General features: G+C 42.1%; 1 protein-coding gene across 29 annotated transcripts; it reads left to right on the top strand.

Annotated features, from left to right (window-relative positions):
* The first annotated feature begins 3,423 nt into the window (after positions 1-3,423).
* LOC118369755 (carbohydrate sulfotransferase 15-like) lies at positions 3,424-43,027 on the top strand. 29 transcript variants are annotated; one of them, XR_008095113.1, is made up of 11 exons: positions 3,424-3,788; positions 28,845-28,989; positions 29,923-30,910; positions 31,062-31,404; positions 32,227-32,370; positions 32,850-33,006; positions 33,388-33,544; positions 33,864-35,330; positions 35,399-36,010; positions 36,079-36,214; positions 36,277-40,883. XR_008095113.1 is itself a non-coding variant. In XM_035754419.2 (9 exons), the coding sequence occupies exons 3-9, from the start codon at positions 30,530-30,532 to the stop codon at positions 41,281-41,283; spliced, it is 1,551 nt and encodes a 516-aa protein (XP_035610312.1). In that variant the 5' UTR covers positions 3,428-3,788; positions 28,845-28,989; positions 29,923-30,529; the 3' UTR covers positions 41,284-43,027. The 29 variants fall into 29 exon arrangements, 2 of the variants coding, with proteins under 2 accessions (XP_035610312.1, XP_035610314.1); XR_008095117.1 differs by having other exon boundaries at positions 35,399-35,806; positions 35,875-36,214; XR_008095123.1 differs by having other exon boundaries at positions 35,399-35,806.
* The last annotated feature ends 29,062 nt before the right edge of the window (positions 43,028-72,089 follow it).

Below are 72,089 nucleotides of genomic sequence, written 5' to 3' on the forward strand. Positions count from 1 at the left end.
CAATCTAAGTTACATAACAAAACAATCCCCATCCAAATCTGTCAGTTTAAGCCAGATATCAGCTTTTTTGCATTTGATGCGTCTCAATCCACCGCATCTGTAGTGAAAGGTGGCAGAGCTAGAGCGATGTTAGTCAGACCATGAGACATCCCAAAAATCAGTCTTCTCACGAAAATATCTATAGCATTCAAATGGTTTGACCTACTTTTAAGGGGAGGCTCTCACAAACATGTTCTCCGTTTTGTTCTACAGCCCCGATAAGTGTCACGGTACCTGTCTGAAGGTAGCCAATTAAAAACTAAAATGAATGGAAGTATGAAGGTAGTTTTGTGCCAAACCAAAAAAAGGAGTTAGGACTAGTGTTTTAGACTATAAAGAAATAAAGAATTTGACAACCAAATTGCAGTAAAAAGCTGCCTTGGCCATTACAATCTCAGTTTCTCAGATTTATGAAGGTCAGTTGCTTATTCAGTTTCTACCTTCTCCCTCCACAACCTAGTCTCAGGGCAGGTCGGAAGATTTGGTATGTAAATCTGTTCCCCTCTATTTAGGTTGGTACATTACTTTATGTTAGGTTACATTATGAATGGAATAATGGTCACACAATATCATCTGTAGCTCAGTTGGTAGAGCATGGCGCTTGTAACGCCAGGGTAGTGGGTTCGATTCCCGGGACCACCCATACGTAGAATGTATGCACACATGACTGTAAGTCGCTTTGGATATGGCATATGGCATAAAAAATAAAAAAAATATGAATTAGAGGGGGTAAGTTATAATACGGTCATACAATAACATACGAATTGGATGACGTAACTTATCATTAGTATTACCGGCATATAGTGATCTACGTCTTTTTCTGAGACAAGGTTGCTTGTTGTGTCAACAACAAAGGAGATAAGAAAACTAACAACAAGAAGAATTTACGTAAAAGGTTAGGTGAATATTCCCACCCATCCTCCTTCCTATAATTTCTGTCTTAAAGTAGTTCACTTTATTTATTTAAATAGTATTTTACCTGATTATGTATTTTTGCTGAAGCCGCGTTCACGTGCTAGTTGTAACTAGGAAACTCTGAAATGTACAATTTGGTTGTAGTTATTCACGTGCCGTGTTCAACCAGTTAGCAAGTCAGACATTTCTCAGTTTCCTAGTTCTGACTAGCACGTGAATGTTTTTATTTAACTAGGCAAGTCAGTTAAGAACAAATTCATATTTTCAATGACAGCCTAGGAACAGTGGGTTAACTGCCTTGTTCAGGGGCAGAACGACAGATTTGAACCTTGTCAGCTCGGGGATTCTATCTTGCAACCTTCGGTTACTAGTCCAACGCTCTAACCACTGGGCTACCTGCCGTCCCATAGGATTTATACCATGACCCAAGTGGAGACTGTTTAATGTAGAATTAAACAGTCTCCACTTGGGTCATGGTATAATACAAGTTGTGGCTATGGGGGAGGTTCCAATAATGCTGTGTTTGTGACATATCATATACCAGTATACGACTGGAAAATGTTCACTTGAATGCCCCTCCAACTGTTAGTTACTAGTGGGAAACTTGTCTATAATTGCCGTGCTCACAGATTCCTACTTCCACCTCTGACGCAATTTGTCAGTAAAAAAGACAACAACAATGGCGGCCTCTTCAGCAGGTGTTGATAATGGTAAGAGCAATATACAAATTGATGATACAAAATTTATTCTGTTCATCTTCCATTTGGTTTAGAAAGTGAAAGCAGCTTTTTGTGGGGGAAAAAAGCAAAACAATCACACGTCTTCTAATGACCTCAATGTTTGATGGTGTTTCCCAGTTCATTACGCAAATGCACTTAACTTGTATTTACGAATTCACAACTGCAAATTAAGTTTCTTAAATGATTCTTCCTCAGATCTTAAGGTTCCTTGGATAACTCTTGCCCGATAAAGCACCTTTGAGTTAAGTTTGGGGTTCTTGGACATGGCATTGGTGGTTCTTCAGAATTCTAAAAGGTTATTGAAACGCTGGAAGCTTGCAGATGTGTCCCTTTATTAGCACACAAGCAAATTGGTCAGTGATAACTAGTGTTGATATTTCAGTGTAACATTTGTAGTGTTGATTCAAGAGTTAAATCAACACTATAAAGAGTTAAACTAACACTCAGTGGTTTAAAAGAACCACAGTGTTGGTTTTTATAACCACAGATGAACTTAAACCATGCCCATTATTATCATATTTCCCAGTATGCTTTATTGCAGGTAGATTTTTAAAAATAGTTTATTTTAATATCTACAGTTTGTTTTTGCATGTACATTGATTGATTAAATAATGTTATGCTACTCAAATATAAATAACATTTTCTAAACTATTCCAATCTGTTACTTAGACTTATTGTACCCGTTACTGAAATGGTTGTTCCAGTTTAGACGTTTAACTTAGTCTTCCCAACCCTGGTTGTCATTCTGAAGCAAGTTGCAGTTGAATAAAAATGTGAAATGTTGAATATCCCCAATCTAGATGGATTTCAAAAGGCATAATGTGATTTACAGGCCTGATGACATCTGTAAAACATAAGTTTCAGGTCACTGTATTAGGGTAAAACTAGGCCCTCAACAGAATATTTTGGGAAACTGTATTGTTTTATATAGTACCATTTTATCACAACATATTCACCCAAGGTCTCACTTGGTGAAAGCCTCAGGACTGAAAATGAATGAATGCAACAAGCACATCTCTGTCACTAGCAAGCACAGTCATGGGTGATACTGGTAACTCTAGAATTGACTTGGAAGGCACTCTGGGAAATATGGAAATAAGGCTTAAAACCCTACATAAGGGCTATTCATTTCCTATCTTGGAGGGCTGAAACATTTCTGGTTTTGATTTTGTTTTGATTTTTTAAAGAACCATCCCATCTATGATTATTCAGAGGCCATAAAGTGGTTATTTTATGGCATTGCTAAAAAAAAAAGCTTATTTGATTACATTTTGCTCTTTGATTTTTAAAAGAAGGGTAATTACCACCTTCCCACCTGGTTATGAATGCAGCATGAATACTTATGTCTAGATGATATTTAGTAACATTTACCAGTGTTGGAATTGCTTATGGCGAGGCTGGTCAGAGCCTGTATATTGGCAGGAATGCCTGATTAGTTAGAATCCTTTTTTATTTTGAAATTCCGTGTTTTTTGATGGTATTGTCGGTCTTTTTGAAAAATTCTCTAAATATTTCTGCCAACCTTAATTTATGAACATAGTTTGCATCATAAATAGTAGAAGGGGCTAGAAATGCAGACACTGGTGTCGCCTACAGTAGGAATGTTCGTTGTAATTGCTGTGATTATTGCGGCTGTCGAGTACCCAAATCCTCTCTTCCCTTGGTCCCTTCCACTCTTCAGACTCTTGCAGCTCGGTCATAATAATAATCTGGAGAGACGAGATGCTTCATAGTTTATTGCTTTCTGGGATCCTTGGGATATCCATGCCCTAAACCCTAACCTCAACTGTTACCTTAATTTAACCGTGTTGAATTTGAATAGCAATGTAGTGACGTCAGAGTGTGGACACCCGAAGGATCCCACTTAGATCCTTGCTTGATAGTCAGTAAACGCCCGCGCTATAAAACCAGTGTTTGATAGAGTGCCATTCAAAAGAACGCAGTTGTGAATTCATTATAATGTGCCTGTATAAACTCGTATACCTTACCTTATTGAGACAAAACTGAGTTAATTTTGTATTACTAGAATGGATGTGGAATGTTCACGAAGAGCGCGCAAAGAAGTCGCTTTGATTGATTCATCGGATCTTGAATGTGAGTAACAGCAATTTAATTTGGCCACTCGTTATTACCAGCATGTGTAGGCAACATTTGACCGTTGTTGCCCGGTATGCAAACCAAACAAAGTTTGGTCTTACTTTGGCTTAGTAATGAGAGCATTCTCTCGTAGAGTACTGCTATACCACCAATAAATATTTACCCTATTCACAGGGGTTGTACTATATTATAGCCTTCACTCCAACTTGTGATGACATTTATGAACAAAATAAATAATGGAACCGGCAATGTACTTCTTTCTGATAACCAACTTCAACATTTTGCAGAAAATTAAGTTTAGGAAATTAGCCTATCCTGAATAAATTTCAACGCCCATGGCAATATTTTAGCGACAGTGACCATTTTTGTGAGTTGTCAACATTTTAATGTTCTCATCTTGGAATCAAACTAGAGTTTCAACAAACAAAGAGCAGCCAATTAGTTTAATGCTTTGTGGCTATGTACTCCTACAATAGATTGCATTAGAAGACGTATAAAGACAAACTGCTGCCCTCAGGTTGAACTAAAAGTCTACCCATTAATTGAAGATTACATCCATTAACACATTATATCTAACACATTATTGGGGCCTAATTGAATGCCAAATTGCATTTCCACATGCCACTGAGCATAAACTGGTGTAATCAACATTGTTTCCACTTCATTTCAACCCAAAAACTAAATGTGATCAAGGTGGAAAACTGGTTGGATTTGCAAAAAGTCATCAATGTAAGGGAACTTCGTCTTTTTTTTCACTCAACTTTGAACCTAAATCCAATGACATGGTGAAATGTTTTGTTGATTTCACATTGAATTCACAGTCGTTGACAACTCAACCGAATGTAAAACTAAACTTCTGTGTTGAGTGGAATGTATTATAGAGGTGCTTGCTCAGATAGGAGCTGTGTCAGAATGCTCTTTTTCTGAGGCAGACTTATTTTTCCTCAGTGAACTGCTGTAGAATGTCTGTGTCATTCCTGGGGGTCGAATCCTCTTCTAGTACACCAGAGACTAAACCAGAATAGGCTATTCCATGAGGTGGAATTAACAAATGAATTTCTCGGCACATCAGAAATGTAGTATCTTCTCTCACAATTTAATTGTTTCATTACATTATATCTGACTACACACACACACACACACACACACACACACACACACACACACACACACACACACACACACACACACACACACACACACACACACACACACACACACACACACACACACACACACACACACACACACGTCAGGTAGGATGGCAATACCATATTGTATGAATCATCCACTGGCATCCAGAGGTGTTTGATGTCTGAATCAGTGGTACAATCTGTCGATCTGCCAGATGTAAGAGTGCCCACTGTTTCCTTCTGACGTTTTCTCTCCCCCTCCTGTCTAGGCTATTGCTCAGTGCTCTGACATGAGGCCATGGTAGGTAGACAGATGACCTTTGGATAAACCTGTCTCTGTGGACTCATGTTGACTTACGCTTAAAGTGCCTTTGAGCAAGCGGTGGGTCGGGGTTGGGGAGAGGTGGGTGGTTGAGGTTGAAGGACCTTTTCGTAACTCGGTCTCCCCAGTTACTGTTTTTCGAAGTTTGTGCCCTACCCTGGAGGCTGACTCACTGGACTAGAGGTTTTGTGGTCACCAATAGGCTGAGCAAAAGTCTGGAGCTTTTGAGACGCCAAGGCTGTGTTTCTCTTGGCACTATGTTGTACACTTTGGTCATGTTGAAAGCATGAAAAGAGAGATTGCTATGGGGAAGCTTACCCTGCCGCCAAGGCCAAATTGGGGGAAAAATACTTTGTCATTTTAGGAATAGATTTTGTGTGTGCGTGCGTGCATGCACAATCCAGGATCCACGCTCAGAACCACAACAGTGGTGATGACCGTCTGTGTGTCTAAGCAGTTTCACAGTAAGACCAGCCAACCACACTGCTGACACTAGTCCAGGGAGAAGGAGATGACAGGTGAAATGATAGATAGACTTCCTGATGGAAGCTTCAACATCACTGTTACTTTATATCTTCAGTGTGAGGCTTTGCCTCTAAACAGTGCCAGCTTCATAGAGTGCTGTAGTACAGTAGACCTCCTTGGAGAGCTTCTGCTCGTTTCTATCCATATACTGTAGCTACATCCTCGGATTGATGGGCTCAGTGGAGGAGTAGGCATATTAGCCTGACGCCTTGACTTGTTTTTGAGTCATGAAGATCGTTATCTGTTGTTTTATGGGTAATGCTAACGCAAACCCCACCCCTTCCTCCATGGCAGATATTGATTGACTTGATCGATGCCCAGTTAGTGATCAGGCAGAGAGAATCTATTCTCCAAGGGCTACTCACATTTAATAGGCTGTGCTGACATCATTTATCTTCTGTGGGCCATAACAAAGATTTAGTGTATTTGCTATCTGCTGTTTCAGGCCATTCACGGTACATCTAACCACAGGATTCCATGATATGCCCCCCATAAAATACATTACTTTGAATAGATAGATATAGAGACGTATATCTACATTTATGGCTCTAGATACTTGCAATCTATTTTACAGTGGTTTGTCTGTTGCCATGTTATGCTTTTCCTCCATTCAGTCATAGTTCCACAGCTTCTGTATACCTCCTATCCCCATTGGTCCCTGTCCTCTTTCCCCCTCACTGAAAATGCACCTGTTAAACAGTAGGAGGAACCTTTCAACATAACCTTGTTTGTTATGAAGTTTTAATAACATTAAAGCACCGTGCAATGGTCCCACACTTCAATAGAAGCAATACAGATCTTAGCTCAAAACCACAGCTTGGTGCCAGATGTCTCAGCACTGGACTGCAATGACCTGCTGCCCTGAACTTGTGAAAACAGTGTATTCTGGGAATGACTCTTACAACACTAGGCTAGTTATCCTTATCTCTCAAGTGATAGGACATGGACATACAATATGGGTCTTATAGACTCCTTTCAAGGCCCCATTTTCCCAAACTAGCGGTCACGACCCCATGTGGGATCACCTGATTTGAACATGGGGTTGCGCTTGGTTCATAGAATCGGGGTTGTTACACCAGTTTGGGAACCCTTCTGCTAATGTAATAGTTGCTGCCGGTAAGAGTCTTTGGTTGCATAGATATTCAAACCGTGTCAATGGGGTTGTGAGTTCATTGACTTACAGACACAACCCTCCAATAAATGTCAGAAGTTAAAATATTGGGGAAATATTTTTGTGGTTACATGTTCATTACATTTTCAGAAATGAGAGAAAATAGCCTGATGTTGATATATTTCAGTAGTGAATCACTCTTTCTCTGTAACAAAAACAATGGTGGAAAAAGGAAACCTAATCTGACCCAATGAGGTAAATTAATCAGATTTACAGATCTCTGTGTTCTTCTAAGAACACATTTTGGTTTCCCAACATCTAACCAGACTTACTCTGGGCCAGGCCTAAGGCTATGTCCCTGCCAACATCTAACCAGACTTACTCTGGGCCAGGCCTAAGGCTATGTCCCTGCCAACATCTAACCAGACTTACTCTGGGCCTGGCCTAAGGCTATGTCCCTGCCAACATCTAACCAGACTTACTCTGGGCCAGGCCTAAGGCTATGTCCCTGCCAACATCTAACCAGACTTACTCTGGGCCAGGCCTAAGGCTATGTTCTCTACCTGGATGCACTTATTCTCAATAGAGGGTGATGAACGGTGTGCTGTTATTCCAAAGCGTACCAGTCCTTTTTACCACAAAGCCTAGTTTTTACTTATTGTTTTGCACAATACACATCACAAATGTCCCCTACCAGAAGGGGATTCCTCTCTTATCGCACTCTTTTGCAATGGTTCAGTGTTTTTGTGCCATCTCTTTCCCAATCCCAGAGAAGAAGCTTCTCTGGTCTACTACCGGTCTCCCCTCACAGAGTGTTCTGAACAAGACATTCATCTGGAAGTGGTAAACATGTAGACAGGATTAGTTCACTTTCTTACTCTCCTCTTTAACTGCTTTGCCAAGTCTCTGGAACGACCGAGTATTAAGAGAGAGATGGACTGCACAACAAAGTCAGGCAAGAGTTGTCTATAGTCAGTCAATGTGAGAGAAAGGGGAAATGTAGAAGGGGTAAAGGAGACAGAGTATTGGGAGAGAGAGGGAAGAGTACTTTTTAATATCATATTTGATCTGAAATAATGGCATGATTTATAGAGAACACACTCTCTGTCGTATTTTATTTCCTTCTCCTTTCCTGTAGTCAATCCTGCCCAAAGCAGATCTTTCTGAAGGCTGTAAATACCAGGGGTGTAGTGCTGCCTAACTGCGGAGGAGTGACGCTCCCTCACTTTTTTTCAATTATAGAATACACAGTGCTGGTAAAACTATTTCTGGAAAATGTATTCGGATAAATTCTCAATAAATTATATTTAATTACCACAAAAATTCCATGAAAAATGATAGAATCACAAACTAAATAAATATGTATAGTAGCCTAGAGGTAAATGGTGGTTTCTTCCCGGTCTTCTCTCTGATGGTGGCGATGTGGAGGCCCGTCGGAGTCTTGATCACTTTGGCCAATCAGAACATTACAAAAAAATCTAAATTCACTGTGTGTCTGCCTTGACATTCATCTTGCTCAGTGGAACCCAGAATGATATGTGACCACTTGGTTACACCGTTCTGCCAAGGACACCCCAACCAGAGTGGCCACTGCATAGCCCAAGGAGCCTGACTCTCTGGAAGTTGCTGTAGCCCTGCTTGTGATATTTAGCCTACATTGGCTATAGGTTGAGACGCAGGGCTGTTCTAGCTTGGTATGTCAGGGTGGGCAATTGGAAATGTGAATTGGGCCAAGTTGGAGGTAATAATGCATGTAGGTTATAGTTTATTGAGATGTATGAATACACCACACCAAAAGCTTGATTTTTATGGCTGTTTTAAAACACATTTCCTGCAATTATTTATGTTCACTGCTTGTTCAATTGATTTGATAGAATGTTTAATCTATGCAAATAAATTATATGAATTGATAGTTCACCTCTCTGTTTTCTTTTGAACAGTACTGTATATTGTAACCATGTGTTCAAGCTAATGTAACATATGGGATATGAACCTAGGTCTCCCACAGGAGCAACCAATCTCTTAGACCGTTACACCAATAGGAAATTCCCAATTGGGCTGAGGGCAGACACTGGTTTTGAAGTTCGCAGGCAGGGTTGCCTGGTTGCGTGACCGCGACCGCCTCATGTCCACAAAACTAATCAAATCAAAGTTTATTTATAATACAGCATTTTAAGCTTGACAATACAATGAAATGCCTACTCACAATAAAGTTATCCTTGCAAACAGTGCAATGATAGTAAGCTGGAGATTGTCTGGTTGGATATTTGCCTTCCCAAAACCAAGCCGATTTTTTTTTGGTGTGTTACTGGCTGCCCAAACAGATTGCATTCAATGAAGGTCTTGAAATTGTTGTCAAATTGTAATGATTCCCTGGTGAAGGAAATCATTTTGTTTGGAGATCTCAATAATGATGTTTGCAAAAAGGATGGCACATCCCGCAATGTCTTTATGCACTTCTGTAGATCACTTACTCGGACCCAATTGATAATAGATCCCACCAGGGTATGTGAAACAGTGCAAAGTACGATTGACTTAATATTGGTGCCTGATAAATCCAAAATATAGCAGAGTGGAGTAATAGTATATGGAATCAGTGATCAAGTTATTACATTTTGCACAAGGAGAGTTTTTAAAGATACATTTAAGTGTCACAAAACTGTTAGAATCAGAGGACTCAATAAATACTGTGTTGAAATGTTTAAGTGGCTAAAATTGACTGGTCACCTGTGCTGGATAGTGTAGGGGTAGACAGTGCCTGGGAAGCTTTTAAATGTGGATTCTTTGGTGAGGTGAATGTGATTGCTCCTATTAGAAGGGTCAGAATAAAGTGGAGATCTAGCCCTTGGTTTAATCATGAGATTCTAGAATCTATCCAAGCAAGAAATAAGGCCAAATTTAAGAACTCTCAAGAGCAGCATGATTTTGTCCTATATAAACGTCACAGAAATGAAGCACAGAGCAGGATTTTTTATTTTATTTTTATTTCACCTTTATTTAACCAGGTAGGCTAGTTGAGAACAAGTTCTCATTTGCAACTGCGACCTGGCCAAGATAAAGCATAGCAGTGTGAACAGACAACACAGAGTTACACATGGAGTAAACAATTAACAAGTCAATAACACAGTAGGAAAAAAAAAGTCTATATACATTGTGTGCAAAAGGCATGAGGAGGTAGGCGAATAATTACAATTTTGCAGATTAACACTGGAGTGATAAATGATCAGATGGTCATGTACAGGTAGAGATATTGGTGGATGGATGAAGCACAGAGCAGGATGGATGAAGCACAGAGCAGGATGGATGAAGCACAGAGCAGGATGGATGAAGCACGGAGCAGGATGGATGAAGCACGGAGCAGGATGGATGAAGCACGGAGCAGGATGGATGAAGCACGGAGCAGGATGGATGAAGCACGGAGCAGGATGGATGAAGCACAGAGCAGGATGGATGAAGCACAGAGCAGGATGGATGAAGCACAGAGCAGGATGGATGAAGCACAGAGCAGGATGGATGAAGCACGGAGCAGGATGGATGAAGCACGGAGCAGGATGGATGAAGCAGAGCAGGATGGATGAAGCACAGAGCAGGATGGATGAAGCACAGAGCAGGATGGATGAAGCACGGAGCAGGATGGATGAAGCACGGAGCAGGATTGATGAAGCACGGAGCAGGATGGATGAAGCACGGAGCAGGATGGATGAAGCACGGAGCAGGATAGATGAAGGACGGAGCAGAATGGATGAAGCACAGAGCAGGATAGATGAAGGACGGAGCAGGATGGATGAAGGACGGAGCAGGATGGATGAAGCACAGAGCAGGATGGATGAAGCACAGAGCAGGATGGATGAAGCACAGAGCAGGATGGATGAAGCCGTGAGCAGGATGGATGAAGCATAGAGCAGGATAGATGAAGATAGAGCAGCATGGATGAAGAACAGAGCAGGATGGATGAAGCACAGAGCAGGATGGATGAAGCACAGAGCAGGATGGATGAAGCACAGAGCAGGATGGATGAAGCACAGAGCAGGATGGATGAAGAACAGATCAGGATGGATGAAGCACAGAGCAGGATGGATGAAGCTAAAAGGGGTTACTTTGCTGATAAAATCATTGAAAAGAAAAGACCCTAAAAGGTTTGGGAAATAATTTAACTAGGCTGTAGTAGTACTACCAAAAAATGAACAAAACAGCATTAGGCTGAACATCAGGGGGGAGATGGTATATGAAAAAGCAGAAGTTGCCAATGAATTGAACTCTTCTTTTAATTATTATTATTTTTTTAAACTTCTGTTGCCAGTAAGCTGGCTAGCAAGCTGCCCACCAGTTCAGCTTTGTATGGGAATGACCAAGTCAAGAAGTATTATGCCGAGTTAGGGGTTCAGCCAAACTCTTTTTCTTTTGTAAAGGTAGCAACAGCCAAAATAGCCAGTATGCTGGCAGAGTTTAAACGCTCCAAAGCCACAGGCCAGGATAACATTCCTGCAAGGTTTCTGATAGATTCTGCTGAGCAAATTGGCCCTTGTATTACACATATCGTTAACCTCTCTTTTGAATTAGGCATCTTTCCCAGGGACATTAAACACACTAAAGTTATACCTCTGTATAAGAAGGGGATAAGGTCTGAAACTGGGAATTATAAGCCTGTATCTATCCTCAGTATAACATCAAAGATCCTGGATAGAGTTTTACATGAGCAAGTGTATTAATACATGTCAACAAACAAAGTCTAATTAATGATTTTCAGTCGGGTTTTAGAAAAACATACTCCACTGATTCATGTCTACTTTATTTGACTGACTTCATCAGGAAAGAGATTGATAAAGGAAATCTCTGTGGAATAGTACTGCTTGACCTACAGAAGGCCTTTGATAGAGTTAACCACTCTCTCCTAATCTCCAAACTGGAGGCACTGGAGTTAAGCAGTATCCCTCTAGGCTGGGTAAAGTCCTATTTATCAGGGAGGGAGCAAGTAGTAGAGGTCAATGGTCCACTGTCTCAGGCAAAACCAATGAGTTGTGACGTTCCGCAGGGGAGCGTGCTTGGGCCTCTACTGTGTTTACTGTCTATTAACGATATGAAAGATGCTTGTTCTTGCCATCTTTTCCTTTATGCGGATGACTCGACACTTCCTGTGTCTCACGAAAGTAAAACTATGTTGGAGAGCATATTTAGCACAGACTTACGAACATTAGCAAATGGCTTGGAGATAATGCACCATCTCTGCACTGGCAATTCTTTTTGGATCCAGACCTGAATTGAGTACAGTAGGTCCTCTGAAATTAAGGGGTGAGGTGCTGACTACTAAACCTCTGTTAGCTACCTAGGATGCATCCTTGATGGAAGCTTGGGAGGTGTGAGCATGGCTACTAAAGTGCTAGGGAAGGTTAATGCTAGGACTGAGTTTTTGGCTAGAAAGTCCAAGCTGCTTGATAAGGGCTCCATGAAAGTACTAGCCACTGCCCTTATTCAATACCATTTTGACTACGCTAGTACTTCCTGGTTTGGGGACTTCTCTAAGCTTATGAAGGGCAAGCTCCAGATAGCCCAGAACAAGCTGATCAGGGTAGTATTGAAGGTGAGTCCACATACTCACATAGGCAGGAGCTGCTTTCAGGAACTGAACTGGCTGCCTGTTGAGGCTAGAGTGTCCCAGATTAGACCGGGTTTAGTTTACAGGAGTATTTATGGTTCTGCGCCCAAATATTTCACTGACTACTTTCCCCATGTTAGGGACACACACAATCACTGCACCAGACTGCACCAGGTTTTGCTAATGTGTGCTTATAGAGGTTCAGAAGTAATGCTGGGAAATGTACTTTATTGAATACTGGAGCCTCCGAGTAGAATGAGTTGCCACGGCGTCCTCTCTGGGCAGCTTTAAAAATAAGGTAAAAAACTGATGACTTCTGTGCCCAAATGAATGACCCCAGTGGTGGAAAAAGTACCTAATTGTCATACTTGAGTTAAAGTAAAGATACCTTAATAGAAAAAGACTTAAGTAAAAGTCATCCAGTAAAATACTACTTGAGTAAAAGTGTTTGTTTTTAAAAATACTTTAGTATCAAAAGTAAATGTAGTTGCTAAAATATACTTAAGTATCAACAGTAAAAGTACAAACAATTTAACATTCCTTAAATTCAGCAAACCAGAAGGTAAAATAATTAAAAACATTTGTTTTTACAGGTAGCCAGGGTCACACTCATAATTTACAAACAAAGAATTTGTGTTTAGTGAGTCTGCCAGATCAGAGGGAGTAGGATCTGGTGCTGTCATACTGTGTTCAACCGTGTTCGATCTTGTCTAGCCATCTTGTTTCAAGAGGACCACAATGGAAATAAGTCCCAGATTGCATTGTGTGTTGTCCTCCATAATTTTACTCATGTGTATGTATGGCTTTTTCAAGTTTTTCAAATTCTTTCAAAATGGTGGAAGTAATAAACTAAACTATATATATTAGTATTTACATTAGACTATAGCCTACAAATAGCTATACCACGTAGTCGTAGGCCTATTAGGCAATAGGTTACTGCACATTATTGTGGTTTGTTCGTGAACTGGCCGAATGGCAGCGCTGTCCTTCAGCATTACAAGTTGGTTCAACAAATGGAAGTTAGAGGTAGTTTTGTGGCAACCCAACGAAAGGGGTTAAATATGTGTAAAAAAACAAACATTAAAAAAAACTATTATATATAAGATACCTCAACCTTTTTTCTTATGATTTAGCTATTGTCTGTCCTTTTTGCCATTTCTGAATGTGTTATCCAATGCATTTCTATAGGCTTTAGTAGTAAAGGCCAAAATCAACATCTTATCTTTGTTTAAAAACATTTTTTTCTTACACCTAAAATTCTCAATCAAATGGGTAAATGATGGGCCTCCCGGGTGGCACAGTGGTCTAGGGCACTGCATCGCAGTGCTAGCTGTGCCACCAAAGACTCTGGGTTTGCGTCCAGGCTCTGTCGCAGCCGGCCGCGACCGGGAGTTCCGTGGGGCGAATCACAATTGACCTAGCGTCGTCCGGGTTAGGGAGGGTTTGGCCGGTAGGGATATCCTGTGGCGGGCCGGGTGCAGTGCATGGTAACTACTAACAAATGGGGTAAAATTAAATACATTTTTTTTTGCTAAATCTTAAATAAATTCCATATGTAAGCTTAGCAATAAAACCTCTCCCTCAAAGTGATCAAAACAAAGGAGATGACTGTGGACTACCGGAAAAGAAGGGCCGAGCACAGAGCAGGTTGAGTGCTTCCAAGTTCCTTGGTGTCCAAATCACCAACAAACTATCATGGTCCAAACACACCAAGATAGTCATGAAGAGAGCACGACAATGCCTATTCCCCTGCAGGACACTGAAAAGATTTGGCATGGGTCCTCATATCCTCAGAAAGTTATAAAGCTGCACCATCGAGAGCATCCTGAATGGTTGCATCACAATCTGTTATGGCAACTGTTCCATATCGGACTGCAAGGCTCAACAGAGGGCAGTGCGTATGGCCCAGTACATCACTGGAGCCAAGCTTCCTGCCATCCAGGACCTCTATACCAGGCGGTGTCAGAGGAAGGCCCTAAAAATGCCCAAAGCTACCCTAGTCAAAGACTGTTCTCTCTGCTACCGCACGGCAAGTGGTACCGGAGCGCCAAGTCTAGGTCTAAAAAAGACTTCTTAACAGCTTCTACCCCGAAGCCATAATACTGCTGAACAGCTAATCAAATGGCTACCTGGACTATTTGCATTGATCCCCCCCCACTCCCTTTTTTATATTCCTGCTACTTGCCATTTATTATCTGTGCTTTCCCCTACCTACATGTACATATTACCTCAATTATCTCAACTAACCTGTACCCCCGCACATTGACTCGGTATTGGTACCCCCTGTATTTAGCATAGTTATTGTTATTTTATTGTTGGTCTTTTATTTTTTAACTTTTGTTTATTTAGTAAATATTTTTTAAACTCTTATTTTTCTTAACTTCTTTGTTGGTTAATGGCTTGTAAGTAGTACTTCGTTCAAGCACCTTTTGCAGCGAATTACAGCCTTGAGGCTTCTTGGGTATGACATTGAAAACTTGGCACACCTGTATTTTGGGAGTTTCTCCCATTCTTCTCTGCAGATCCTCTCAAGCTCTGTCAGGTGAGATGCGGAGCGTCGATGCACAGCTATTTTCAGGTCTCTCCAGTAGAGGTCGACCGATTAATCGGAATGGCCGATTAATTTGGTCCGTTTTCAAGTTTTCATAATTTTGAAAAAATATTTTTTTATACCTTTATTTAACTAGGCAAGTCAGTTAAGAACACATTCTTATTTTCAATGACGGCCTAGGAACGGTGTGTTAACTGCCTTGTACAGGGGCAGAATGACAGATTTTCACCTTGTCCGCTCGGGGGATCGAATCTTGCAACCTTACAGTTAACTAGTCCAACGCAATAACGACCTGCCTCTCTCTCGTTGCACTCCACAAGGAGACTGCCTGTTTCGCGAATGCAGTAAGCCAAAGTTAGTTGCTAGCTAGCATTAAACTTATCTTATGAAAAACAATCAATCATAATCACTAGTTAACCACACATGGTTGATGATATTACTAGATATTATCTAGCGTGTCCTGTGTTGCATATAATGTGACTGAACATACAAGCATACAAGTATCTAAGTATCTGACTGAGCGGTGGTAGGCAGAAGCAGGCACGTAAACATTCATTCAAACAGCACTTTCAGGCGTTTTGCCAACAGCTCTTCATTTTGCATCAAGCATTGCGCTGTTCATGACTTCAAGCCTATCAACTCCCGAGATGAGGCTGGTGTAACTGAAGTGAAATGGCTAGCTAGTTAGCGTGCGCTAATAGTGTTTCAAACGTCACTCACTCTGAGCCTTCTAGTAGTTGTTCCCCTTGCTCTGCATGGGTAACGCTGCTTCGATGGTGGCTGTTGTCGTTGTGTTGCTGTTTCGAGCCCAGGGAGGAGCGAGGAGAGGGTCGGAAACTATACTGTTACACTGGCATTACTAAAGTGCCTATAAGAACATCCAATAGTCAAAGGTTAATGAAATACAAATGGTATAGAGGGAAATAGTCCTATAATTCCTATAATAACTACAACCTAAAACTTCTTACCTGGGAATATTGAAGACTCTTGTTAAAAGGAACCACCAGCTTTCATATGTTCTCATGTTCTGAGCAAGGAACTGAAACGTTCAGTTAGCTTTCTTACATAGCACATATTGCACTTTTACTTCTCCAACACTTTGTTTTTGCATTATCTAAACCAAATTGAACATGTTTCATTATTACTTGAGGCTAAATGTATTATATTAAGTTAAAATAAGTGTTCATTCAGTATTGTTGTAATTGTCATTATTACAAATAAATACATTTGAAATATCGCCCGATTAATCGGTATTGGCTTTTTTGGTCCTCCAATAGATGTTAGATCGGGTTCAAGTCAGGGCTCTGGTTGGGCCACTCAGGACCTTCAGTGACTTGTCCCGAAGCCACTCCTGTGTTGCCTTGGCTGTGTGCTTCGGGTCGTTGTCCTTTTGAACAATGCTCCATTCTGAGGACCTGAGCGCTCCGGAGCAGGTTTTCATCAAGGATCTCTCTATACTTTGCGCTGTTCGTCTTTCCCTTGATCCTGACTTGTCTCCCAGGCCCTCCGCTGAGAAACATTCCCACAGCATGATGCTGCCACCACCATGCTTCACAGTAGGGATGGTGCCAGGTTTCCTCCAGACATGATGCTTGGCATTCAGGCCAAAGAGTTCAATCTTGATTTCATCAGACCAGAGAATCTTGTTTCTCATGGTCTGAGAGTCTTCAGGTGCCTTTTGGCAAACTCCAACTGGGCTGTTTCTGCACCTGCATTGCTTGCTGTTTGGGGTTTTAGGCTGGGTTTCTGTACAGCACTTTGAGATATCAGCTGATGTACGAAGAGCTTTATAAATACATTTGATTTGATTTGGCTGTCATCTGCCTTCTACTGAGGAGTTGTTGAAACATCTCAATGATGGTCAATGGAAACAGTATGCATCTGCGCTCAATTTCGAGTATCATAGCAAAGGGTCTGAATACCTACGTAAATATGGTAATTCCGCTTTAAAAAAAAATTAAATACATTTTTTATATTTTTGCTTTGTCATTGTTGGGTATTGTGTGTAGATTGCTGAGGGAAAAAATAATTTCATCCATTTTATAAGGCTGTGACGTCACAAAATATGGAAAAAGTGAAGGGGTCTGAATAATTTACAAATGCACTGTACGCTTTGATTGAAATTAGTTAGCCTCCTGTATGCTTGGTGTTTGAGGGTATTAAAATACAACCTTCAGACAATATGTGTGGGCATATGCAGACGTTGCAATTGGAGGATGCACTTTCTATAATGATATGCTATTCAATTGGCTACATCTGGTACAAACTTTGATTGAGGAAATGTTGACGTCTGAATATATTCAGTTAAAAAAAAATCTTCACACTTCCATTCCAGAACATGGATGAAAGCGAGTACTTTAAAGGATGGAGACATCCCCTATGATAGCACTTTGTGTCTTTGAAAGCCTACCTAGGAATCCCACTGGGCTGCTGCCTGTCACATTCTCCCACAGCACAGAGAGGGGTGAAGTGGGGGCTGGTGTGTGTGTGTGTGTGTGTGTGGAGGGTGTGATGGAGGCTGTGAAATACAGGTGACTGCATAACTTACTCACAATGAAATGCCACAAGGCCTGATATTCATGAATTAAACAAGGACATGTAAATCTGACATTTTATTATATGAATTACAATCTACCTTTTAATAACGGACTGTCACAGCATTGTGTCTTCCTGGTGGTAGTGACGCTCTCTCTTCTTGATATCTGAGGATTGGACATGGAGAGAGACCAGGGGTAATGGTCAGAGGGACATATGGAATGGAGTAGGGAAGGGTCAATGCAGATAATCTGGATAGCTTGCCTTGCGGTAGCATAGAGAATAGTCTATGACTTGGGTGGCTGGAGTCTTTGACCATTTTTAGGGCTTTCCTCTGACACTGCCTGGCATAGAGATCCTGGATGGACCCCAATTTCCTGTAGTCCACAATCAGCTTCTTTGTTTTGCTGATGTTTAGGGAGAGGTTGTTGTCTTGGCACCACTGGCAGGTCACTGACCTCCTCTCTATAGGCGTTCTTGTCGTAGTCTGTGATCAGGCCTACCACCGTTGTGTCATCAGCAAACTTAATGATGGTGTTGGAGTCGTGCACTGCCATGCAGTCTTACAGGAGGGGACTAAGCGTGCACTCCTGAGGGGCCCCTGTGTGGAGGGTCCTCGTGGCGGATATGTTGTTGCTACCCTCACCAACTGGGGCTGGCTCGTCAGGACGTCCAGGATCCAATTGCAGAAGGCGGTGTTTAGTCCCAGGGTCCTTAGCTTAGTGATGAGCTTGGGAGGCACTATGGTGTTGAATGCTGAACTGTAGAAAATAAACAACATTCTCACATAGGTGTTCCTCTTGTCCAGGTGGTAGAGGGCACTGTGGAGTGCAATAGAGAGCATCATCTGTGGATCTGTTGTGGCGGTATGCAAATTGGAGTGGGTCCGGGGTGTCTGGGATGATGGGGTTGATGTGATCCATGACCTGCCTTTCAAAGCATTTCATGGCTACAGATGTGAGTGCTGTGGAGAAACCTGTCTAAATGACTATTATCTTGGCTTTCTTGGGCACAGGGACTATGGTGGTCTGCTTGAAACATGTAGGTATTACAGGTCAGGGAGAGGTTGACAATATCAGTAAAGCCACTAGGTCAGGGAGAGGTTGACAATATCAGTAAAGCCACCCGCCAGCTGGTCAGTGCATGCTCTGAGTATGTGTCCTGGTGATCCGTCTGGTCGCAGGGCCTTGTGAATGTTAACCTGTTTAAAGTTCTTACTCACGTCTGCTATGGAGAGTGAGATCACACAGTTGTCTGGAACTGCTGGTGCTCTCATGCATGGTTCAGTGTTGCTTGCCTCGAAGTGAACATAGAAGGCATTTCGCTTGTCTGGTAGGCTTGTGTCACTGGGTGTCTCTTTGTAATCCGTGACAGTTTGCAAGCCCTGCTACATCCGACCAGCATCAGAGCCGGGGTATTAGGATTCAATCTTAATCTTGTATTGACTCTTTGCCTGTTTGATGGCTTGTAGGAGGTCATAGCGGGATTTCCTATAAGAGTCCGGATTAGTGTCCCGCTCCTTGAAAGTGGCAGCTAAACTTTTAACTCACTGCGGATGTTGCCTGTAATCCTTGGCTTCTGGTTTGGGATATTGTGACGACCCTCCCACTCTGTCTGCCGTATTCTTTCTCTTTGCTCTTGCTTTCCTTATTAGGATGTTGGTGGGCGGAGCTGCAAGTTTCATCAGTGAAATGGGACACACCTGGGCTTGGGTGTGTCCCAGGATAAATACACCTCTTCCCCATTCATTGAGGAGACTCTCTCCATGCAGACACACTGATAGATTTTGGTTATGGCATTTTTGTGGATGTTTTGTTTGTTTGCGTTGGCACCTTTCAACACCCCTCATTATCACATTTATGCACGCAACCACTCACGTACACTACTGATTACTGACTACACACACCATTGCCAATTGTATTTAGTTTACTTTAGTTAATAAATCTATTTTGTTATTCCTTATCTCCATGTTGTCTCCCTTTTTGTTACGAACTTCGAGCCGGTTCGTGACAATATGTGCGTACGGTCACTGTTGGGGGTTTCGTGTGTGTACCTTGGTGGACAAGTGTGTGTGTGGGAAAGGGAGAGACCTGCTGTAATGGGCTCCTGGAGGCATCCCTTCTTTGTTTACAGAGAAAGTAAAACATGAGATCTGGGGCTGCTGGGTTTCCATGTCCCTGAGTCTGTAGGCATCTGGCTTGTAACTGCATATCATTACAAGGAGACCTGCTATTTTTAAAGTTTTCATTTGTGTATTCAGGTGTTTCCGTGCCCTCCTGAGTGTGGGGAGTCGGGTGGGTTTTACGTTAGCTCATTCCTCAGCGGTAGAGCAGACCCCCCTCCAACAACAAAAATAACACACAGAAGAGAGGGCAGAACCCTGCTTTCAGCTTTATGTCCCCTCCTCCACCAGTACCAGTACAGGTGTAGGGTCTTAATTTGATCAGCTTGTTGCATAGGGCCGTGACGATACCAGTATCGCAATACTCATTATTATTATTACTACAATGCAGGAAATGTAAAACTTGTAGTGTATTTGAGGTTTAAAAAGACTTCTGAAGTTTGTAATTTCCACTTTGAAATTTCAGACTTGGTTTTCCCTTTCTTAAAATGTATCAACCCCTTTAAAATATTCATAAATTATAATCCACATAATAATTCATGTTTCCTGTTGCTGCAGGATTATTTTCCGGCTTTACCAAACTAGCTTAAATTAAGATCCTACATTTGATCTCTCATCCCGGAGACACAGTTTATGTATGCTCTGCTTGCATGCAAACTACATACTGGACCTACACCTTGTTTGCCTGACGACTCATACTGAATTTAATTCCTCTGTTCTATCGATCCCTACTTACAGTGAGCTCAAAGTTTTGGGACCGTGACAAATGTTTTGTTGTTTTGGCCCTGTACTTGAAATGATACAATGACTACTAGTCTGTCAGCTTTAATTTGAGGGTATTTTCATCCATATCAGGTGAACTGTTTAGAAAGTCCAACACTTTTTATATATAGTCCCCCCATTTTAAGGGGACCAAAGGTATTGGGACAAATTCACTTATACTTTTGATAATGTAGTGTATGTGGACACCTGCTCGTCTAACATCTCATTCCAAAATCATGGGCATTAATACGGAGTTGGTCCCCCTTTCTACTATAACAGCCTCCACTCTTCTGGGAAGGCTTTCTAGCCACAAGAGCAATAGTGAGGTCGGGTACTGATGTTAGGCATGGCTCGCAGTCAACGTTCCAATTCATCCCAAAGGTGTTCGATTAGGTTGAGGTCAGGGCTCTATGCAGGCCAGTCAAGTTCTCCCACACCGATCTCGACAAACCATTTCTGTATGGACCTCGCTTTGTGCATGGGGGCATTGTTATGCTGAAACAGGAAAAGGCCTTCTCCAAACTGTTGCCACAAGGTTGGAACCAGAGTATCGACTTGAATTTCATTGTATGCTGTAGCGTTACGATTTCCATTCACTGGAACTAAGGGGCCTAGCCCGAACCATAAACAGCACCTCCTTCACCAAACTTTACAGTTGTCACTATGCAATTGGGCAGGTAGCTTTCTCCTGGCATCCGCCAAACCCAGATTCGTCCGTCGGACTGCCAGATGTTGAAGCGTGATTCATCACTCCAGAAAACACGTTTCCACTGCTCCAGAGTCCAATGGCTGTGAGCTTTACACCACTCCAGCCAACGCTTGGCTTTGCACATAGTGATCTTAGGCTTGTGTGTGACTGCTCGGCCATGGAAACCCACATTTCCCGGCGAACAGTTCTTGTGCTGACGTTGCTTCTAGAGGCAGTTTGGAACTCGGTAGTGAGTGTTTATGACAAATGATTTTTATGTGCAACACGCTTTAGCACTCTGCGATCCCATTCTGTGAGCTTGTGTGGCCTCCCACTTTGCTGCTGAGAAGTTGTTATCCTAGATGTTTCCACTGCCCCGGTACCGGGGAAGCTCTAGCAGGGCACAAATTTGACGAGCTGACTTCTTGGTGGCATCCTATGACAGTGACACATTGAAAGTCACGGAGCTCTTCAGTAAGGCCATTCTACTACAAATGTTTGTCAATGGAGATTGCATGGCTGTGTGCTTGATTTTATAAACCTGTCAGCTACGGGCTAAAATAGCCAAATTCACTCATTTAAAGGGGTCAAATTACAACACCTTTTTTTTTTACATAGTCCCCCCATTTTAGGGGACCAAACGTATTGTGACAAATTCACTTATATGTGTATTAAAGTAGTCAAAAGTGTAGTATTTGGTCCCATATTCATAGCACACAATGATGACTTCAAGCTTGTGACTACAAATTTGTTGATGCGTTTGCTGTTTGTTTTGGTTGTAATTTCAGATGATTTTGTGCTCGATAGAAATGAATGGTAAATAATGTATTGTGTCATCACTCTTATTGTAAATAAGAATAGAATATGTTATTAATTAAGACTTCTACATTAATGTGGATGCTACCATGATTACGGATAGTCCTGAATGAATCGTGAATAATGATGAGTGAAAACGTTACAGATGCCCCAAAAATGCTAACCTCCACTGTTACTGTAATGGTGAGCGGTTAGCATGTCTTGGGGGTATGATATTTGTGCGTCTAACTTCCCCACTCATCACTTTAACCTCATAGTCATTGTATAATTTCAAATCCAAAGTGCTGGAGTACAGAGCCAAAACAAAAAAATATTTGTCACTGTCCCAATACTAATTTATTAATCTGTCATCCTAGAAGTTGTTTGTGTTAGGGGCATTGTACAAAAAAAAAATCTGTGATTGGAACGTCTCTTTAACAAATGTAACCAATCAAAGTTGATAACAGAATTGTTTAGGCCGGCTCTGGCCCAACCCATCGGTTTCTGGGACCAATCAGAACAGTCGGAATGTGTTTGCGTTCATAAGCGTAATGCTGAACTTACACACGCTTCCTAATGTTTATCTGGCTGGCCTCACTCAGCTCAAGTCAATAGATTACAATTTATCTCCTTGGCAGGGAATGAAAGCCACGTATAAATCTTGATATTTGTTCCTGCAGGCCCTAATACTCCAATTTAATTCAGAACACAGAGAAAGAGACAGCGAGACAGATTGGCCAGAGCGATGTGGATGGGTAGCCAGGCAACCACCTTGTGGAGAGGACCTCAAACACATTGCATTTTTTGGGGGTAATTGTATTTCTATCTCAGCTCAAGAGCATGTAGACATTGTGGGTAATCCAAATGGAAATTGGACTCGCATCAACCTTTGTAAAATTGAGCACTCATGGTGTCTGCAAACATCTGCTCGGATATCCACAAGGATTCTAGATTATGGTAGAAATGACTGTGGGTGTGTGTTACTGTATCAATCACTCCCTTCCATACGGTAAAAAAAAAGATATCAAATGTGTTTTAAATACATTTACATATTTCCTCAAATGTATGTAATGCCTGCTAATATTATTAAATGAATGGTAATGACATCTAGTCTACAGGGTGGCCAAAGTGGTTCCTAATTCGGCTTCTTAAATCCCTCTCTATGTATTCTAGGGCCCTATAACACGTATTGTAAGGTCCTATAAAGCGTTTTGTAGGGCCCTATAAAATCTGCGTCGTGGAGAACACGGGCGGGATCACAGAATCCAGACATTAAAATTGATTTCAACAATATGTGGAGCAGGGGTCTAAGGCACTGCATCTCAGTGCTAGAGGCGTCACTACAGACCGTGGTTCAATTCTAGGTCGTATCACAACCGGCCGTGATTGGGAATCCCATAGGGTGGCGCACAATTGACCCAGCATCATCCGGGTTAGGGTTTGACCAGGCTAGGAGCTGTAAATAAAAATTATATATCCACCAATGTTTAATTCAATTGATTGGACATGATTTGGAAAGGCACACCTGTCTATGTAAGGTCCCACGGTTGACAGTGCATGTCAGAGCAAAAACCAAACCATGAGTTTGAAGGAATGGTCCGTAGAGCTCTGAGACAGGATTGTGTTGAGGCACAATCTGGGGAAGGGTACCAGAACATTTCTTCAGCATTGAGGGTCCCCAAGAATGCATTTTCCTCCATCATTCTTAAATGGAAGAACTTTGGGACCACCGTCCGGCCAAACTGCGCAATCAGCGGAGAATGTCCTTGGTCAGGGAGATGACCAAGAACCCGATGGTCACTCTGACAGAGCACTAGAGTTCCTTTGTGGAGATGGGAGAACCTTCCAGAAGGACAACTGTCTCTGCAGTACTCCACCAATGAGGCCTTTATGGTGACCAGACTGAAGCCATTCCTCAGTAATAGGCTCATGACAGCCCACTTGAAGTTTGCCAAAATGCACCTAAACAAACAAGATTCTCTGGTCTGATGAAACCAAGATTGAACTATTTTGCCTGAATTCCAAGCATCACATCTGGAGGAAACCTGGCACCATCCCTATGCTGAAGCATGGTGGTGGCAGCATCATGCTGTGGGGATGTTTTCAGTGGCAGGGACTGGGAGACTAGTCAGGATCGAGGGAAAGATGAATGGAACAAAGTACAGAGAGATCCTTGATGAAAACCTGCTTCATAGCGCTCAGGACCTCAGACTGGGACGAAGGTTCACCTTCCAACAGGACAACGACACTAAGTGCACAGCCAAGACGACACAGGAGTGGCTTCGGGACAAGTCTCTGTATGTTCTTGAGTGGCCCAGCCAGAGCCCGGACTTGAACCCAATCGAACATCTCTGGAGAGACCTGAAAATAGCTGTGCAGCGACGTTCCCCATCCAACCAGACAGATCTTGAGAAGATCTGCAGAGAAGAATGGGAGAAACTCTCCAAATACAGAAGTGCCAAGCTTCTTTTTTGTAACCTTTATTTTCCTAGCCAAGTCTGTTAAGAACAAATTCTTACTTCCAATGACTGCCTAGGAACAGTGGGTTAACTGCCATGTTCAGGGGCAGAACGACAGAGTTTTACGTTTCAGCTTGGGGATTCGATAATATAATAATAATAATAATATATGCCATTTAGCAGACGCTTTTATCCAAAGCGACTTACAGTCATGTGTGCATACATTCTACGTATGGGTGGTCCCAGGGATCGAACCCACTACCCTGGCGTTACAAGCGCCATGCTCTACCAACTGAGCTACAGAAGGACCACATGTTACCTTTTGGTTACTACTACAACGCTCTAACCACAAGGCTACCTGCCGCCTCGCTTGTAGCGTCGTACCCAAGAAGACTCAATGCTGTAATCGCTGCCAAAGCTGCTTCAACAAAGTACTGAGTAAAAGGTCTGAATACTTATGTAAATGTGATATTTCAAATATTTATCTTTAAAGAATTATCAAAAAACTCGACAAACTTGTTTTTGCTTTGTCATTATGGGGTTTTATGTGTTGACAAGGGGGGAAAAACAATTGAATCAATTCTAGAATAAGGCTGTAATGTAACAAAATGAGGAAATTGTCAAGGGGTCTGAATACCTTCCGAAGGCGATGTATGTGTGGCGCGAGCGTATGTCTACACTTTGTGTAGCTGTTAGCGATGATGCTAATGATAACCTTCTTCTGGTAGTCTAAAAACGGGGAGCTGGAGCCGTCTGAGCAGTTGGCTGTATCAGAAGTGATCTTGTGTGTATGTTCAACTGTGTGGTGGTGAACTACAGAATAAAGCTCTTGATACGGACACGTCAATACCGCCTCCTCTCTCATGACCTTCACTTCTGTAGGCCAGGGTTTCTCAAACTCGGTCCTGGCCCCCACTCTTGGCAGCACGTTTAGATTTTTTCCCCTAGCATTACCACAGCTGATTCAAATAATCAAAGCTTGATGATGAGTTGGTTATTTTAATCAGCTGTGTAGTGCTAGGGCAAAACCCAAAACGTGCACCGGGGGGGGGTTTAAGACCGAGTTTAAGAAATCCTGCTCTAGGCCCCCCTGGCTAGAGCCTACATCGCACCGCACCGCCCCCCCGTGGTGGTCTAGCCGCTTTCCCTCTAGTCATCCCTCTAGTCATCCCTCTAGTCTTCCCTCTAGTCATCCCCGGCCAGAGGCAAGGGAGCATCAGGTTTGCTTCTGCTCCCTGGAGTGGCCTTAGCTCCCCAGCAGGCAAAGGCAATTGCAGTGCACAGTCTACCACACCAAGGTCTGCACCCACCTCAGCCAGAGCCTCGACTAGCTGTGAATGCCCTCACCCGCAAGTACTTAATGCTGATTTGTTAAGGTTCTGACTCACTACAAGGCAGATGTGTCCAGTTGTATTTATCTTCATTACCACCACATGTGGTATTAACACATAAACACACTCTTCAGTGATTTAGAAATTGACTTGTGGTTCTGAAAGGCAATCACAAACCATGTTGTAAGCTATGCAACGGGAATATGTACTCAGGAAAGAATGGCGTAGTATCTATGCAGGGATATTCACATAACAGCATACACATTTACAGCAGTATATTTATAAACATATCTCAGTGAGAGAACTAATTACTTAGACAAGGCTAGATTTATGGTCCTCTCTGCTGACTGGTGGAGATCTTATCGGAGTCTGGTGCCGGAGTCATGAATCTTACTGTGCATGCTGGAGCATGGAGGATGGTCTCTGAAACTCCTAGAACCCCTCGCCAGCTAGAGCGCTTATCAGATAAATCAAATGTGCATGAGGAAGCGCTCCAGAGGTCTAGAATCTTCTACTAAACTTACTAACTGTAGCTGGCATATAACACACTCTCTTCCAGTAATAGTAACATGCACCTCATACTCCTTTGTTTTAACACTGCTGCTACTCGCTGTTTATAATCTATGCATAGTCACTTTACCCCTACCAACATATACAATTTACCTCGACTAACCTGTACCCCCGTGCATTGACTTGGTACCGGTACCCCCTGTATATAGCCTCATTATTGTTATTTTATTGTGTAACTTAAAACAAACTTTAGTTTATTTAGTCAATATTTTCTTAACTGCATTGTTGGTTACACCTGTTGTATTCGGTGCATTGATTTAATTTGATACTCATAATAGTAAATATAACGATGCAATAGGTTCATTAAAGCGGCAATATGTAATTTTATAGAAATATGTGTTATAGAGCTGTCATTCTCATTGAAAGCAAGTCTAAGACGCGGTAGATCTGTTTTATGTGACATATGTGTATGCTTCCTGTTCTTTAGTTTTGTTTTTGCATCTTTTACTTTTGGTTTTGTACATCAGCTTCAAACAGCTAAAAATACTAGATTTTTGGTTATGGAAACAATATTTCACATCGGTTTAGATGGTATAATGATTCTCTACACTATACTTGCTTACTTTGTCTCATAAACTGAAATTAGGCGAACTATTACAATTTTAGTAACCGGGAAATGGCAGAGCAATTTCTGTGTAGTGCATCTTAACTGGCCATTCTGAACTTAGACTTATGCATTAAACAGGCAGACAATGCTACTAGATGGCGAAAGAACAAATAAGTTACAGATCTAACAAGATAAATTGCACAAGCCAGGTACAGTATCAGTAGGATGCAGTGAACATCATCAATGATCCCCAACAATATAAACGCCCAACCTTACGTTGCGGATGCACGCACAACATTTCCTAAAAATAAACACAGGCAACTTAGTTGCTAACCAGAACTTGCGCCATCTTCTTCAGTGACGCAACGGCTTTGTGTGGCGCTGTGGGCTGAATTGGGTGCTGACAGGCGTCTCTTGGCAAGATGCACAGACTCCTCTTTGGGGCACCTCAACATCTCAAATATAGCAGGTCAGAATCCGGCGATGCGAAGGACCATGTAAATACGTCTAGCTGGAGCTCGTCTGAGTGGTTGGCTGGATATGCACTCACCCACTTAATACTGATTGCTTTTATCCACTGTTGTGCTGTTCGGTTAGAACGTGACAGTGAGGCCCATCACACACGCACACACGTACACACGTACACACGTACACACGTACACACGTACACACGTACACACACACACACACACGTACACACACACACACACACACACACACACACACACACACACACACACACACACACACACACACACACACAGCTGTTTCCATTTGAATGTGGTTTATGTGATTGTGGTTCTAACAAAGGCAGAGTGAACAATCATTTGGAGCCATGCAGAGCAATGCAGAGTAATATACTCCATAGTAATAATATACAAACATAAGACATGATATTATACCTACAAATGATTGCTATAATATAGTATGAAACACAGGGATATTTACATGCCATAAGAAATTACCATGTGAAAGAAAGAAAGACATGCAAGGCCTAAGGGGATTAAGGCATAGCTCTCTCTAGTTCCTGGCTACATATCGTATCTAATGGCATAGCTACTGTGCATGCGCTAAAGCAGACTGGAAAGTTAAAGAAACTCTACAGTCACTACGGTAGCATGTGATAAACACTTCTCATATAAAGGTCATTAGAAACACTCAATATGTAGAATTGCAAATTGGCTACTGATAATATGGCAATAAAAATACCTGCATGAATGTTTACATTTTTTTATTTTTATATTGTTGTATTTTTGTTTTTATGGATTTAAACACAAACTATACATCGTACAATGCTCCAAGAGTGTGCAAAGCTGTCATCAAGGCAAAGGGTGGCTATTTGAAGAATGTCAAATATAACATATATTTTGATTTCTTTAGCACTTTTGTGGTTACTACATGATGCCATACGTGTTATTTCATCATTTTGATTTCTTCACTATTGTTCTACAATGTAGAAAATAGTACAAATAAAGAAACTCTTGAATGAGTAGGTGTGTCCAAATGTTTGACTGATACTGTATATATATTTTAAAATACTTTTAAATACATTTTCTGATGCATTTTTACATTTTTTTTAATAGATTTGAACTACATTCTGTAATATATGTTGGAATTTATGTAAAATGTCTTAAAGCTGCAATATTTAAAAAATAATCTAAAATAGATATTTTTCTACATATTCTTTCAGTTCTGACTCCCACCTCCCCTCACAACCTCCTCAGCCCCGTCCTCCTCCTCCTCAGCCCCGTCCTCCTCCTCCTCAGCCCCGTCCTCCTCCTCCTCAGCCCCGTCCTCCTCCTCCTCAGCCCCGTCCTCCTCCTCAGCCCCGTCCTCCTCCTCAGCCCCTGTCAGTTTCCCACGCAAGTTCCGTCACAGATGCTTCTATATGGGCTTTAATGGTTATCTTGTCCTCTCTCCTTCGTACCTTTTCTTTACTCTTTCCTTCATATTGTCTATCCTCATCTCTCTGTCCTGCACATCTCCATCCTCTTCTTCTCTTTCTACAGAAATCAAGCCTACAATCCGGATGTTTGATGCTGGCTCTGGCAGACAATAACTTTCCATGGGTTTTACAGAGAGAGGACAGGAGACCCTCTCCGTCAGCAACACCAAGATCACGACCAGGAGAAGAACACGTTCAGCTGAGACCTTGTAAGTAGGATACAAATCTTTATACTACATAATGATGCATAGCTCAGTTGGTAGAGCATGGCACTTGCAGTGCCAGGATAGTGGGTTTGATTCCTGTGACCACTCGTATGTAAAAAATGTATGTGTGCATGGCTGTAAGTCGCTTTGGATAAAAGCATATTCTAAATGGCATATACTGTATCATATTATACATTGAATGTGTCTTTCAACTAAATGCGTTTTGTAATTGCTGTACGCTAAAGGTTGTATGGAACATGGCTCAAGTAAAGTGTAACCCACAGTTTTTGACAGCCAGTGATAGAAATATAATATGTGATTATTTAAATTCACTGAAGTGTTTAGTGGTCTCTGTTTAATAAGGCCAAAGAGTGAATAGAACAACATTTATGCAATGAGAAATAACACTGAATTCATTGAATGTACCAAGTGTAATTCACTGTACCTGGGCAGGGGTTTCATTTCAACATCCAGAGTAATTGTTAACGTGTGTAAACTCTGGAAGAAAAGATAGCAGGATGAATTATGGCTCCAGGAAGTGTGATGGAAGAGCTTGTGAAACATTTGGTCGGTCCTTTGTCTGGAATTCTTCAACACACAGGTCCAGAAATAATACTCGCTTTCTCTCTCTCTAACTTGAGGGAAAGACCTTTGCCGCACTGCTCGTCCACCTGTAGCAATATAGTACACTTTTGGTGTCACGAGAGAACCTTTCATCTCCAAAAACATAACATTTTCATGGATCAACCTCGTATTTCCTTGGAGGATAGAGATCTGGCGTGTTCTAAAATGTTGATGTTTATTTTAGCCTATAGTGATGAAATGTCTTCTATAGACTTTGATCAGCCCTAAACGCAGAGGAGGAAGGTGCACACTTACCATTATGCTCTCACATTATAAGCTTTTGTACCCACTGTATTATCCTTCTCCCTAAAGCAGGGGAGCGTTATCCGACAAGAACTCACACTCTCTCTGCTATGAGCTGCCTGTGAGGTTGTCATGAGTAATTGGGCTGAAGTCACCCTTGCTAGTGGAGGAAGAAGAATTCATCTGAGATGTCTCATGTTCGATCGCCCCTAACTGAACCCTCATCCTGGAATAATACTTAGCACCTGGTCAGGAAACAGCTGTGGGCTGTCTATAACACAGTCCAGGGCCCCTCAAAACACTACACCGTTGAAGGGGAAAAACGAATCACAGATTAATTGAGAATAGTCGTGTCCAAAAGTTTCCTCTGTTTTAAGCACCGTATGTGGTGTTACAGTACCTGGTGTGCCTACAGCAACATTTGGAGCAGTCATGATGGATGAACCCTCCACTGCTCCTCCACACACCTCCATCCCATTATAGATGTGCCTTGACGGCAGATGTGTCTCGAAGTCCCTCCTCTCTGACACCACCCATCCCCCTCCACACAGCTCTGTTCCATCAGGTCTACAGCATGTCTCGTACAGACTACAAACATGGTTCCATTCCTCAAATGGACTACACATATGGCCCACCCTGCCCTATGTAAGTTGAGAACTACAGGAAGAGACGCACAATGTCCTATTTGGACGATGGGGATAACAGCCGCAGAGGCCTGCCCAGTGTCCTAGAGTTGAGGCGGGTTCCTCTATGGTCATTGGGGCCCCTGAGGAGTGTCAGAAAGGTCAAGGTTATCAGCTTCCTGCTAGGATTGACGTTGACCTTCCTCATCATGGCATCTTACATCTTAACCTGGGATAAAAAGGGTCTGATGCTGACCCTGTCACCGTTCCACCTCAGGACTATAGTCAACCCAAGCAGCACCCTCCCCCATAACCTGTCTTCTACCAAGGACTACGCCAACATTAAGCTCCTGGTGAAGTTCATTACATCTAAGCTTGAGTTCAGCCCAAGGAAGCTGCCTCTTCTGAAGGACGTTGTCAATACGGACTCTCATGTGAGTATGAGCAGAGTATGTGTGCCGTTTTTGTCTCAGGACAAAAATCCTTTCAAGCATTTATAATAGCAAATAAGATAATAGCATCATTACAATTGTCTAGAAGTGTTTGAAAAGTATTTTGACAATTTCTCTGTTTTGTCCTTCCCAGTTGTTTTCCGTTATTCCTCGTCAGTTCCTCCCCAATATCAAGAGTCCATGCTGGTATGAGGAGCTCTCTGGGAAAACCAAAGTGGATCCTTACAGTAAAAACTTGTATGCAGTTCGCTCTAAGAGTTTCCGGACTGTCTGTGACTACCTAAGGAAACATTTCCAGGAACACTTGTACCACAGTGACGACAATAAGCAATACCGCCTGCGCTGTCTGCCATACTTCTACATAATTGGCCAGCCCAAATGTGGCACAACGGACCTGTTTCACCGACTGCTGCTACACCCGGAGGTCAAGTTCACCACCATGAAAGAGCCCCACTGGTGGACAAGGAAAAGGTTTGGTAAGCACTAGTCCCCGTCTGTACTTTGGTAGAGCTGCCCAGAGAGCTTGGCTTCCATTGATTTGGATCGAAAACTTTTACATTGGCTTCAACAGCCTTTTCACCAGCCAAAATACATTTCTAGGGGGAACCACCAGTGATGTGTGGAATAACTTCTTCCCATTTATATTAATATTATATCTATTTTGAGGTAATACTGTGTGCTTCTTTTCCTAATTGTTGTACCTACATTCTACACTTTGCACACTAGTAACAATATAACCTGAATGGAAACCCAAAGTGTTGTCTCTTTTATGATAATCATCTGTTTATAATTTTCCTTACAGTTATTTTTCAAAGATTTGTACAGAGTGAGTAAGTGTTGCTCTGAACCTCTACTGTAGTGTGTGGGGGATGGATGAGACCAGGTCCAGCCATCCAAACTAGTGTCTGTTGTAATTCATCTAATTGAAAAGATGTTTAAGAGTCTGAGAGGCAGTGTAGGTGTCAGATCACACTCTAAGGAGAGCTATACTGTTGATCATGCAGAGCGCATTGATTTCAGGCTCCATTGCCAAGTGGGTTTGTGGGCGTTCAAAGCAGCAGGGGGAAATGGTTTGGGATGTTGATCTTTGTGCTGACAATTGAATGAGAAGGGCATCTACATCAGGTAAGTAAGCAGTCTAGATCTTCTTAACTTCTTGACAAGTGTGAAAATATGGACAGAACTTCCTCTCAGACTTTGATCACCTTTTGCTTTTGAGAAGGTCTATGATAGATCATAGATGGAAGTAGACGATAGTGACATTTGTTTGAATGATGACGTCATTCTCTCCCTTGCAGGTATCATCCATCTTAAAGATGGCCTCCTAGAACGCTTCCCTGTGGAGGATTACCTGGACCTGTTTGAACTGGCTGCCTACCACATCCAGGAGGGAATACTGGGGAATACCTCTGTAGACCACAACCAGCGACACATTATTACAGGTAACCAACAGGTCATCTTAGGTCATTTATATCTACTGGATACATATTGAATTATAATAAAATTAGGTCAAGTTTTAAAATCTTTATAAACTCTTGGGATGTACTGCTTTCAACAAAGTGTGTGTGTGTGAGAGAAAGAGATGTTGTGTGATTACAAACCTCATTCAGTATTCACAGCCAGTCTAGGACCTTCGACACTTATTAACACCAGAAGACTGTGTTTCTCCTTCCTCCATTATCAGTTCTCTCACTCCCATTATTCACTCCATTCCCTCTTAATTGGCTCTGCACTAACCAGCATGATAATGCCAACACTCAAAACTGACATTTAAGGGCAAGGTTTTGAAGTAGAATGTTGTTGCTAAAGCCACCATAAGGTCCTGTGTTATTTAGGAATTATGAGAGGCTACCACTGTTGTGTTATATGCAGTGTCAAGTGTAATCACATAATGGGTATCACAAATATGTTTGATTGACAGGTGAAGCAAGCGCATCCACAATGTGGGACAACCAAGCCTGGAGCTATCTCTATAACTACCGGGCAGATGGGGAGCCTCCTTTCCTGGCCCAGGACTTCATCCACGCAGTTCAGCCCAACGCTAAAATCATTGTCATGCTCAGAGACCCAGTAGAGAGGTAAATATGTGGGAATTTTAATTTAGCAGTTTCTCACAGCAGGAAAATAATATTGCAGCAGCAGGAATTGTAAATGATTATGTGGATTATAATGAATGGACATTTTTGTAGGGGGTTGATAAATGTTTTGTTAGGGCAAATAAAGTCTGTCATTTCCACCTGAAAACATCAGACTTTAGAAGCCCTTTTAAACCTTGAGTACACCCTTCTCATACAACAGCGTGATCAAATTAAGTCCTATACCTGTAATGTTTTGGCATGCTGTCACATAGTTTTCACTATAGGAATATCTGTGCATTTGGTCAATGTAGCTGAAGAAAGTATGTTTTCTGGTTGGTGTGTGTGTGTGTGTGTGTGTGTGTGTGTCTCCCTCTGGTTTAGGTTATATTCAGACTACCTGTACTTCAACATGGCTAACAAGTCTGTGGAGGACTTTGACCTGAGGGTCTCAGAATCCCTACAGCTGTTTGAGGCTTGTTTAGCAGAAAACTCTGTGCGTTCCTGTGTCTACAACACAAGCCTCTCCAATGCCATGACGGTGAGCGGGACTCTTATGAATAAATAATAAATATGCCATTTAGCAGACATACTTTACTCTTATTGCTGACATCGAAAATGTACAACACTCTCAACTGTATGTTCGTGCTGAACGATTAGTGATGAGTGCTTTTTGAGGTCGGTTCGATTTCGGTTAGGTTATTAAAAAATAATCACAGTTTTTGATTTTTTTAAACATTAAATGTATTATGAAATAATGACGTAAAAATATTTGAGAGCTTTTTAATGAATATCCCAAAGCCAAAAATAGTGAACATTGAATTTCCAAAACATTGAAAACATTCCATTGTTTCTGTCAGGTCCACATTGGGGAGCTGTCTGACAAAATCATTTGACCAGTTCTTCAAGTACAGTGAGCTCCAGCAGTATTGGGACAGTGACAGTTGTTTTGTTGTTTTGGCTCTGTACTCCAGCACTTTGGATGTAATTACACAAACTATGAAGTTAAAGTGCAGACTGACAGCTTTAATTTGAGGGTATTTTCCATTTAGGAATTACAGTGCTTTTTGTACATATTCCCCCCATTTTAGGGGACCAAAAGTATTGGTACAAAATCACTTACATGTGTATTAAAGTAGTAAAAAGTTAAGTATTTGGTCCCATATTCATAGCACGCAATGACTACATCAAGAACAGAATGTTTCTAAACCCTTTTACATTTATGTGGATGCTGCCTTGATTATGAATAATCCTGAATGAATTGTGAATTGTGAATAATCCTCCACTGTTATTGTAATGGTGAGATATTAGCATGTCTTGGGGTATGATGTTGGTGTGTAACTTTCTCACTCATTATTCACAATTCATTCATGATTATACATAATCCTGGTACTGCAGCATCCACATTAATGTAGAAGTGTTTAGAAATGTATTCTTAATCTTATTTACAATAAAAGGGACTCAAAAATGACTCTGTACATTATCTACCATTAATTTCTATTGGGCACAATTAATCTGAAACACAACCAAAACAAACAGCAAATGTATCACGTTTTAGGGAAGACCCAGATGCAGACAGTGTCGAAGTAACAAAAGTTTATTACTAGAACATGGACGGACAAAACGACAGGTCAAGGTCAGGCAGAGGTCAGTAATCCAGATCAGAGTCAAAAGGTACCGAACGGCAGGCATGCTCAGGGTCAGGGCAAGCAGAGGTCAATAATCCAGATCAGAGTCAAAAGGTACCGAACGGCAGGCAGGCTCAGGGTCAGGGCAAGCAGAGGTCAATAATCCAGATCAGAGTCAAAAGGTACTGAACGGCAGGCAGGCTCAGGGTCAGGGCAAGCAGAGGTCAATAATCCAGATCAGAGTCAAAAGGTACTGAACGGCAGGCAGGCTCAGGGTCAGGGCAAGCAGAGGTCAATAATCCAAGGCGGTGTGACAAGGTACCGAACGGCAGGCAGGCTCAGGGTCAGGGCAAGCAGAGGTCAATAATCCAGATCAGAGTCAAAAGGTACTGAACGGCAGGCAGGCTCAGGGTCAGGGCAAGCAGAGGTCAATAATCCAGATCAGAGTCAAAAGGTACTGAACGGCAGGCAGGCTCAGGGTCAGGGCAAGCAGAGGTCAATAATCCAAGGCGGTGTGACAAGGTACCGAACGGCAGGCAGGCTCAGGGTCAGGGCAAGCAGAGGTCAATAATCCAGATCAGAGTCAAAAGGTACTGAACGGCAGGCAGGCTCAGGGTCAGGGCAAGCAGAGGTCAATAATCCAGATCAGAGTCAAAAGGTACTGAACGGCAGGCAGGCTCAGGGTCAGGGCAAGCAGAGGTCAATAATCCAAAGCGGTGTGACAAGGTACCGAACGGCAGGCAGGCTCAGGGTCAGGGCAAGCAGAGGTCAATAATCCAGATCAGAGTCAAAAGGTACTGAACGGCAGGCAGGCTCAGGGTCAGGGCAAGCAGAGGTCAATAATCCAGATCAGAGTCAAAAGGTACTGAACGGCAGGCAGGCTCAGGGTCAGGGCAAGCAGAGGTCAATAATCCAAGGCGGTGTGACAAGGTACCGAACGGCAGGCAGGCTCAGGGTCAGGGCAAGCAGAGGTCAATAATCCAGATCAGAGTCAAAAGGTACTGAACGGCAGGCAGGCTCAGGGTCAGGGCAAGCAGAGGTCAATAATCCAGATCAGAGTCAAAAGGTACTGAACGGCAGGCAGGCTCAGGGTCAGGGCAAGCAGAGGTCAATAATCCAGATCAGAGTCAAAAGGTACTGAACGGCAGGCAGGCTCAGGGTCAGGGCAAGCAGAGGTCAATAATCCAAGGCGGTGTGACAAGGTACCGAACGGCAGGCAGGCTCAGGGTCAGGGCAAGCAGAGGTCAATAATCCAGATCAGAGTCAAAAGGTACTGAACGGCAGGCAGGCTCAGGGTCAGGGCAAGCAGAGGTCAATAATCCAGATCAGAGTCAAAAGGTACTGAACGGCAGGCAGGCTCAGGGTCAGGGCAAGCAGAGGTCAATAATCCAAGGCGGTGTGACAAGGTACCGAACGGCAGGCAGGCTCAGGGTCAGGGCAAGCAGAGGTCAATAATCCAGATCAGAGTCAAAAGGTACTGAACGGCAGGCAGGCTCAGGGTCAGGGCAAGCAGAGGTCAATAATCCAGATCAGAGTCAAAAGGTACTGAACGGCAGGCAGGCTCAGGGTCAGGGCAAGCAGAGGTCAATAATCCAAGGCGGTGTGACAAGGTACCGAACGGCAGGCAGGGTCAGGGCAAGCAGAGGTCAATAATCCAGATCAGAGTCAAAAGGTACTGAACGGCAGGCAGGCTCAGGGCACCAAGAATGGTCAAAACTGGGAAAACTAGAAAACAGGATGTTTTTTTGTTTTTTATTTCACCTTCATTTAACCAGGTAGGCTAGTTGAGAACAAGTTCTCATTTGCAACTGCGACCTGGCCAAGATAAAGCAAAGCAGTGTGACACAGACAACAACACAGAGTTACACATGGAGTAAACAATAAACAAGCCAATAATACAAACAAGTCAATGACACAGTAGAAAAAATAAAGTCTATATACAGTGTGTGCAAAAGGTAGGCAATAAATAGGCCATAGGAGCGAATAATTACAATTTAGCAGATTAACACTGGAGCGATAAATAAGCAGATGATGATGTGCAAGTAGGGATACTGGTGTGCAAAAGAGCAGAAAAGTAAATAAAATAAAAACAGTATGGGGATGAGGTAGGTAGATTGGGTGGGCTATTTACAGATGGACTATGTACAGCTGCAGTGATCGGTTAGCTGCTCAGATAGTTGATGTTTAAAGAGGGAAATAAAAGTCTCCAACTTCAGCGATTTTTGCAATTCGTTCCAGTCACTGGCAGCAGAGAACTGGAAGGAAAGGCGGCCAAAGGAGGTGTTGGCTTTGGGGATGATCAGTGAGATATACCTGCTGGAACGTGTACTACGTGTGGGTGTTGTTATCGTGACCAGTGAACTGAGATAAGGCGGAGCTTTACCTAGCATAGACTTATAGATGACCTGGAGACAGTGGGTCTGGCGACGAATATGTAGCGGGGGACAGCCGACGAGAGCATATAGGTCGCAGTGGTGGGTGGTATAAGGTGATTTGGTAACAAAACGGATGGCACTGCAGCAAACTGCATCCAGTTTGCTGCATCTACTGAGTAGAGTGTTGGAAGCTATTTTGTAGATGACATCGCCGAAGTCGAGGATCAGTAGGATAGTCAGTTTTACTAGGGCAAGTTTGGTGGCGTGAGTGAAGGAGGCTTTGTTGCGAAATAGAAAGCCGATTCTAGATTTGATTTTGGATTGGAGATGTTTAATATGAGTCTGGAAGGAGAGTCTACAGTCTAGCCAGACACCTAGGTATTTATAGTTGTCCACATATTCTAGGTCGGAACCGTCTAGGGTGGTGATGCTAGTCGGGCGGGCGGGTGCGGGCAGCGAATGGTTGAAGAGCATGCATTTAGTTTTACTAGCGTTAAAGAGCAGTTGGAGGCCACGGAAGGAGTGTTGTATGGCATTGAAGCTCGTTTGGAGGTTAGTTAGCACAGTGTCCAAGGAAGGGCCAGAAATACACAGAATGGTGTCGTCTGCGTAGAGGTGGATCAGGGAATCGCCCGCAGCAAGAGCGACATCATTGATATATACAGAGAAAAGAGTCGGCCCGAGAATTTAACCTTGGCCAGGTCGATGAAGACGGCTGCACAGTACTGTCTTTTATCGATGGCGATTATGATATTGTTTAGTACCTTGAGCATGGCTGAGGTGCACCCGTGACCGGCTCGGAAGCCGGATTGCACAACGGAGATGGTACGGTGGGATTCGAAATGGTCAGTGATCTGTTTATTAACTTGGCTTTGGAAGACTTTAGATAGGCAGGGCAGGATGGATATAGGTCTGTAACAGTTTGGGTCTAGGGTGCCTTTGAAGAGGGGGATGACCGCGGCAGCTTTCCAATCTTTAGGGATCTGGGACGATACGAAAGAGAGGTTGAACAGGCTGGTAATAGGGGTTGCAACAATGGCGGCGGATAGTTTTAGAAAGAGAGGGTCCAAATTGACAAGCCCAGCTGATTTGTACGGGTCCAGGTTTTGCAGCACTTTCAGAACATCTGCTGCCTGGATTTGGTTGAAAGAGAAGCTGGGGAGGCTTGGGCGAGTAGCTTCGGGAGGGGGGAGCTGTTGGCCGGGGTTTGAGTAGCCATGAGGAAGGCATGGCCAGCCGTTGAGAAATGCTTATTGAAATGTTCGATGATCATGGATTTATCAGTGGTTACCGTGTTACCTAGCCTCAGTGCAGTTGGCAGCTGGGAGGACTTGCTCTTGTTCTCCATGGACTTTACAGTGTCCCAAAACATTTTGGGGTTAGAGCTACAGGTTTTGAATTTCTGCTTGAAAAATCTAGCCTTTGCTTTCCTGACTGACTGCGTGTATTGGTTCCTGACTTCCCTGAACACTTGCATATCGTGGGGACTATTCGATGCTATGGCAGTCCGCCACAGGATGTTTTTGTGCTGGTCAAGGGCAGTCAGGTCAGGAGTGAACCAAGGGCTATAATCTGTTCTTAGTTCTGCATTTTTTCTATGATGGTGAGGAAATTACTTTTAAAGAATGACCAGGCATCCTCAACTGACGGGATGAGGTCAATATCCTTCCAGGATACCCGGGCCAGGTCGATTTAGAAAGGCCTGCTCGCAGAAGTGTTTTAGGGAGCGTTTGACAGTGATGAGGGGTGGTCGTTTGACCGCGGACCCATAGCGGATACAGGCAATGAGGCAGTGATTGCTGAGATCCTGATTGAAAACAGCGGAGGTGTATTTGGAGGGTAAGTTGTTCAGGATAATGTCTATGAGGGTGCCCATGTTTATGGATTTAGGGTTGTACCTGATGGGTTCCTTGATGATTTGTGTGAGATTGAGGGCATCTAGCCTGGTGGGAGGAGACAAGCACAAAAACAGGTGTAACAGATCAGGGTGTGGCAAAATGCAGTCAATCAAATTGAAACTGACAGTCTGCACTTAACCTCATAGTCATTGTATTATATCAGTACTGGAGTACAGAGCCAAAACAACAAAAATGGTCACTGTCCCAATACTTTCAAGACTGCTTATTACCAACTACTACAACTATCAATGCAGTAGAGCTACCTCAAAAACTTCCTCTATCCCTCTCATCATTGTGTTGTGTACATTCCTCTCTCATGCGTTCTGTGTGTAGGCTATCCGCCTCTGTCAGAGCCGGGAAGAACAGGCACAATGGATAATGGTAATTGTAGTTAATCACCATGTTTCTCTTCTGAACTAGGTTGAATATTTGCCTAATGAAAACTACAACTAAAATGTGCATGTAATCCAGCGTCCCACATAGTTCTTGACTTAATTTCTCTCTTGAATTATTTGATTTCTCTCTAGAGAAACAGAGTGTTGAGCTCACAAAAAAACAAACTAAATGGAATTCAAGTAATTGAACCGACGTTGGTCAATCGGTTGTTTGATAACACACCCCCCCCAGCACTACCGTAGGTGTTCAAGGTAAATGCATTGGAATGCATATCCTGTTGTATCACTGTTCTTGGTGGATAGTGTGTTGTCTAGATGGAAACATAAGACAATTGTGCAAAAGCAAGAATAAACACTTAGTTCGACTGCATTTATTAAGAGGTCTGATTATGTAAACAAAGTGCATACAAAGTTAAGCAGAGATGGCTTTGTCTATGCCAAATTGTATTTCTTAACTAAATTGATTCCATGCCAAATTGCGATCCATAACTCAGGACTTTTTTTCCCATGCCTAATAGAATTTGTTATTCAAATCACGGCCACTTCCTGGAAGATGGTGAAAATGTGCTGTGACATATGCCTCAGTAGATCTACTGACTTGATAACTGATTAACTAATCAAGAACTGTGAAGTTTCCTTTCAGAACAGATTCGACTGAGATGCAGTTACTGTAAGTCATTTAGGAAGTAGTTGTCTCTGGAAATATTGGCATTTATTTCCAGAAATTCTTATTACTGTTTTAACTATTTTACAACCCTGAAATGGATATTGGCTCAGTTTTATACAGGCACAGTATGTATGCTTTGTTTAGTTTATTTGGATCCACTTTCAGCAGCTACTCTTCCTGGGGTCCACAAGTTTTAATGCTGTAAACATTTCCTTACTTGGGTGCAGCTGTCATAGCCTGGGGCACAGCTAGTTTACATAGGAAAAGCACAAATCTAGATACCTACTGCCAGAGATGTCCACTACTGTTCACACTGTTCTACATACATCTCAGCCTGATTTGTGGTAGTAATGTCATTGTATTGGTGCCAACATGGGACTCAGAGTTCCGTGTGTACCTATTAAGGCACATATTTTCTAAGTAAAATGCATTTGACGTTCAGCAACGTGAATGTCATTGTCAACCGACATGAATGTTGACCTACAGTAGCTCCCTGTTTACATTGCACTTCTGAATCCATGCTGTTGAGCTTATGATCATTTTTAAAATATGTAAAGTTCATCATCTCAGAAGGTGCCACTTCTCTTTTTGCTGCATCTGCAGAGACATAATTACTTTTGTCGGTTGGTCTCTAGCACTCCCTGCAGGTTAGCTTGTGTACTGTTAACAGGAGTCATAGCATGTAGCTTGTTCTCCACCTTCACAATGAAGCCGTAGTAGAAGAGTTATGGAAATCATATGGAAGTCTTACCTGCAGTGTTTGTTGTGATCCTCTCCAGGTCAGACTGAACCTAGGACTGTATAGTGTCTTCCTGCTGGACTGGTTGACTGTCTTCCATAGAGATCAGATCCTAGTTCTGCAGTTAGAAGATTACGCTGCCAATCTGAGACTCACCATACGTAAAGTCTTTGACTTCCTAAATGTGGGTACGTACCGGGATAAAAACAGTTATTCCACTGATACTACATCAACATCCAAGGTGTGTCTAGAGCTAGGACACAATGTTGGTGATGCATGTCTGCTTCTTCCTCTGTGTTCATTTCAACATCTACTGACCCTGTATGTGTCTGTCTGTACTGCATGTCCCTCAGGGCCTTTATCTGAGCAGACGGAGGCAGCTCTCACCAAGAGGCCCATGTCCAACACACGGAGAGCAGCAGACAGGAGCCTGGGCCCCATGCTGCCCAGCACCAGGGACCTCCTCAGGGAGTTCCACCAGCCATTCAACCACAAACTGGCCACAATCCTGGACAACAAGGTCTTCCACTGGACAGAGACATAAGGAATGGCTCCACCTCAGATGGATACAGACCTGAGGAATAAGTACTGTACTAAATCCCCCATGGTCATTTGAGTCCTATGAGATTAATTGTCAAGTGGGATAAGCCATGGGACATGAATTAAGTCACAATGGGAGAACATATAGTCAGTAAAATGTATGAGGTGCTCTGAAGACCTGAGCAATGCATCTGTCTAGTGCTTGAAGTTTTTCCTTTTGTTTGCCTTTCGTGATGATGCAGTGACGGCGGTGCCCTTATACTGTATATTGTAGAATCGTTTGCTTTTTGTAGGAAAGACTCTTGGAAAATGACTGGGGTAGAGCCTGGTGGACGACTCCCTCTAGTGGGAAAGCTTTGACACGACAAATATTGAGAGTAAAAAGAGAGCCATGCGTATTATCGATCATTTTAAAATACTGTTTGCCACTGGGTATTTTACTCTCAATCATTGTGAAACCATTATGTAAAAAACAATTTGGGAGCAAACAGCACAATGGATTTTATCATGATGTTGCCTACAATTTTCTTTCAAAACAAACATGAAACACCCCGTCTTCAACGCCATACGCTGTTCTTTTTAACCACATTCAATTAAGTAAAGGGCAAAGAAGTGACCACGTGGTCGTAACCTGCTTTTTTAATGTGAAATATGTTGATGCCATTCTACACTGGCCTAGACTCACAATGGACACATCCTCACACCAGAGGGCAACAGAACCACAGAGACACACTATGGAATCTCATTTCCCGCCAATGCAAGTCTATCTTCTCACCAAAGACTGGCAAATTTGTTTCTAACTTATATTTTCCAGTAGTTTTCTTGTTTGTACACGCTCTGCACATGGACACATTTTACGTAAACTCAAGCATCAAGCCTAATTTGACTGATGGGCCGCCCCGAGGTGATGAGGGTAGGCGACAACACATTCGCAACGCTGACCCTCCACATGGGGGACCCTTAGAGGTGCATGCTTAGTCCCCTCCTGTACTCCCTGTTCACCCACGACTGTGTGGCTGCACACGACTCCAACACCATCGTTACGTTTGCCGATGACACGACGGTGGTAGGCCTGATCACGGACGATGATGAGACGGCCTATAGGAAGGAGGTCAGAGACCTGGCAATGTGGTGCCAGAACAACAACCTCTCATCTTGGAGCACCAAGTCTGGGAGCTAAAGGCTCCTGAACAGCTTCAACCCCCAAGCCATAAGGCTCCTGAACAGTTAGTCAAATGGCTAGCAGGACTATTTGCGTTGACCCCCTTTTTCTTGCACTGACTCTCTTGCACTGGCTCTATGCACACTCACTGGACTCACACATACTACACTGACACTCCAACACACACGCTCACACACACAAAACACATGCATGTTGATGCCACACACACACACACACACACACACACACACACACACACACACACACACACACACACACACAAACTAACACATAGAAACACTTTCACACTCTTCACATACGCTGCTGCTACTCTGTTTATTATCTATCCTGATTGCCGAGTCACTTTTACCCCAACATACATATACGTATTACCTCACCTCAAATATCTTGTACCCCTGCACATTCGGTACTGGTACTTGTATATAGCATTGTTATTGTGTTACTATTTCCTTCTTATTTTGCAAATTGTTCTTACTTTTTAACTCTGTATTGTTGAGAAAGGACTTGTAAGTAAACATTTCACGGTGAAGTCTACACCTGTTGTATTCGAGCGCATGTGACAAATAAAATGTATTTGATTTGATAAATTACCAGCCACCCACTTGAATCTCTAGTCAATTTTTGATGTGTCTCAGCACAGGTTGACATGTTTTTCAAGTGTTTTACTGTCATAATAGAGTCCTTGACTCAAATCACACACTACACTGAGTATACAAAACATTAAGAACACCTGCTCTTTCTATGACAAACTGACCAGGTGAATCAAGGTGAAAGCTATGATCCCTTACTGATGTCACCTGTTGAATCCACTTCAATCAATGTAGATTAAGGGGAGGAGACAAGTTAAAGAAGGATTTTTAAGCCTTGAGATAATTGAGACATGTATTGTGTAGGTGTGCAACTCAGAGTGAATGGGCAAGACAAAATGTTTAAGTGCCTTTGAATGGTGTATGGTAGTAGGTGCCAGGCACACCGGTTTGAGTGTATCAGGAACTGCAACGTTGCTGGGTTTTTCACGCTCAACAGTTTCACGTGTGTATCAGGAATTGTCCACCACCCAAAGGACATCCAGCTAACTTGACACAACTGTGGAAAGCGTTGGAGTCAACATGGGCCAGCTTTCTTGTGGAAGGCTTTTGACACCTTGTGGAGTCCATACCCCGACGAATTGAGCCTGCTCTGATGGAAAAAGGGTTGCAGCTAAATATTAGGAAGGTGTTCCTAGTGTTTTGTACACTCAGTGTATATACTGTACCTTATAGTGCACTACTGTTAGCTTGGTGACTACAAATTGCACTAAATTTGCTATATTGTATTATTTGAGACGAATCCAGAAGAACTGTTCACATGAGCAGTATTAAAGTATTAAAAAAGCAGCAAGCTCATATTTTCACATGCAAATTAGTTTTGTGGCAAACTGTTGTGGTGACTTGTGAACTTCTGGCAAACAATTCTGGGAAACTTGTGGTGAACATTTACATAACATTCTACTGTTTGCTGCAAACTCATTATGAATATGTAAATGAAATTATATCTTTCGTTACTTTGTATGTTAACCAAAATAAAATGCCTTATCTACATAAACCAAATTAAAATATAACGTTAAATGAGCTTCCTTCTTGCAGAGAAAACCTACTTCATATTCAAAATACTAAACAATATGTATTCAATGTATTAAACAAATACAAATAAATCCAATACATCTTTCTTATCTCACATTGAAAACATTATGCCAAGTGCTACAATATTAACTTTCATCAGCATGCCAATGAAGAAAAGAGCAAAGACGGAATATTTCTCCAATAAATTGTTTCATATTTTTATGTATAGTAGCTATAACATTTACATGTGAGAAATGTGAACACTATGGGGATGTTGACCTTAGGATGTTTAAAGGGGCAACTACATAAATGATGTGAGGCAAGTGACAACTGAGCAATGAGCTTTCAAAGCCAGTTCAGAGCTATTGACTTACTGAGTGAACATTGGAGATTGCGGACCTATGGAAGTCCTTCTTCCAAAGCTTGTTGAATACATGCACTTAAACAATCAGAAAACACAAAACAAAAGCATCATTAATACTGAGAACATTTGACATTTTGCTATCTTAAAAGGTATACTCACTAGCTAATGGACAGGCTTGGCAATCTGTCTTTTTGCTTGGTTGCTGCTAGAAAGAAACAAAGGAACAACCGACATAACAAATATTACAGTTTACTATAGAATAGTATTGTACTTACTATATCATTGTACTTACTATATCATTATATACCAGTTATTGTGTTCTCTACAGGTTATAGAAAAGAGCAGAGGCGCTGAATCTAACTGGTCAGACCACCGTCCTACCCATCTACCTACAGGTTATGGACAATTTGCTTGTTTAGTCTTTGTCCAGTAAGTTTCCTCAAGGAGAAAGCCCCCAAAAAATATATATAAAATGTATTTAATTAAAAAGGTAACAAACAAAAGGTAATTTAGAAAACATCACAGTAAATAGTACACTATACTACAGTCCTCAAAAACACTACAGTGAATACTGTAGTATATACCGTGCATTTGGAAAATATTCAGACCCCTTGACTTTTTCCACATTTTGTTACGTTACAGCCTTATTCTAGAATTAATTAAATAGTTTTTCCCCCTCATTAATCAACACACACAACCCCATAATGACAAAGCAAAAACATTTTTTTGTATTTTTTTTATGAATGTACTAATAAAAAAACAGAAATATCAATTTTACATAAGTATTCAAACTCTTTACTCAGTACGTTGTTGAAGCACCTTTGGCATCGATTACAGTCTTGTCTTCTTGGGTATGACGCTACAAGCTTGGCACACCTGTATTTGGGCAGTTTCTCCCATTCTTCTCTGCAGATCTGCTCAAGCTCTGTCAGAATGGATGGGGAGCATAGCTGCACAGCTATTTTCAGGTCTCTCCAGAGAGGTTAGATCGGGTTCAAGTCCGGGCTCTGGCTGGGCCACTCAAGGACATTCAGAGACTTGTCCCGAGGCCACTCCTGCGTTGGGTTGTCTGTGTGCTTAGGATCGTTGTCCTTTTGGAAGGTGAACCTTTGCACGAGTCTGACGTCCTGAGTGCTCTGGAGCAGGTTTTCATTAAGGAACTCTCTGTACTTGGCTCAGTTAATCTTTCCCTCGACCGTGACAAGTCTCCCAGTCCCTGCCACTGAAAAACATCCCCACAGCATGATGCTGCCACCACAATGCTTCACCATAGGGATGGTGCCAGGTTTCCTCCCGACGTGACGCTTTCAGGCCAAAGAGTTCAATCTTGGTTTCATCAGACCAGAGAATCTTGTTTCTCATGGTCTGAAAGTCCTTTAGGTACCTCCCTGACCAAGAAAGACCCTTGTCCCCGATTGCTCAGTTTGGATGGGTGGCCAACTCTAGGAAGAGTCTTGGTAGTTCCGGACTTCTTCCATTTAAGAATGATGGAGGCCACTGTGTTCTTGGGGACCTTCAATGCTCCAGAAATGTTTGGTACCCTTCCCCAGATAAAGTATAAATAAGGTAAGTAAGGTATTTTTGTTTTTAATTTTTAATTCATTTGAAAAAAAAGCTGATTTCACTTTGTCATTATGAGGTATTGAGTGTAGATTAATGAGGATTGTTATTTTCATTTAATCCATTTTAGAATAAAGCTATAACACGTGGAAAGAGGGAAGAGGTCTGAATACTCTCCGAATGCACTGTAAATAAAATAGTACAATTCTATAATATTTTTTCACATGGGAACACGTGATCAAGATGAGCTAGCTACTAGTTTAAAGCAATTAAACATCTATTGAAATAATTAATGTATTGGCTACTTTTATGAGAATAATACACGCATTTGCTTACCATATCAAGCTTGAAGTTGATACACTAGTTTATCACTCACAAAAGTGTTATGTGTGAATGCACCACAAACATATTTCCATGGTGTTGGTGCATCCTCTTCTCAATACAGCTTCTTCCAACACCACGGGAAGGGGAAGGATATCCTTCTGCAAAAATGAAGTTTTGCCTTAATATCAAGTCAGCTCATGTTGTTGCTAGCTGTTGTGCTAGCTAACATGCTCCTGAACAGTGACAATATCATATTGACATGGATATTGGTATTAAAATACAGCAACTTATTCACCTAAAAATAGATGTTTTAAAATATATAAAAATCATTAGTTTGCTAGCTAGCTAGTAGCTATCACACTCATTGTGCAACAATATCATAGTTAGCTAAGCGTTAGCACAGGTTGAAACTGATATACCCACAAAATGTGTCATTCTATCCCATAAAACATGACATTGCTAACCAGGCTAACACAATTTGAAAGTTTTTTAGGTAGTTGAATTAATAAGTTGTTAGACACTCAGCAGACAACTTTGGTAGGTAGATCGCTTGGTTTCCATTTCCAACTGATTTCTCTTCTCCCCCTGACTGGTCGTCAACAGTTACTGGTCTTCAAACTCCTGTGTTCACCAGAAACGACTTCTGGTAAACTGTTTGCCACTAGCGGCAATAGATATTGTTAACATTAAAATAGAATCTCGATAGAATTGTGTTCTCTGAGCCAGAGTTAAATCACTGGCCCCTGGAATCACTCTTTTTGTCTCTAGGGACTGTTTGCTTGGTCGTAGATATGGAAAAAAAACATCACATAGGTAAGCGTATGCCATAGACCCAAACAGAGACAAACACAGAGGCATACCCTGGAACAGTGTTATACCGTTATGGAAAAATTGTCCCTGTTGCATGCGGTAGTATTTTCCGAGCAATGGATCAGCTTGACTCTCAACATAAAGTGGTTAAGTGCTCTGTTTTGTAAGATCAGTCACTACTATTTCAAAATTATCAGTGCTTGAAAAAGCATCTTTGACAAGAGCATTGTTTACCTTGATTGCAATTATAACCACAGGTGTTAGATTAAATGATTTTTTTGCAACCAACTCTCTCTTTTGATGAAAAGTGATTAGTGCAGAGGATGAATAGCAACATCTTTGCTTTCTGATTAGGGAGTTTTAGGGTGGTTACGGTCGGATAGTGTGATTGGGTAGAACTGGTAATGTCGACAGTCTTCCTACAGTGGCGAGTGAGTGCGTGGTGAGTGAAGCAGCAGCAGTGAAGCGTGGTTGATTGCCCCCTCCTTGTGCTATCAACACGAATCCTCCCCTGGATTTTGACAGGCGGAAGGAAACTGATAAGGTCTCATTTGACATTCTCTCATTTTGTCAAGGGACTTAGACGACATGCCCGATGTGTGATGGGCTAGGACAGCTTTCTCCTGCTTTAACCATGCACATGTTTCATATCACATGATCAGTGCAAAATGTTTGCTACAAATATATACTGTAATGCAAGAGTGATCCACCTCCTACTGGTTGTCAAACATTAGGTTGTCATTAGGTCATCAAACAAGACAGTCTCTTATCAAGGGTGAGTAGTCACAATTACTGCTCATCAACAAACTGGTCATTCCAAAAGAATGAGCTGAACCTCAATAGTGTTCAATTCCTCCCCAGAAGTCATTTAAATTACCAAAACAACAGATGCCTTTAAAAAATGATCTGCTGTGATCAGGAAAATACAGTGCCTTCGGAAAGTATTCAGACCCCTAGACTTTTTCCACATTTTGTTAGTTTTTTTTGTTCTCATTCATCTACACACATTACCTCATTGTGACAAAGCAAAAACAGGTTTTTAGAAATGTTTGCTAATTTATATAATAAAAAAAATGAAATATCACATTTACATAAGTATTCAGACCCTTTACTCAGTAATTTGTTGAAGCACCGTTGGCAGCGATTACAGCCTTGAGTCATCTTGGGTATGACGCTACAAGCTTGGCACATCTGTGTTTGGGGAATTTCTCCCATTGCTCTCTGCAGATCCTCTCAAGCTCTGTCAGGTTGGATGGGGAGTGTCGCTACACAGCTATTTTCAAGTCTCTCCAGAGATGATCGATTGGGTTCAAATCCGGACTCTGGCTGGGCCACTTAAGGTTCGTTGTCCTGTTGTAAGGTGAACGTTCGCCCAAGTCTGAAGTCCTGATGGCTATGGATCAGGTTTTCTATTAAGGATCTCTCTATACTTTGCTCCGTTCATCTTTGCATCAATCCTGGCTCAGTTCATCTTTCCCTCGATCCTGACAAGTCTCCCAGTCCCTGCCGCTGAAAACATCCCCACAGCACGATGCTACCACCACCATACTTCACCGTAGCAATGGTGACAGGTTTCCACCAGATGTGACTCTTGGCATTAAGGCAAAAGAGATCAATCTTGGTTTCATCAGACCAGAGAATCCTGTTTCTCATGGTCTGAGAGTCTTTAGGTGCTTTTTGGCAAACTCAAATCGGGCTGTCATGTGCCTTTTACTGAGGTGTGGCTTCAGTCTGCCCACTCTATCATAAAAGCCTCATTGGTGAAGTGGTTGAGAGATGGTTGTCTTTCTGGAAGGTTCTCTCATCTCCACAGAGGAACTCTAGAGCTCTGTCAGAGTGACCATCAGGTTCTTGGTCACCTCCCTGACCAAGGACCTTCTCCCCCGATTGCTCAGTTTGGCCGGGCAGCCAGCTCTAGGAAGAGTCTTGGTGGTTCCAAAGTTCTTCCATTTAAGAATGATGGAGGCCACTGTGTTCTTGGGGACCTTCAATGCTGCAGAAATATTCTGGTACCCTTCCCCAGATCTGTGCCTCAACACAATCCTGTCTCGGTGCTCTGCTCTGACCTCATGGCTTGGTTTTTGCTCAGACATGCACTGTCAACTGTGGGACCTTATATAGACAGGTGTATGCCTTTCCAAACCATGTCCAATCAATTGAATTTACCACAGGTGGACTCCAATCAAGTTGTAGAAACATCTCAAGGATGATCAACGGAAACAGGATGCACCTGAGCTCAAATTCGAGTCTCATTCAAAGGGTCTCAATACATATGTAAATAAGGTATTTCTGTTTTTTATTTTTAATACATTTGCAAAATGTGCAAAATTTCTAAAAACCTGTTTTCGCTTTGTCATTATGGGGTATTGTGTGTATTTGGGTCTATTTAAAAAAAACACATTTTAGAATAAGGCTGTAATATAACAAAATGTGGGAAAAGTCAAGGGGTGTCAACACTTTCCGAAGGCACTGTAACCTAAGTGAGATACATGAGTGGCTGTCTGTCACTGTTTATTCTTTATTTAGGTATTTTTATTAGTTACATTTTTTTTCCTTTTTTGTATTTTAACCCCCTTTTCTCCCCAATTTCGTGGAATCCAATTGGTAGTTACAGACTTGTATCATCACTGCAACTCCCGTACGGACTCAGGAGAGGCGAAGGTCAAGAGCCGTGCATCCTCCAAAACATAACCCAACCAAGCCGCACTGCACTTGACACAATGCCTACTTAACCCAGAAGCCAGCCGCAAAATGTTGGAGAAAACACCGTACACCTGGCAACCGTGTCAGCGTGCACTGCGCTCGGCCTGCTACAGGAGTCGCTAGTGCGCGATGGGGCTGCGACAGAGCCTGGACTCAAACCCAGAATCTCTGGTGGCTATCACTGTGATGCAGTGCCTTAGACCACTCCGCCACTAGGGAGGCCCAATGTTCATTATTAAACATTATCGTAAGAAATTGAAGTTCTGGAGCATCTTTCGCTCAATTGATTGCCTAATCAATTCAGATTGTAACAAATAACAATCACCTCTCCTACAGTCCCTGAAGTTCATTCGAATTAGAGGGGTGTTATAGAGACATACTGAACCAGAATGTGCAATGGCATCACTGTATGTGGAGGGGAGAGATACATTACAGTATGTACTGCTTTTCAAGGCATTAATGTCTTTCTAATGCATAGGGACAATAGTTTTTCCAGACCAGGTGACCAGGTAATGTAGACTGTTCACCTACAGGGGTGAGTGAGGACTTGGTGAGGGAAGTAGCAACAGTGAAGCTGGATCTATGGCATCAGCTTGCCCATGTGATTAATTTCTTTCCTAACATTCCCTAGAGACAACGAGTGATTCCAGGGTACAGTGAATTAACTCTGGCTCAGTGTGTCCATTCTCCCTTTAATGGAGGCCAGGGTAACTGCCATCGGGAGCTGAACAGAGGAAGCCTGGAGACGAGCCCCTTCCCCTTTAACCTAAGGTTATGCCTGTCAGACAACAAACTCACACTGGAAACTGTGTACATGATTAAAACAGAGGCCATTATCTCAGCAGGCCTTGTAGAAAGTAACCAATAATGTGGCTGGCTGGAGACACTTACAAAAATGTATTTGCTACTGCAAACGTTCTGCAATTTTGTGGCAAATTTACTGCACATTACTACTTAATGTGCCAAAAAATGTTGCCACTGGTGGTGAATCTGCAGCAAACCTTTGGCAGCAATAATATTTATTGCCACTAGTGGCAAAGAGTTGGCCAGAGATTTTTTTATGGCAAACAATTCTCTCGAGAATCTACTTGAATCTGCAGCAAACCTGTGTAAAAATATATTTTTTTGCCACTAATGGGAAACTGTTTCTGGTAAACACATGAGTTTCAAGACCAGTAACCGTTGACAACCAGTCAGGGGGAGAAGAAAAATCAGTTGGAAATGGAAACCACGTCTGCTGAGTAACTAACTTATTCAGTAAACTACCTAATAAACTTTAAGATTACAATATTAGCCTGTTTAGCAATGTCATGTTTTATGGGATAGAATTGAACATATTTTGTTGGTATGTCAGTTTCAACCTGTCAGTGCCACTGACTGGCTAACTAGCTGGCTAACTAACTTGCAAAATTAATATGATAGCTAGAAAGTATTAGTATTAGTTAGTTAGTATTAGTATTTACTACAGTGTTTTGCTGACATGACTGTAGGGTAGTGTAGGGTAGGCTACTGTGGTGTTCTTGTAGACATTACTGTAATATACTGGAGTATTTACTTCAGTGTTTCAGTGGACATTACTCTAGTATACTGTAGTATTTACTATAGTGTTTTAGTGTTATCTTTTTCATTTTATTTTTTAGAATATATACAGTAGGGCAAAAAAAGTATTTAGTCAGCCAGCAATTGTGCAAGTTCTCCCACTGATATACTGATAACAAGTTCAAACAGGTGCCATTAATACAGGTGTGCATCATGTTCAAATCATATAGAAGTGACTTTGTTGAGCTTCATAATCCATTTGAGATACATTTGGATGATTAGCACATGATGCGAAAAAAATAAAATAAAATTGAGCATATCACCCAAAAGATCTGTGCAAGGCTCTGGTCTGGGCTTCATGTTAAATTAGTGCATTCATTCAGCTCATCCATGTCCAAGCAGCAGCTTAGCATGTCTTCTTTAGCTGTTATCATGTGGATGTTCCACTTGTTATCAATGTACTCTACCAGCAATGTGGTGTAGCACAGAGCAGGCTTGAGGTGTTGCCATGGGGATAGTGACCTACACAATGAAGGGGAAAAGCCAGCTTAGTTACTCCAGCTAATCACACATCAGGCTTTCTTTTGTTTTACAGTTGTTTCCACCTCAACAAACAAATCAAATCAAAGTGTATTTGTCATGTGCAATGAATACAACAGCTCTAGACCTTACAGTGAAATGCTTACTTACAGGCTCTAACCAATAGTGCAAAAAAGGTATTAGGTGAACAATAGGTAGGTAAAGAAATAAAACAATAGTAAAAAGATAGGCTATATACAGTAGCGAGGCTATTAAAGTAGCGAGGCTACATACAGACATCGGTTAGTCAGGCTGATTGAGGTAGTATGTACATGTAGATATGGTTAAAGTGACTATGCATATATGATGAACAGAGAGCAGCAGTAGCGTAAAAGAAGGGTTGGCGGGTGGTTGGTGGGACACAATGCAGATAGCCCAGTTAGTCGATGTGCGGGAGCATTGGTTGGTCGGCCCAATTGAGGTAGTATGTACATGAATGTACAGTTAAAGTGACTATGCATATATGATAAACAGAGAGTAGCAGCAGTGTAAAAAGTGGGGTTGGGGGGGCACACAATGCAAATAGTCCGGGCAGCCATTTGATTACCTGTTCAGGAGTCTTATGGCTTGGGGGTAAAAAATGTTGAGAAGCCCCGTCGATGAGAATGGGGGCGTGCTCGGTGCTCCTTTTCCTGTAGTCCACCATAATCACCATAATCTCCTTAGTCTTGGTTATGTTGAGGGATAGGTTGTTATTCTGGCACCACCCGGCCAGGTCTCTGACTTCCTCCCTATAGGCTGTCTTGTTGTTGACGGTAATCAGGCCTACCACTGTTGTGTCGTCTGCAAACTTAATGATGGTGTTGGAGTAATGCCTGGCCATGCAATCATGTGTGAACAGGGAGTACAGGAGGGGACTGAGCACGCACCCCTGGGGAGCTCCAGTGTTGAGGATCAGCGTGGCAGATGTATTGCTTCCTACCCTCACCACCTGGGGGCGGCCCATCAGGAAGTCCAGGATCCAGTTGCAGAGGGAGGTGTTTAGTCCCAGGATCCTTAGCTTCGTGATGATCTTTGAGGGTACTATGCTGTTGAACGCTGAGCTGTAGTCAATGAATAGCATTCTCACATAAGTGTTCCTTTTGTCCAGGTGGGAAAGGGCAGTGTGGAGTGCATTAGAGATTGCGTCATCTGTGGATCTGTTTGGGCAGTATGCAAATTGGAGTGGGTCTAGGGTTTCTGGGATGTGAGCCATTACCAACCTTTCAAAGCACTTCATGGCTACGGACGTGAGTGCTACGGGTCTGTAGTCATTTAGGAAGGTTGCCTTTGTTGTCTTGGGCATAGGGACTATGGTGGTCTGTTTGAAACATGTTGGTATTACAGACTTAATCAGGGACACGTTGAAAATGTCAGTGAAGACACCTGCCAGTTGGTCAGCACATGCCTGGAGCACACGTCCTGGTAATCCGTCTGGCCCTGCAGCCTTGTGTTTGTTGACCTGTTTAAAGGTCTTACTTATGTCGGCTACGGAGAGCGTGATCACACAGTCGTCCGGAACAGCTGATGCTCTCATGCATGCCTCAGTGTTGCTTGCCTCAAAGCGAGCATAGAAGTGATTTAGCTCGTCTGCTAGGCTCGTGTCACTGGGCAGCACGCAGCTGTGCTTCCCTTTGTAGTATGTAATAGTTTGCAAGCGGCAGCTCTACCCTTTAGCTCAGTGTGAATGTTGCCTGTAATCCATGGCTTCTGGTTGGGGTATGTACTGTCACTGTGGGGACGACGTCCTTGATGCACTTGTTAATAAAGCCAGTGACTGATGTGGTGTACTCCTCAATGCCATCGGAAGAATCCCGGAACATGTTCCAGTCTGTGATAGCAAAACAGTCCTGTAGTTTAGCATCTGCTTCATCTGACCACTTTTTTATAGACCGAGTCACTGGTGCTTCCTGCTTTCATTTTTGCTTGTAAGCAGGAATCAGGAGGATACAACCACAACAGTAGTGATTTAACTTCATTGCACATGAAAGATTGCATGAAAGTGACTTTCTATCTCGTTAAGTTTAGGATGACAAAGGCACCTAACACATATAATGATGATGATGGTGACGGGGATGATGATTATGGCGACGATGATGAAAACAATGCTGCTACTAACATAATGACAATGATAATTATCAGCAACAAATAGACAATTTTCAAATTAAAGACAGAGAATATGACTACAGTGTGCCAAAAAGGCTTTTTATAAGGTTAGGAGGCATACTATGTTATTCATCAACCAAAATCTAACTTAATTTGAGACAATTCTTTGTTAACATTTTGAGGTCATGCATGCTGTGAACAACCCAATGTTTCTATCTTCTTCAGTGATTCAGATAGCAGTCAGCCATATTAATTACATTTCATGGCCCATCCCCAGACGGCTGAGGCTGTGTTGAGACAGCCACCCTAAGAACCCAAATTGAATTTTCTTTCTATATCAATCCTTTTTTCCTGACTGTCCACACCAGTGGAGGCTGGTGACTTCAAACATGTAGGAGGATAGGAGACACACGGTATAGGCGTGGAACACACGGAGACGTCTACTGTAAGTGTGTTTCAAAAATCATCAAAGAGTAATTATTTTTATCTAAAGCATTTAATAAAGACATTTATAGTACAATATTATGGGAAATGTTAGTGAGAGGGCTACTTAAACCATTTTGGGAAGGGACCACAGCAGTGATTGAATGAGGGTATGAGGCATGAGTTGAGGTGCTCAGATGCTTGACTTCAGTGCAGGACAGGATTTAACTGAGAAGACAAAAAAAATAACACAACACACTACACAGTAAGACAAAAGAACTAAGAATGAGTTTGCCCAAGGAGGAAAATGATTGATGTGTAATAATGTGATTGTGTTTGTGTATATGATTGACTCTACATACAGTAAAGAGAGAACATTGATAGGGGTACTCACAGTGCTAGAGTGGAAACATTCCATGTGCCAGTGGATGAGCGGGAACATGAGACGTGGCTTCAGTTCCTGTCAGTTCATGAACAGGAGGGGACTTAGCTGGAAATACAAATAGCAGATACATTCCATTACAGCTGCGCCATCGTAGGTTTGAACAACAAGTTTGTCCATGAAGTTAAACATCTCACCCACTTGACACATCAAAGTAGCCCAAGAAACGTTCCTGAGTAAAGCCCTGATCATCCACATACCTGACGATAACTGACTACTGCAAGCAGACTGGTGGCACCATAGGTCCCAGAGTGGTGGGGAAATGTTTACCCCCTGTGGCCCAGAGTTTTTCCTTATCTGTTTACCTAACCATGAAAGCCCTGGACCCTATACGGTATGACAGGGATTAATCAGTTGTAAAAACCCTGTCAAACTGCAGAAACCGTATATACGTGTTCATATGAATTATATTTAAACTAGATTAGGACTGGGATTACATCTACCCAGACACAGAGACAACAACTGATAGACAATATAACTCACAGGGTTGAGGTTGCTTTATTCATGTTTGCATCATGCAGGCCTATACATCTACTCTGATTCTACTGTACCCCTGACCTTGATTTGGCTCTGGAAAATGTTTCCTCCATAATTATTCCTCTGGCAAATAGACACTCTCCTTTTAAACAATTCAGAGTCAAAGATAGATCTAACCCTTAGTTTTCTTCTGAGCTTAATCAGATGAGAAATCAGGCCTGGGCCAAAGCAAGGAAAACTGACTCTTTAGTGGACTGGCATTCTTTTATATAATTGAGAAACAGATGTACTATCTCCATTAAGAAATCTAAATCAAGCTACGTGGTTAAGCTCTGTCTCTGACTCTGCTGGTGATCCTTCAACATTTTGGAAAACAGTAAATGCAGGGAAGTGAACAAATTCCTCTTCTTCCTCCCTGCATAAGAAAGTTCTCTCTGACTCTGGCATCATAACTGATCACTATTATTATCATGGCAGGCTTTTTATTTGAGAGAAACGGTTGTTTAATTGACCCTGGTCAGTCAATGGACTGCTCTTCCCTCTGTCAGCCTCCAGCTGATTTGACGGTTAACCCGTCATATTCTATTGAACCTTTGTTTTAATTTCAACAATTTACTATCTATGATGTGCTAGATAACTTGCTTAAGATTGAGGTAAAAACAAATCCATTGGGGCTGATATGCTTGATCCATTTTTACTGCAGCTCTCTGCAACCCCTGATTGTTAAATAATAATAAACCCATATTTTAAGCTGATGATTAAATCTGGTACCTGGTACTCTCCCCAAGGTTTGGAAGGCGGCCCATGTACTCCCTCTTCACAAAGGTGGTGACCTTTGTGACCTAAATAATTACCGCCCTAATTCTAAACTTTCTTGCCTAGCTAAAATATTAAAATCCTTGATAAGATCTTTCTTGTCTTTGAAATGTATCCTAAATGTACATCAGTCAGGTTTTAGACCAGGTCATAGCACTATCTCTGCTGCAAACCTAGTTATAAATGACGTGGTTAACTGTATGGATAGAAGGCAACATTGTGCTGCCCTCTTCATTTGACCTGTCAAAGGCTTTCGATAAGGTTGATCACTAATTCAGAGGCTTTCCTCAATTGGCCAAGACTAGGCTGCCTGTAACTGGTTTAAAAATGACTTGACAGATAGAACTCAATGTGTATCTACTGATGGTGTTAAATCACATTTCCTGGATATTACAAAAGGTGTCTGTCACAATCGTTATAATGAGTGGACCAAAGCAAAGCGTGATCTGGGTTCCAAATCTTTTTATTACTAAGTGAATCTCACAGCAAAACAAAACAATACATCTCAAACAAAACGTGCCGCTAACAATAGTGCAAACAGGCAACTATCCATAGTCAAGATCCCACAAAACACAAAGGAGAAATGGCTGCCTAAATATGATTCCCAATCAGAGACAACAATAATCAGCTGCCTCTGATTGGGAACCATACCAGGCCAACATAGATGTATAAATCAACTAGATAACCCACCCTAGTCACACCCCGACCTAACCAATATAGTGTCCCACAGGGGCCGATTCTGGGTCCTGTACTTTTTACTGTTTACAGTAACAATATTGACATGTCTGTAAAAAAATGTAAACTGCACTTGTATGCCTAGGATACTGTTGTCTATTCTATTGCCCCCACAGTTGTCCAGACTCTGTCTGAACTACCGTCTGCCTTCATTATATTACAGAAAAACTTTATTGATCTGAAAGTAGTAATGAATGCAGGTTAAACTAAGTATATGTTGTTCTCTAGAGCGCCTAAAAATAACTCTGATGATTTAAGCATATGTGACTGACCAGCTCGATTCGGTCTTATGTAACAACATTTTGCATTGGATAAAAGTAAAGACTCAGAGCTAGAAAATGGTATATCATACACTACAGTTGAGGAACAATGGGAAAGTATTTCTACTTTTAAAGTTAATAAACTTGTAACCCCACTTTTGAGAAAATGACCCTTGAATGTTTTGTTAAACCTACTGGAGAGTTTAACTATTACTTGAAGTAACAATAACTTCATCTGAATGCAGCACGTCTCATTTTCTAGGACAAACAGAAAGAGATACATCTTTGTATTCCACTGGACCAAAGCAGAAGCAATCTATCATGGTTCAACTGTGTGTATGCCTTCAATTTCAGCCCATCGTCCTGTTTGGCTGCACAGTGTTGGGTCTGTGTTCATTCTGCGCTCACAGAATGGTAAAATTCAGTTAGTGCTCCCTATATTAGATGCATTTACAGTGCTGTATCAATGCATACAATGTATCTATTGTAACTTGTGTTTGAGGGGAATCTGTCATAGTTGCTCAGGTAGCATCACTTCAAGGTTTGTTCAAATGACTCAAAATCCAGACCGAGATTTACATAAAGGTTATAGGAGTTAAGAAGAAGAAGGCATGTCTTTGCATGAAAAAAAAAAATTAACACTGATAAGCAAAATGATGTGTGCTATAAATTAAAAGCTGAATTTATTATCTTGTAATTTAAATGTTTCCTAAGCCTCATGATCAGTTCATACTGTAATGCAATATAACTAAGATGATAGGACACTCGGCTGTCCAGTATATATATGTATGCACTACTGCGAAGAAACAAATCCTCTTTGACACAGATAACTTTCAAGGTTATGTTGCCATAGAGACCACCCAATTCACTGGTAAAGCCATGTGTAAATTCATTTACGCATCAATCCGGTTACACACTACGCATATTTTCTTAGATGAGAAATAATTGGACGGAATGATATGACCCTGAACTACTTGCGTTATAATAAACGATGTATGAAAAAAAATGAACCCCTGTGCATAGTACTCAGTGTTAGTCACTTGGCCTAAGGGGTGTACACCCACTCACTCTCACCCCAGCACACACACCTTCATGTGACAGATGGTGGCCTTTAGCTGTGCTGATCACATCTCAAATATTAACTCAACACATACATTATCACACACCCATTATTCAACATATACATGAATACACACCCATTATTCAACATATACATTAACATACACCAATTATTCAACATATACATTATCATACACCCATTATTCAACATATACATTAACCTACACCCATTATTCAACATATACATTATCACACACCCATTATTCAACATATACATGAATACACACCCATTATCATACACCCATTATTCAACATATACATGAACCTACACCCATTATTCAGCATATACATTATCACACACCCATTATTCAACATATAACATGATCAGTTCATACTGTAATGCAATATATCTAAGATGATAGGACACTCGGCTGTCCAGTATATGTATGCACTACTGCGAAGAAACAAATCCTCTTTGACACAGATAACTTTCAAGGTCATGTTGCCATAGAGACCACCCAATTCACTGGTAAAGCCATGTGTAAATTCATTTACGCATCAATCCGGTTACACACTACGCATATTTTCTTAGATGAGAAATAATTGGACGGAATGATATGACCCTGAACTACTTGCGTTATAATAAACCATGTATGAAAAAAATGAACCCCTGTGCATAGTACTCAGTGTTAGTCACTTGGCCTAAGGGGTGTACACCCACTCACTCTCACCCCAGCACACACACCTTCATGTGACAGATGGTGGCCTTTAGCTGTGCTGATCACATCTCAAATATTAACTCAACACATACATTATCACACACCCATTATTCAACATATACATGAATACACACCCATTATTCAACATATACATTAACATACACCAATTATTCAACATATACATTAACCTACACCCATTATTCAACATATACATTATCATACACCCATTATTCAACATATACATTAACCTATACCCATTATTCCACATATACATTATCATACACCCATTATTCAACATATACATTAACCTACACCCATTATTCAACATATACATTATCACACACCCATTATTCAACATATACATTATCACACACCCATTATTGAACATATACATGAACTTACACCCATTATTCAACATATACATTATCATACACCCATTATTCAACATATACATTATCATACACCCATTATTCAACATATACATTAACATACACCCAGTATTCAACATATGCATGAACATACACACCTTATTCAACATATACATGAACCTACACCCATTATTCAACATATACATTATCACACACCCATTATTCAACATATACATTATCACACACCCATTATTCAACATATACATTAACTTACACCCATTATTCAACATATACATTATCACACACCCATTATTCAACATATACATGAATACACACCCATTATTGAACATATACATTAACTTACACCCATTATTCAACATATACATTATCATACACCCATTATTCAACATATACATTATCATACACCCATTATTCAACATATACATTATCATACACCCATTATTCAACATATACATGAACATACACACCTTATTCAACATATACATGAACATACACCCATTATTCAACATATACATTATCATACACCCATTATTCAACATATACATTAACATACACCCACTATTCAACATATGCATTATCATACACCCATTATTCAACATATACATTAACATACACACCTTATTCAACATATACATTAACATACACACATTATTCAACATATACATTATCATACACCCATTATTCAACATATACATTAACATACACACCTTATTCAACATATACATTAACATACACACATTATTCAACATATACATTAACATACACACATTATTCAACATATACATTATCATACACCCATTATTCAACATATACATTAACATACACACCTTATTCAACATATACATTAACATACACCCATTATTCAACATATACATTAACATACACACATTATTCAACATATACATTAACATACACACATTATTCAACATATACATTATCATACACCCATTATTCAACATATACATTAACATACACACATTATTCAACATATACATTATCATACACCCATTATTCAACATATACATTAACATACACACATTATTCAACATATACATTAACATACACACATTATTCAACATATACATTATCATACACCCATTATTCAACATATACATTAACATACACCCATTATTCAACATATACATTAACATACACACATTATTCAACATATACATTATTCCATGTATAGACACATTTCTAGAAATGTGGGCATAATCAGAATGTAGACAAGATCAGGACAAAGCACTGATGTTAGCACAAGCTATAAACAGGGCGTAAGTGTGTCTGTTGTCATACACTAATCTATTAGGGTAATCTGGTAAAAATGGATGTTCCATAATGTGGGTTGGTGATGAAATAAGCACACAGTGTTTGTGTGTGGAAAGTAGCACATATCACACCTTTTTACAGTAGTTATTGTAATGTAAACATACTGTATGTCAAAGCTTTCTCTGTAAAGGGGAGCACGTCGATGTCAAAATGACCATTCTTGGAACAGATTCTGATTGTATTTTGTCAATCAATTGAGACAATCAATTTTGTTTTGTCAATCAACACAGACCATCTCCATGGCATGTGGCAGTCACAGTGAGTCTACACCTAAACTCACAGTTCAATAAGCCCATCACTGAGAGTGGCTTCAGGACCAAATAACAGTAAGCCCAGAATGTATCCTTGCCTGTACTATCTGTTGACACCTGTGACAGTAAATAGAGCTCTCTACGTGTGTGCCTGTTCTGATCCTGGAGCAACAGAGGTGCTACAATATGTTTGATGGCTTTGCCAACTCTCCTCCTCCACATAGTCTTCAAATATTCACCACGCATTTTCAACAGTTTCAAAACTTTAGAGAGCCAGGAAACCATGGCAACTAGGGGTGTGTTTATCCCCTATCAGATTCATAGGGAGGTTGTTAATTCAGTGTCTATTAACGTCATAGCCTACTCACGTCTGCTGTTGTATGATGTTGCGTGTATGTCGGTGTTTGCATATGTGCGTGTGTGTGTGTGTACGTACGTGTGCATTGTGTGTGTGTGTGTGTGTGTGTGTGTGTGTGTGTGTGTGTGTGTGTGTGTGTGTGTGTGTGTGTGTGTGTGTGTGTGTGTGTGTGTGTGTGTGTGTGTGTGTGTGTGTGTGTGTACGTGTGCATTGTGTGTATTGTGGATGGGGGGTTGCTGCACGCTAAATGTGTATCTGTGAGTCAAACTCATCATTGTCCCAAAACATCAACGATTCAATGCAAATGACAGCAAACCAAAATGTCATTTGTGACAGGGTGACTTAGTCATGGTAAATATTATGAATCCAATGTCTCTGTGACATACTATATGCTCCCTTTTAACATAATGGAACAGATGTATGCTTCAGTTGGTCACATGTAAGTAATATAAATCACTATCCAGTAAATGTTCTTCTGAGTTCGTGCTGAGCTGCAGTTGCAAGAAACAGTTCAAGTTGTGGAGACACCAAGACTGATCAACAGTACATTTGGATATTGTTCAGTCATGTACAGGTAATGGGAATGATTGAAACAAAAAAGGTGCATTCAGTGGGTGTCCTTTTCGAGTCCAGTTGAGACGTCCAATTGAGATGATAATCCGGTCACACATTTCAATGACTAGAATCCGTATCTGAAAGTGTTACTTCCTCCATCTGTACAGCATATCTTCATTATTTTCGTTCCAGATTAGGAGAGAAGATGTGGCCAGTAGACCAGTGGAACTGGGTGAGGAGCCTTTGTACTGTAGTTCACAAGAAGAGATGATGTCTCCTATTTGTCAGATGCAATGTCACGCTGCCCCCGTTTCCCATCCCCACACATACACACACAACATGTGTCCAATTCTCACTCCATGCCTCCCCTCTTCCAGTGTCTGCCACCCCCAGCTCCATACTCCCTCACAGCTGGGTGATAGCGTGAGAGGGAGAAGGCTTGTCAGGAACAGGGTCTCTCCCACTAATTATCCCAGAGCGTATCTAGCTGAGTGCAGACTTCATGCACAGACTGGATCACTGAAGTCGTCAATTCATAGGTTAGTAACAGCTCTGCTATTGAGCTCTATCTCAATGGAAAGGAAAGGGGGATACCTGGTCATTTGTACAACTGAATGCATTCAAATGAAATGTGTCTTCTGCATTTAACCCAAACCCACATAGTATTATACTGTTTTCTTATCCTATGCCTTCCCATCGGGCAAAAACTGGTTAAAATTACATCATAAAGTCTTAATTCCAAACATTTGTGCCTGCTGGGTTGGTTGTTTATAATGGAAAATAGAGATTGAATCAGTCTTTGTGGTGGCTCTTTCTTTCTCTGCAGACCCATCCTCTATCTTTGAATCCAATTTTGAAATAGACACATGCAGCTGAACAGGTGTGCAGTTAAATGCTTACTTACGAGCCCCTAACCAACAGTGCAGTTTAAAACAAATATGGATAAGAATAAGAGATAAAAGTAACAAATAATTAAAGAGCAGCAGTAAAAAATAATAATAAATACAGGGGGGTGCCGGATAGTTGAGGCAGTCTGTACATGTAGGTAGAGTTATGGTGTATCTGTATGTAAAACAGCTTCTATCTCAAGGCTCAGATCAGATTGTTAAACAGCCATCACTAGCACAGAGAGGCGGCTGCCTACCTACAGACTTGACATCATTGGCCACTTTAATAAATGGAACACTAGTCACTTTAATAATGCCACTTTAAGAATGTTTACATATCTCGCATTACTTATCTCATATGTATATACTGTATACTGTATCCGTCACTATCTATTCTTTACGATCTATTGCATCTCAGTCGTTCTGTCACTGCTCATGCATATATTTGACATTTATATATTCTCATCCCATTCTTTTACTACAGTAGATTGTGTGTATTAGGTTTTGTTGTGGACTTGGTTAGATATTAGGTTTCGTTGTGGAATTGTTAGATATTACCTGTTAGATACTGCTGCACTGTCGTATCTAGAAGCATAAGCATAAGCATTTCACTACACTCACAATAACATCTGCTAACCATGTGTATGTGACCAATACAATTTGATTTGATTGGATTTATTTCAAGTTTTTCTTCCCCATTGTAACGATTCCTCATTCAACAACACAGATAAAACCTTAATCTTACAGTAAAACATTTGACATCTATCTTTCCAAATATATTTTTGTATCTACAGTATGACTATAGTAGTAGAGCCTTACAAAAATGTACTTTGTTTTATCTGAAGAAGATTGTAAAAGGCATGGTAAACTGATTGATAGATTATCCCAGGTCTTGACAATGTCCCTGAGTTTCCTTTCCATGTTGACCTTAAGTGGGGAGAACACAGGTATATTGATAGCTCGGGCTCCTCAGAATGTCCCCATTCTTGGCCAGTCTTTTCACAGCTGAAGTATATCCTAATGAAATGAGTTAATGGATTCTCCTAAGCCAGGGGTTTTCGTTAGTCGAAACAATGATTGTTTGGTCCTAAGCCAGTGTTTTTTGTTAGTCCAAACAATTATTGTATGGATCAGCTTTACTGAGGTACTGCTTTGTCCTACTGATTGGAGAGGAAACCTTCTTATTGGGTGCTCTCTGTCATATATCTGACTAACTGTGGCCCCTTAAAATGGACTTTTTCCTCCTAAGATTTCTTTAGCAGGGCTGTTGACTTGGACGAAGGATTGTAGATGACCTGGACCACAGTCAGTCAGATATATGACGGAGAGCTATATTCATCCTATATGACAACATCCTGTTCATGTCATCATTTCATTAAGAGATGCTCCAATATTCCACATAATCCCATCAAATTGTGATCTGTAAAATATATTACAACAGTGAAAGGTTCCATCTCCCAGTCTCCACCTTTGTTCCTGTTCAAGCACTATCTCAGGCAGATGAAAAAGGTGATAGACCACACTGTTTCAGTTTGAATCTCAAAGCACATAAAAAGCTAAATGAACAAAACACACATTTAAATTGAGAGGGTAGAGATAGAGATTGAATGTCTCGATTTGGTTCAGGATGAAAGGCTGGGAGTTGAGGCAGTTTGGACATTTATATTACACAACCTCCACCTCTACAGCTACAACAGCTGAGAGGGGTGAAAATACCTTTCTGAACCTCTGGCTTAACATAGTGGTGGTGGGGATGTGTTACATCTGGTGGTGGTGGGGACGTGTTACATCTAGTGGTGGTGGGGACGTGTTACATCTGGTGGTGGTGGGCATGTGTTACATCTGGTGGTGGTGGGGAAGTGTTACATCTGGTGGTGGTGGGGATGTGTTACATCTGGTGGTGGTGGGGACGTGTTACATCTGGTGGTGGTGGGGACGTGTTACATCTGGTGGTGGTGGGGACGTGTTACATCTGGTGGTGGTGGGGATGGTGGTTACATCTGGTGGTGGTGGGGATGTGTTACATCTGGTGGTGGTGGGGATGTGTTACATCTGGTGGTGGTGGGGACGTGTTACATCTGGTGGTGGTGGGGATGTGTTACATCTGGTGGTGGTGGGGATGTGTTACATCTGGTGGTGGTGGGGACGTGTTACATCTGGTGGTGGTGGGGATGTGTTACATCTGGTGGTGGTGGGGACGTGTTACATCTGGTGGTGGTGGGGATGTGTTACATCTGGTGGTGGTGGGGACGTGTTACATCTGGTGGTGGTGGGGACGTGTTACATCTGGTGGTGGTGGGGATGTGTTACATCTGGTGGTGGTGGGGATGTGTTACATCTGGTGGTGGTGGGGATGTGTTATATCTGGTGGTGGTGGGGATGTGTTACATCTGGTGGTGGTGGGGACGTGTTACATCTGGTGGTGGTGGGGATGTGTTACATCTGGTGGTGGTGGGGATGTGTTACATCTGGTGGTGGTGGGGACGTGTTACATCTGGTGGTGGTGGGGATGTGTTACATCTGGTGGTGGTGGGGACGTGTTACATCTGTGTTACATCTGGTGGTGGTGGGGATGTGTTACATCTGGGGATGTGTTACATCTGGTGGTGGGGATGTGTTACATCTGGTGGTGGTGGGGATGTGTTACATCTGGTGGTGGTGGGGACGTGTTACATCTGGTGGTGGTGGGGATGTGTTACATCTGGTGGTGGTGGGGACGTGTTACATCTGGTGGTGGTGGGGATGTGTTACATCTGTGTTACATCTGGTGGTGGTGGGGATGTGTTACATCTGGTGGTGGTGGGGACGTGTTACATCTGGTGGTGGTGGGGACGTGTTACATCTAGTGGTGGTGGGGAGGTGTTACATCTGGTGGTGGTGGGGATGTGTTACATCTGGTGGTGGTGGGGACGTGTTACATCTGGTGGTGGTGGGGGATCTGTGTTGGGGATGTGTTACATCTGGTGGTGGTGGGGATGTGTTACATCTGGTGGTGGTGGGGACGTGTTACATCTGGTGGTGGTGGGGACGTGTTACATCTGGTGGTGGTGGTGGTGGGTTACATCTGGTGGTGGTGGGGATGTGTTACATCTGGTGGTGGTGGGGATGTGTTACATCTATCTGGTGGTGGTGGGGACGTGTTACATCTGGTGGTGGTGGGGACGTGTGGTGGGGACGTGTTACATCTGGTGGTGGTGGGGACGTGTTACATCTGGTGGTGGTGGGGATGTGTTACATCTGGTGGTGGTGGGGACGTGTTACATCTGGTGGTGGTTACATCTGGTGGTGGTGGGGATGTGTTACAACTGGTGGTGGTGGGGACATCTGGTGGTGGTGGGGATGTGTTACATCTGGTGGTGGTGGTGGGGATGTGTTACATCTGGTGGTGGTGGGGATGTGTTACATCTGGTGGTGGTGGGGACGTGTTACATCTGGTGGTGGTGGGGACGTGTTACATCTGGTGGTGGTGGGGATGTGTTACATCTGGTGGTGGTGGGGATGTGTTACATCTAGTGGTGGTGGGGACGTGTTACATCTGGTGGTGGTGGGGACGTGTTACATCTGGTGGTGGTGGGGATGTGTTACATCTGGTGGTGGTGGGGATGTGTTACATCTGGTGGTGGTGGGGATGTGTTACATCTGGTGGTGGTGGGGACGTGTTACATCTGGTGGTGGTGGGGATGTGTTACATCTGGTGGTGGTGGGGATGTGTTACATCTGGTGGTGGTGGGGATGTGTTACATCTAGTGGTGGTGGGGATGTGTTACATCTGGTGGTGGTGGGGATGTGTTACATCTGGTGGTGGTGGGGATGTGTTACATCTGGTGGTGGTGGGGACGTGTTACATCTGGTGGTGGTGGGGATGTGTTACATTTGGTGGTGGTGGGGATGTGTTACATCTGGTGGTGGTGGGGATGTGTTACATCTGGTGGTGGTGGGGATCTGGTGTTACATCTGGTGGTGGTGGGGACGTGTTACATCTGGTGGTGGTGGGGATGTGTTACATCTGGTGGTGGTGGGGATGTGTTACATCTGGTGGTGGTGGGGACATGTTACATCTGGTGGTGGTGGGGACGTGTTACATCTGGTGGTGGTGGGGGATGTGTTACATCTGGTGGTGGTGGGGATGTGTTACATCTGGTTACATCTGGTGGTGGGGATGTGTTACATCTGGTGGTGGTGGGGATGTGTTACATCTGGTGGTGGTGGGGATGTGTTACATCTGGTGGTGGTGGGGATGTGTTACATCTGGTGGTGGTGGGGATGTGTTACATCTGGTGGTGGTGGGGACGTGTTACATCTGGTGGTGGTGGGGATGTGTTACATCTGGTGGTGGTGGGGACGTGTTACATCTGGTGGTGGTGGGGATGTGTTACATCTAGTGGTGGTGGGGACGTGTTACATCTGGTGGTGGTGGGGATGTGTTACATCTGGTGGTGGTGGGGATGTGTTACATCTAGTGGTGGTGGGGACGTGTTACATCTGGTGGTGGTGGGGACGTGTTACATCTGGTGGTGGTGGGGATGTGTTACATCTGGTGGTGGTGGGGATGTGTTACATCTGGTGGTGGTGGGGACGTGTTACATCTGGTGGTGGTGGGGATGTGTTACATCTGGTGGTGGTGGGGATGTGTTACATCTGGTGGTGGTGGGGACGTGTTACATCTGGTGGTGGTGGGGATGTGTTACATCTGGTGGTGGTGGGGACATGTTACATCTGGTGGTGGTGGGGATGTGTTACATCTAGTGGTGGTGGGGACGTGTTACATCTGGTGGTGGTGGGGATGTGTTACATCTGGTGGTGGTGGGGACATGTTACATCTGGTGGTGGTGGGGACGTGTTACATCTGGTGGTGGTGGGGACGTGTTACATCTGGTGGTGGTGGGGATGTGTTACATCTGGTGGTGGTGGGGACATGTTACATCTGGTGGTGGTGGGGATGTGTTACATGGGGATGTGTTACATCTGGTGGTGGTGGGGATGTGTTACATCTAGTGGTGGTGGGGACATGTTACATCTGGTGGTGGTGGGGACGTGTTACATCTGGTGGTGGTGGGGATGTGTTACATCTGGTGGTGGTGGGGATGTGTTACATCTGGTGGTGGTGGGGACGTGTTACATCTGGTGGTGGTGGGGATGTGTTACATCTGGTGGTGGTGGGGATGTGTTACATCTGGTGGTGGTGGGGGGGACGTGTTACATCTGGTGGTGGTGGGGATGTGTTACATCTGGTGGTGGTGGGGACATGTTACATCTGGTGGTGGTGGGGATGTGTTACATCTAGTGGTGGTGGGGACATCTGGTGGTGGTGTTACATCTGGTGGTGGTGGGGATGTGTTACATCTGGTGGTGGTGGGGACATGTTACATCTGGTGGTGGTGGGGACGTGTTACATCTAGTGGTGGTGGGGATGTGTTACATCTGGTGGTGGTGGGGACATGTTACATCTGGTGGTGGTGGGGACGTGTTACATCTGGTGGTGATGGGGATGTGTTACATTTTTCCCACTGGGAAAAAACTGTTTGAATCAACTTTGCTTCCACAACATTTCAACAACAACAAAACTAATGTGACGACGTTGAATCAACGTGGAAAACTGATTGTATTTGCAAAATGTAATCAACATAAATTAATTTAGTATCCCCCCCAAACTTTTAACCTAAATCCAATGACACAGTGACTTTTTTTAGTTGATTTCACAATGAAGTCACATTAGTTGAAAACTCCACCAGATGTGAATCAAAACTAGACATTGAAATGAAGTCTGTGCCCAGTGGGCTGTCAGAGATAGAATGACCTGAACTGATGTGATGAGTGACATATGTATTTTGCTTGTATAATTTATATTCCCTATTCTTTCATCTAGAACATTATGAGTATGAAGAGAAAGAACTATAGGCTTAAGAAACACACCAATATGATATGGTCTTTTATTTACAGGTTGCACTTTTTATCCCTTTCGTAATGTTTACTTTAGTGTATGTGCTGATGTTCTATTCCATCTTAAAAGTAGCAGAGTGCACGTATCTCTGCCATGTTTAGTCTGTTTTCATCTTTTACTCTGTGTATTTGGATCAACAGACTTGTTGGCATGGATGGTACTTTACAGAAGAGTTGAAGGTAATCAGATTTAGTCTTGACAGAAAAAAAGCAAACGCCCTTTAAAAGCAGTTGCTTGCTGAAAGTTGATTTAATTGCTGTTGATAAATTATTCAATGCATTTCTATTGGCTATAGTAGGAAAGGTTCCTAACATTCCAAATCAAATAGCAAAATGATCCATGGTATGACCATCTTAAAACAATTCCATATTAGCTATGTAGAACACTCCAGGTTAATGGATTTCAGTACAGTACGAGTGTGTGTTTTCATGCAGGTCTACATCGAGTCATTGATGAATGGAAGTAGCAGCCTGGATATGCCCCTGGTATACTAGCCGATGGTAATAAACATGGCCAACATGCTAAATGGAGAGTGAAGGTCATACATTATCAGAGATAGTACTTTATCTGAGAGACAGACACCCTTATATCAGACTAAATGGACCTTATTAGAGTTAAATGTACGTGTTAATCATTTAGCAGATGCTGTTACCCAGAGCGACTTACATGAGCAATTAGGGTTAAGTGCCTTGCTCAAGGGCACATGTCAGTAACATTGCATTAAACTACATCCACTCCTGACTGCATGTTTGTTTATCCCATGTGTAACTCTGTGTTGTTGTTTTTGTCACACTGCTTTGCTTTATCTTGGCCAGGTCGCAGTTGTAAATGAGAACTTGTTCTCAACTGGCCTACCTGGTTAAATAATGGTGAAAAATAAAAAATGAAATAAGAACAAGGCACAGTCATAACCGATGGTATGAATTTGAATTTCATTAAAGAAGATCCTCAAAATATCAGGTACGACTTTCCTTAGAGTAGCAGAGGTGATTCAGTGAACTGTGCTCATCTAATGAGAAACCTGCGACCTGAAAACTCCTGTTACCTCAGTGGGCAGTCTTCAGTTATATAAACCTTATTGATCACATGAGAACACCAAACAGTCGGCAACACATACTTCTAACATCCCTTCTCTCAATATAATCATAATTCCTTCCTGACAATGTCAGAGTCCAGACAACAAACAGACCACGTTTTAAAACAAACCTTTATGGGCAAAAATAAAACTATCAGAAGATAATTTATATGCATGCATATCCAGATTATAAATTCCTTTCCTTCCTCTGTTATTCTAGTTCATGATTAATGAATAAACAGATGGTTGAAAATTCAAACTGCATAAATCACATACTCATTAACAGCTAGGGGAGCATCTTCAGCTGCTGGTGCAGTTAGTCAACACAATAATGCCACTTACAAACTGTCATTAAGAACACCTAAGTCTTCATTAAAAATACAGTGTTTTTATCACTACGTGGTGCTCTGAAATAAACGTTTAGATCAATATATATATATATATGCCATTTAGCAGACGCTTTTATCCAAAGCGACTTACAGTCATGTGTGCATACATTCTACGTATGGGTGGTCCTGGGAATCGAACCCACTACCCTGGCGTTACAAGCGCCATGCTCTACCAACTGAGCTACAGATCAAAAACAATTCATTCCGCATTGCTATGGAAATGACAGGGTTCTGGCTACTCCTTGACATGTTTGTCTACTCTGTATCGTAATTACAAAGAAAGGACGAAGAAAGGGGGCGGCAGGGTAGCCTACTGATTAGAGCGTTGGACTAGCAGCCGAAAGGTTGCTAGTTCAAATCCCCAAGCTGACAAGGTACATATCTGTCGTTCTGCCTCTGAACAGGCAGTTAACCCACTGTTCCTAGGTTGTCATTGAAAATAAAAATTTGTTCTTAACTGACTTGCCTAGTTAAATAAAGGTTAAAAAAATAAACAAATTCTCTGGTCTATTTTTAAATGCAGAATATGATAGGATTCCCTCCTCCAGAATTTCTTGTTGGTTGTTTAATTCAAGGGGGATTACTCAGCATTGGCTCTGACTCACCCATGTAAAGCAGGAATACTATGTTTTGCTTCTTGGTGCAGCAAATGTCACTACAAGTTACTGTGAAAAGTAACATTTCCCACCTGTCAGTATGTTTGTCTGGGTGATAGAGTTTTGAATAATGTGTGTCTCAAGGCAAAAAGATATCAGAACAACTTTTCTGCAATGTTTATTTTATGTTGCTTGCTTTTGTGCATCTTTGCATGCATTCTTGTGTTCATGCGTGTGTGTGTGTGTGTGTGTGTGTGTGTGTGTGTGCGTGTGCGTGCGTGCGTGCGGGCACATACTGTAATAGGGTAGAGAACCTATGGAAAAACCCACAAAGAAAAACCCAGACTCAGGCACACACATACCCACAGATTCTCACTGAAAAGTTGAAGGTCCCTCAGTTTTTATTCAATCGGTGAAGGAAGAAAGAGAACAAAGCAACAACAAAACCATTTCCAGGGTGTAAAATACTGAGTAAACAGACTGAATCGTATCACTATATTCCCCCGTTGTGATATTATTATGCTTTGTCTATCTGGTGGTGTCCCAAAATAATTATATTGAAAGGTGAATACAGGTTGGACCACTTCACTCCTTAATTTTTTTTAAAGGGCAACTTGAGTTAAGTTCTCCCATCTTTTATTGCTTTGAAACCTGAACAATGTGCAGCTCAGGGAAGGCATTGTGATAGTGAAAGGTTATGGCAGCCTTACTGAGAGGAGTTGAAATGATGATGACTCACAGAGAGCAGCCACTAGGTTATCGACAACAGCTGAAGAAGACCAAACCACCCCAGGCAAAATACCTGAAAACACACACACGCTAATGTCAGCATTGTTGTTTTAAAGGAGTGTCTGCATACTGGAAAACTTGCTATCTATGTGATTTATCTAACAAAATCTGAATCTTAAATGGCTAAATGGCTTGGCTCTTGTGTCATTTTAATTGGGAGTCTGAAGGAATGTTGAGGGATTGAAACAATGTGGCTGAGAATGACCAATAAGATCTGTGATTGTCTGGATGGGGTTGTGTTGAGGTCTTTCAATTATTATATATATATTTTTATCTCCCACAGGTAGAATACAGTATTTATTTTCTGAGTTCAGGAATAACATAAAAAATGGACAAATCTATCTAGACCATATGGGTGTGACGTACTGGGTGTAGTGGGAGAGAAGTCAGGCGCAGGAAGCAGAGAGTTCAGGGTGGTGCTATATTTAATGCACAAAACAGCGAACATAAGCCAACCCCACGAAAACACAGGGCGCACAACAAAACAAATATCCCTAACACGGGGACTCAAACTGTCCAGCAAAACCCACGAAATGGGAAACACGGAACCCACAGACGTGCACACAAATTACACAAAACAATCCCGCACAAAGAGCAGGCGGGCCT

This window comes from Oncorhynchus keta, chromosome 36 (assembly GCF_023373465.1).
Source record: "Oncorhynchus keta strain PuntledgeMale-10-30-2019 chromosome 36, Oket_V2, whole genome shotgun sequence".
In the NCBI taxonomy this organism is placed as follows: domain Eukaryota; kingdom Metazoa; phylum Chordata; class Actinopteri; order Salmoniformes; family Salmonidae; genus Oncorhynchus; species Oncorhynchus keta.

Bases quoted from the DNA above. Each gene is read 5' to 3' on its own strand.
- LOC118369755 (XM_035754419.2), top strand. From the start codon at position 30,530: ATGTCCTATTTGGACGATGGGGATAACAGCCGCAGAGGCCTGCCCAGT. The intron at 32,371-32,849 runs GTAACCAACAGG...TTTGATTGACAG, and splicing joins CCAGCGACACATTATTACAG to GTGAAGCAAGCGCATCCACA. The intron at 33,007-33,387 runs GTAAATATGTGG...CCTCTGGTTTAG, and splicing joins CTCAGAGACCCAGTAGAGAG to GTTATATTCAGACTACCTGT.